This window comes from Balaenoptera ricei, chromosome 14, assembly GCF_028023285.1.
Source record: "Balaenoptera ricei isolate mBalRic1 chromosome 14, mBalRic1.hap2, whole genome shotgun sequence".
In the NCBI taxonomy this organism is placed as follows: Eukaryota; Metazoa; Chordata; class Mammalia; order Artiodactyla; family Balaenopteridae; genus Balaenoptera; species Balaenoptera ricei.
The window spans coordinates 55,353,784-55,425,872 of NC_082652.1; positions in this window are offsets into that span (position 1 = coordinate 55,353,784).

The window sequence follows — 72,089 nt, forward strand, 5'->3', positions numbered from 1 at the left end:
ATAAGGTTAACAGCTAATCTTTCAGCAGAAACTCTGCAAGACAGAAGGGAGTGGCAGGACATATTTAACGTGATGAAAGGGAAAAACCTACAACCAAGTTTACTCTACACAGCAAGGATCTCATTCAGATTCGAGGGAGAAATTAAAACCTTTACAGACAAGCAAAAGTTAAGAGAATTCATCACCACCAAACGAGCTTTACAACAAACACTAAAGGAACTTCTCTAGGCAGGAAACAAACAGAAGGAAAAGACCCACAAAAACAAACCCAAAGCAATTAAGAAAACAGTAATAGGAACATACATAACAGTAATAGGAACATACATATCGATAATTACCTTAAATGTGAATGGATTAACTGCTCCAACCAAAAGAAATAGACTGGCTGAATGGATATAAAAACAAGGCCCATATATAGGCTATCTGCAAGAAACCCACTTCAGACCTAGGGGCACATACAGACTGAAAGTGAGGGGATGGAAAAAGATATTCCATGCAAATGGAAGTCCAAAGAAAACTGGAGTAGCAATTCTCATATCAGACAACATTTACTTTAAAATAAAGACTATTACAAGAGTCAAAGAAGGACACTACATAATGATCAAGGGATCAATTCAAGAAGAAGATATAACAATTGTAAATATTTATGCACCCAACATAGGAGCACCTCGATACATAAGGCAAATGCTAACATCCATAAAAGGGGACGTTGACAGTAACACAATAATAGTAGGGGACTTTAACACCCTACTTTCACCAATGGGCAGATCATGCAAAATGGTAATAAAAAAGGAAACACAAGCATTAAATGACACATTAAACAAGATGGACTTAATTGATATTTATAGGATATTCCATTCAAAAAAAACAGAATACACTTTATTCTCAAGTGCTCATGGAACATTCTCCAGCATAGATCATACCTTGGGTCTCAAATCAAGACTTGGTAAATTTAAGAAAATTGAAATTGTATCAAGTATCTTTTCCGACCACAATGCTATGAAACTAGATATCAATTACAAGAAGAAAACTGTAAAAAATACAAACACATGGAGGCTAAACACTATGCTACTAAATAACCAAGATATTACTGGAGAAATCAAAGAGAAAATTTTAAAAAATACCTAGAAACAAATGACAATGAAAATGTGACAACCAAAAACCCATGGGATGCCACAAAAGAAGTTCTAAGAGGAAAGATTATAGCAATACAACCCTACCTCAAGAAACAAGAAAAATCTCAAATAAACAACCTAACCTCACACCCAAAGCAGTTAGAGAAAGAAGGACAAAAAAAAAACCCAAAGTTAACAAAATGAAAGAAATCATAAAGACCAGTTCAGAAATAAATGAAAAAGAAATGAAGGACACAATAGCAAAGATCAATAAAATTAAAGCTGGTTCTTTGAGAAGATAAACAAAATTGAGAAACCATTAGCCAGACTCATCATGAAAAAAAAGGGAGAAGACTCAAATCAGCAGAATTAGAAATGATAAAGGAGAAGTAACAACTGACACTGCAGAAATTAAAAAGGATCATGAGAGATTACTACAAGCAACTATATGCCAATAAAATGGACAACCTGGAAGAAATGGACAAATTCTTAGAAAATCAAAACCTTCCAAGACTGAACCAGGAAGAAATAGAAAACATAAACAGACCAATCACAAGCACTGAAATTGAAAATGTGATTAGAAATCTTCCAACAAACAAAAGTCCAGGACCAGATGGTTTCACAGGCGAATTCTATCAAACATTTAGAGGAGAGTTACACCTAACCAACTCAAACTCTTTCAAAATATAGCAGAGGGAAGAACACTCCCAAACTCATTCTACAAGGCCACCATCACCCCGACACCAAAATCAGGCAAAGATGTCACAAAAAAATAAAACTGCAGGCCAATATCAATGATGAACATAGATGCAAAAATCCTCAACAAAATACTAGTAAACAGATTCCAACAGCACATTAAAAGGATCTTACACCATGATCAAGTGGGGTTTATCCCAAGGATGCAAGGATTATTCAATATATACAAATCAATCAATGTGTTACACCATATTAACAAATTGAAGGATAAAAAACATACGATAATCTCAATAGATGCAGAAAAAGCTTTCAAAAAAATTGAACACTGATTTATGATAAAAACTCTCCAGAAAGTGGGCATAGAGGGACCTTAACTCAACATAATAAAGGCCATATAAGACAAACCCACAGCCAACATCATTCTCAGTGTTGAAAAACTGAAACCATTTCCCCTAAGATCAAGAACAAGACAAGGCTGCCCACTCTCACCATTATTATTCAACATAGTTTTGGAGGTTCTAACCACAGCAATCAGAGAAGAAAAAGAAATAAAAGGAATCCAAATCAGAAAAGAAGAAGTAAAGATGTCACTGTGTGCAGATGACATGATACTATACATAGAGACTCCTAAAGACTCTACCAGAAAACTACTAGAACTAATGAATAAATCTGGTAAAGTGGCAGGATGAAAAATTAATCATTCCTATTTACTAATGATGAAAAATCTGAAAGAGAAATTAAGGAAACACTCCCATTTACCATTGCAACAAAAAGAATAAAATACCTGGGAATAAACCTACCTAAGGAGACAAAAGACCTGTATGCAGAAAACTGTAAGACACTAATGAAAGAAATTAAAGATGATACAAACAGATGGAGAGATATACCATATACTCGTATTGGAAGAATCAAAATTGTGAAAATGACTATACTACCCAAAGCAATCTACAGATTCAATGTAATCCCTATCAAACTACCAGTGGCATTTTTCACAGAAGTAGAACAAAAAATTTCACAAAAATTGTTTAGAAACACAGAAGACCCCGAATAGTCAAAGTAATCTTAAGAAAGAAAAATGGAGCTGGGGGAATCAGGCTCCCTGACTTCAGACTATTTTACAAGGCTGCAGTAATCAAGACAGTATGGTACTGGCACAAAAACAGAAATATAGATCAATGGAACAGGATAGAAAGCCCAGTGATAAACCCACGCACATATGGTCACCTTATTTTTGATAAAGTAGGCAAAAATATGCAATGGAGAAAAGACAGCCTCTTTTCCCAGTGGTGCTGGGAAAACTGGACAGCACATGTAAAAGAATGAAATTAGATCACTCCATAACACCATATACAAAAATAAACTCAAAATGGATTAAAGACCTAAATGTAAAGCCAGACACTATAAATCTCTTAGAGGAAAACATAGGCAGAACACTCTATGACATAAATCACAGCAAGATCCCTTTTGACCAACCTCCTAGAAAAATGGAAATAAAAACAAAAATAAACAAATGGGACCTAATGAAACTTAAAAGCTTTTGCAAAGGATACTACAAACAAGACAAAAAGACAACCCTCAGAATGGGAGAAAATATGTGCAAATGAATCAACTGAAAAAGGATTAATCTCCAAAATATACAAGCAGCTCATGAAGCTCAATATCAAAAAACAAACAACCCAATCCAAAATTGGGCAGAAGACCTAAATAGACATTTCTCCAAAGAAGATATACAGATTGCCAACAAACACATGAAAGGATGCTCAACATCACTAATCATTAGAGAAATGCAAATCAAAACTACAATGAAGTATCACCTCACACTGGTCAGAATGGCCATCTTCAAAAAATCTACAAACAATAAATGCTGGAGAGGATGTGGAGAAAAGGGAAACCTCTTGCACTGTTGGTGGGAATGTAAATTGATACAGCCACTATGGATAACAGTATGGAGGTTCCTTAAAAAATTAAAAATAGAACTACCATATGAGCCAGCAATCCCACTACTGGACATATACCCTGAGAAAACCATAATTCAAAAGGGACATGTACCACAGTGTTCATTGCAGCACTATTTACAATAGCCATGACATGGAAGCAACCTAGGTGTCCATCAAAAGATGAATGGATAAACAAGATGTGGCACATATATACAATGGAATATTACTCAACCATAAAAAGAAACAAATTTGAACTATTTGTAGTGAGGTGGATGGACCTAGAGTCTGTCCTACAGAGTGAAGTTAGTCAATAAGAGAAAAACAAATACCATATGTTAACACATATATATGGAATCTAAAAAAAAAAAAAGAAAATGGTTCTGATGAACCTAGGGGCAGGACAGGAATAAAGACACAGATGTAGAGAATGGACTTGAGCACATGGAGAGGGGGGAGGGTAAGCTGGGACGAAGTGAGAGAGTTGCATTGACATATATACACCACCAAATGTAAAATAGATAGCTAGTGGGAAGTAGCCACATAGCACAGGGAGATCAGCTAGGTGGTTTGTTACCATCTAGAGGGGTGGGATAGGAAGGGTGGGAGGAGATGCAAGAGTCAGGGGATATGGGGATAGATGTATACATGAAGCTGATTTACTTTGTTATACAGCAGAAACTGACACAACATTGTAAAGCAATTATACTCCAATAAAGATGTTAAAAAGAAAAGGAATGCAAAATAAGAAGACGGATCAATGAATAAACAAAAAAAGTATAAAAACTATGTATGAAAGACTTGGAAGACAAGTGCTTAGATACAAGCTACGGAATAAAACCAATTATTTGTGCAGTATTACCATGAATCTACAGCCATTTTTAAATGTATTCAAATGTTTTGTATTTCACAAGAAAGTCTTTTTAATATTGTTATTCATTTCTCATGTTTTATGTGGTTTTTAATATCCCTCTTTTTATTTGTTATGTTATCTTTTGCTGCACAATTGCCTTACAGTCAATTACTTAAGTGGTGAAAAGTTTTGCAGCAAAAATGTTTGTGGCAAAGATGTCTAAGATACTTATGGCAAAAATGGTGGACACAATTAGATATGGTTCTTATCCCTCTTGTTCCTCTCAAATTTCGCAGATTTAGAGACTGGTTCTGCATTGAGAAAGAGTCTATTCTCCTCTAGGGCACGTGCCTCTATATAGCTGGTGCCACAAAGTTTGTGTTCAGGTAGCTAAAGTCATCATTACTGGAAAGGAAATAAGGTTATCTGGGGCGATCTTTTCATATGGTTGGGAGGCAGCCTTGCATAGTGGCCAAGGACATGGAGTTAGGCAACAGGCAGCTTGCATTCAGCCTTAAGTGTGAGATCAAAGATAAGACCCTTCACATTCCTGTGCCTTAATTTCTTTATCTATAAAATGGAAATAACAATAGTATCTGCCTCATAGAGTTGCTGCATCTAGCATGTGGTAAAAATTAACTTCTGTCATGATTATGATCCTTATGATGTAAAGATGGTGAGATCTTTGTCCCTAGATAACTGGGTCATAGCTGCTGTTTATGGAACTTCACATAACCAGCTTCGCCAACCACTTCAACGTTTGTATTGTCGAGACTACCTGGGAGCATTTGAATTAAACTTTCCTGAATGGTTGCTTTAGGTTTTTAACTAAACATTTTGATTTTCATGCACTTAGAGGTAAAAGGATGTGGCCTATATTAAATGTTGGTCAAAGCATTTTTTTTTTACGATTCTTTAAAAAAAACCCCACACTCTCCATGACATTAAATTACTTAAAATCCACATACAAAAGTAGTGACTTCTCTCCCACAAAGAAATAAAAAAATCCCAGAATGGAAATGCATTAGCTAAAATAAGTGTTTGATCCCTGTTTCCTTCTTCCATCCAGAAAGCCTTGAAGTGTGAGTATTACACTACTGCAGATTTCTATGTAGGCAGGGGATAAATAGTCCGCTTCTGTAATTAATAACTATTAAAGCTGTTTGACTGATCATATCTTTGGGCTCCTGAAATCTCTTCTGTGCAGGTGTTCATTAATGAAATCCATTAAATTCATATATTTCAACAGATAGTAATTTACAGTCTTTTATAAGATCTGTCAGGAGCTGCAGCAGGAGATACAGGACTGTCTCAGGGTATTACAGAACAAACCGGGCTCCCTCCCTCAAAAATGACTTGCCTTTGCATACTAAATATGAATGTCAATGCACTGGGCAGTCACATTAGGTGACTTCGATGCCATTTGTTGTCTGGGAATATGCAATATAAGCTTCTTATCACTGGTGAAGCCCCGAACAGGGCTGAACAATTTTCAGAGATGCTGAAGGAAAAGTGTGTGGGAGTTCTAACCACCTTATATGTGCCATAGAAAGGGAGAAATTGAGAATATAACAGGGCTCTGGGAAAGTAATGTGTTTTCCTAGGGGTGAGTTACTCTCCCAAAGCCAAATATATTTGCAAGTTCTCTTAATGGGGTAGCCTCCCCATTCAAGGAGGGAAATCAGCAACCCATTCCAAGGAAAATCAAAGTCAGCCTTGACTTCTGCCTGGTCCTGCCCTCTGGCTCAGCTCAAAATGAACCTCAGTCCTCTTAGAGGTGGAGTATCCCTTCAGCGGGGCTGGGTTTTCAATAGACAAAGTAGAAACCACCTTCAGCCACCTTCCTGGGGTAGGTGCAAGAGCTGAAGAACCATGTTTATGGTATGAAATTCTACTTGAGAGGTTTTCATAATTCACTGAAAGCTGAAAACAAGCCTGAGAGAATCAATAAAGACATTATATAATTAGCAAATTACATCCCAGGGGCTGGTTAATGGACAGTCAGCTTAGAGCAGAGGGTCAGTGAATGAGGGGTGTGGGGGTAGGAAGTCACTCTGAGTCACAAGGGGCTGAATGATGAGAACATCCTGGAAAAGTTAGAAGGCAGAAAACATAAAAAGTCTCTTTCATACTGTTTATAAATGAAGTGAAACAGTTTTCTGGTGCTTTTGAAAGGAGAGTGAGGGTTGAGTTGAGGTCAAAGCACATATGATTGTGATGAATCTCTCTTATTGATGGAATGCTGTTGTCATTCTGAGAATTCTCTAAGACAACTGGATGAGGCTTGCAGGTTCTATTTTAAAGGAGGTAACTGAGCCTTATCCCTATTCAAAAGTGAAGTCATGGTGTCCACGATGCAGTGGTGGTAACTAGAATTTACTTTTTTCTTGGAAATTCCTGAGGAAACACAGACTGAAGCATCTGTTTTCAGGGCCCACCTAACAAGTCAGCAACACCACAAACACCACCATAAAACTGAAACCAGTGTGTGAGAGTGAGCAACCTTATGAAGGGGGGGTGTTTAAAATTTTGTTTTGTATCCTTGTTCAAGATTTTATATATATATATATATATATATATATATATATATATATATATACACACACACACACACACACACACACATATATATATGTATACATATATATGTATATATATATATGAATCTCTCAGTATATGATGAACCTTATTTTAAGGAAACTTACTATTTACTGAATAAGTTGATTATAAGAGTTATTTATTTTTTTAAAATTCTTTGTTTTAAGAACCAACTTACCATAGAGTTATCTGTAGACAATCTACACCTAACATTTTCCACCCCCCAATTTATAAATATGGAATTGTTCAAAATATAACTCTTGCATAAATATAGGATAGATCTATGATATAAATCTAAGTAAACTTAATATACTCATAGCTGGCTAGGTTATAGCCAGAATTTATTTAATTAACTTCCTTATTTCATTCAAATATTTATGGAGATATTATAGGCAAGATTAATCAATGTTAACTACTTATATTAATGATTCAAGTTAAATCTTTTAAATAATAATTTGTCAAATAAATATTCCAAGATACTTGTTAAGTGCTAAGTTTATAAGGAAGAGTGAAAAATGGTCCCTGCTCTTAAGAAACTTGTCATTTAGTGAGAAAATCCAGGAGCTAATAATTAAGACAACATGCTAAACATTAATGAAGGTACATAAACCAGTGCTGTGAGGTTATAAGACAGTCACAGATCTTAACGAGGGTGGGGCTGGGACCTCCGAGTCCTGGGGACATTTGATCTGAGTCTTGAAGAGGTCTTTCATTCACTCAACTTGTATTCATTAAGTGTCAATTATGTTCAGATGCTAAGTGAATGGAATTGAATTTTGTAAGGAGGGAGACAGAAGGTCAAAGAAGGAAGATCATATTCAATCTGGAGCTGACAAATTGACAGCGAAAGGGACAGGAATTAATATTTGCTGACCATGTATTGCCTACCAGGTATTTGCACCTCCCAACAGGTCTATTTCAAGAATTTTTATTCCCACATTACAGGTGAAAAACCTGAGTTTCAGAGAGGTTAATTTGCTTGTCCAGGTTCATAGAGCTTGTATGAAGCAGAAATGGAGTGTAAATCGAGCTGGTCTCCTTTCACAGCCATGGTCTTCCTATTCTTGTAGCAGCTGCCTTTTTGTACAGGCATAGAAACAGAAATATTTAAGATGAAGAGAGAGTGAGGGATGGCACCAGAGACAGTGTGAATTTGGTTGCTGTGGTACTTCATGTTTGAGCTGAAGACGGAAGCCTCATAGGCAGTAGAACATAATGGAAAAAGTGTTGGCTTAGGGTCAGAATCAAGTGGGTTCATATTCTGGCCCTGCATTAACTAGCTATGTTGTCATTGATACTGAGCCTAATCAGAGGTGAAATGGGAATAACAATATCCATTGTGTCAATGTATACTGAAGTCCAGTGTTTAAGTAAATAATGCATTGTTTAGCTAATGTTATTTCAACTTTCCACTCTGTACCCAAGGAAAATTTATTTCTTAATGTTTTGCAGCAGAGAATTTCACTAAAAGAGAGAATTGATATGAATCAAACAAAAAGGAGTTCTTCATATTTACTTACGAAGTGATCATTTACTGCCTACACGTATCATTGACCAAATTCCATATGCAAAGGGCTAAGATCACTGGCTTTGGTTCCTGTGTGGACTGTCTTGCCTCCTCTCCTGTATTTTTACATTGCTTTGTTTGGGACATTGTGACAGAATTGTAAGTCCAAAAGGCCCACTGAGTCCAGCCATTACCTACTTTTGGGATGCTTATTGGTTTTGGTTTTGAGATATCCTACATGGGCTATACTCCTGTTACCTTCATGATTAGTGTTAATTGGCTACTATTGCACTGGGACCACCATTTTCCACTATTTTAGATAAAGTTTAGCTGACTTGAACCTGATTTAGAAACTTTCATTTACTACCCAATTCACTGTCCTCACAGTGCATGAGATGGGTCGGCACAATGAGCTTGATCACAGTTGAGAGCATCCCCCAGTTCCACAGGAGCAATAAGCAGAAGTGATTTCTGACATTAAGCAATGTCATATGATGACTACATTGGAACATTGAGACAATTACTTTAAGACCAGGCCCCTGGACTATAAGGAATCAAAAAGGATTTTAAATTGCTGGGTGACTATATAACCAGAGTTAAGTATTCACTTTTTCATTAACCTATGGATAGGCTAAGTGGTGACATTTAAGGACAGTAGCCACACAAATGGGCCTGTTACATAATCAAAAGTGCACCTTTATGGAGAACACTTTTAAGTTAAGCCTAGAGAGTAGAGTAAAAATGAATTGAGTAGTATTTCTAAGAGATTGACTCAAGTAGAAAAGCTGCTAGAACCAAAACCAAAAGAGAAGAAGCATCCAGTTGGAGAATTTTTTGAGTGAGATATAATCTCTCAGGTGATGGTTAAACCCAGACTAGACATGGCAGTAACAAATGTACTCTAAGCAACAATTTTGGTGGGAGGAATAAGTTGGCCTTATTGACTTAATGGATGATTCCTTTATCTGCTGTGATATGAGAGCTGATGAGATCCTGCCCAAGACAGCAGGACTGCCTCAACACAGATTGTCTCTCCATCCACAGGGGTAAATATTTTACTGGGAGATTTAAAGTGAAATTTAGAATTACAGGGAAGTACCTAGGAAACGGATATGTTTTTTCTTCAGTGAACTCTTAAGAGGGCTTGTCAGTAAAGTTCAAGCAAGCAGGTGTGCTGAAAATTGCTTTAAAACCAAAGAGACACTAGGAGGCATGCATATGCCAGAAATCATAGACCCCGTGAGAGACACAAGCCCATTTTTCAGCAGGAGCAGCTGTTGGTGCATCTGCAGACAGGTTGCTGTCAGCAGTGTTGAGCAGAGAAACTTCAGGAGAAAGGCGCTCCCAAGGAGGGAAGAGGCGCAACGTCTCTGGTGTATGAGATTCAGCCAGGAAATTTGGGTGATGGGCTGAGTCCTGGCCTGCCATTCTTGGAATTTAGAATTTCATCTGAGATTGGGAGGCTGGCAGAAAGTGGCACTGAGACTTTAGATTGGAGTTTGTTAAATCCTGAACAATAAAAATTGCAGTTCACTCTAATGAAACTTCCTGGGAAGACTATTAGTATTAAACAGGGTGACTCTCCCCCCAGAAATAATGCTTAAATCACAGTCACAAATAATTCCAAGTCCAGTTCTGCACAAGGCAGAACATGATTGCACTTTTTAAATTAAATTCACTCTTATTGCTTTGGCGGTTGCTGTTTTCTGGAATTAATAGGAATTGCACACATGGGCCAAAGGGTGGCCATACTGTATAGAGGGCATGAAGGTACAAATGACAGAGGTGGGTGAGCAGGCAGAGGTAGGGACCATGACATCTTTATTAGACATTTACTTTACAGGAGTAGATAGATTAAAATGTCTGTTAGAGTTCTAGAATGAAAATTTCACAAAACTCTTGTTGATGTTAAGGCTCAAAATAACACTCTGTATTATACTACATAAAAATTTAACTGTTTCTTTTAATATATCTGTGAGCATCATATGGACCAAAATTATCTTATATCCTTTATATGGCACATAGTTGGTAACAAATTGATGTGTACCAGGTAGATACTCATTACTTTTTAAATTAAATGATAATATTGAAAATAAGTCTTTTGGACCTTTATTCATTAATAGTAACCATCTTTATTCCACAGACCTCAATGTGAATCATTTATTGAATTTCAATAACTCAGTCACTTATTCATGAGTTCAGTGAATATATGTTGAGCTTTCTAACTATATACCAGATGGTTATTTTTCCAATAAAGAGATTAATAGCACGTGGTTCCTATCCTCAAGGAATTCACTTGGAATCAATGAAAGAGACAAGAAAATGAGCAATCACAGTAAGTGTTAAGTATCTTTATTCACCAACATGGACAATGAGCCTCGAGCTCAGCCTGGGGATTGGAATTAAGAAACACTGCTAGAAGGAGGAGATGCTGGCAGATCACATTGGTTTCAGGATATGGTTTCAGGAGATGAGTGAAGACCAGCCAAGTGTACAGTGTCGATCAGGGTCTTCTAAACAGCAACAACGTGAACACAAGCACAGGGGAGAGAAAGAACACAAACAGTTATGGAACTGAATACAAACTAAGAGAACCAAAAAGAGAAGTAAGTAGAAAGTCATGGACTGAGAGAAGCCTGAAGAATCAAGTTGAGGCCAGAAGCTGAATAAAGTCATGCTAAAGTACGTGAAAGTAATTAGAAACCACTAGAAGACTTTGAATAGTAGTGATGTGGGCGGAGTTGCAGTTTAGAAAGGGAGAGAATAGTTTCAGGAAACATTCTTTCAAATACATGGAATATATCAACCTATATAATATCAATAAGAGTCTGATTAGTTAGATACCAATGTTATATCCATATTGTATATGGGAAAATAGAGACAAATCCAGGCAAGTTTATTCATTGTACTATACTCATCAAAACAAGTTGTTGCAGGATCTTGTTGAAGATCAGAGTATTCCAGTGCATCAAATAAAAGAATCAGAATCAAAAGCAGCATGCAAATCCTTTCAAGTACACCATCATGGATACAGCAATTGGAAACAGATGAACAAAAGATGAGAATCACATTCCATATAAAACTTGTTGCACTAACCAGCAGTCAAGAGAAAAAATACTATAGAGAAAAACAGACTTCAGTCCACATGGCAAGTGAGTCCATGCTTACTTTGTCTTCCTTTAATACTATACATAACCTTGCCATGTGTTTATTGAAGAAAATGGCCTTGGAATATAGTTACTTATAATAAGAATTCTCAAGGATAAGATTAAAGAGAATGAGAACATCAATGTTCAAAACACAGTGGCTGATTTTTTTCTCAATTTGGAAAATTTCAAGTTTGGCTCTAAAAATTGAAAGCTTTAAGTAAACATGTTTTGGAGGGGTATTGTCTTCATTTCCTCATCTTTACTATCGACATAACATAAGTACCTAAATAATAGGGCTCATGATATTAAATATGTTGATATTTTCGGTGTGCTTAAAAGAGTGTTTTCTGAACGAGTCTTCTCCCCACAAGCCTATACTATCACTCTCCAAGTCTTATACATGGAATATTAAAAAAATCCACCCCAGACAGATATTCATAAAAATGACAAATGCTAAAGTTTAGAAAAACTAGGGGAAAATATATATTACAAATGAAGAGACAGCAATTGGACCAAGAGCAGACATCATCATCCTGGGAGATGTCACCAAAAATGTGGGTAATAATGTCAAAGTAATGGGTAAGAAACACATCAGTCTAGAATTTTATACCCAGCATTATTGAAGAGTGGGCAAAATAGCTATTTTTTTTTTAGGCAAATGCTGAATTATTACCTACAAGTCTTCAAGGAAATCTCAAGTAAAGAATAAACTTTATCAAGGGCTGAAGTAGGATCCAAGAAAAATGGCAAATATTGAAATATATAAGATATAATGGTAAATTATTTATCTATTAAATGTAAAAAAATAAATGTTAACTATTTCACATCTTTTAGAAGGGAGAACTAAAATTCTAAACAATTAGTGATAAGAATTACTAAATTACTAAATTAATTACTAATTACTAAATTAATATATAACATTTTCCTTGTCATATCCTGAAAGAGAAACTAGCGAATAATTTATACTTTAATAAAGAATTATATATGCATGTAAATATGTATATATATAATATATAAATATATATGATTAAACATTTGAAAGAACAGATATATAATGCAGCACTTTCAAACCAGAAGAAAAGAGAAAAACAAAATGAAGAAAATAAAGAAAAACCTGATAATGTTGGGAGTTTGAGATTGACATATACACACTGCTATATTTACAATAGATAACCAACAAGGACCTACTGTATAAAACAGGGAACTCTACTCAATATTCCGTAATAACCCAAATGGGAAAATAATTTGAAAAAGAACAGATACATTATAAGTACAATTGAATCACTTTGCTGTACACCTACAACATTGTTAATCAACTATACTCCAATATAAGATAAAATGTTTTAAAAATAAATTAAAAAATGATAAATAAATAAATAAAACAAAAACTGGGAAGAGAATAAACAGAAGACAACTACAAAAATAAATAGAAAAAGCTAAGTATGATAGAAATCAGTATATAAAGTATATATATCAAGTATATCTGTCAAGTATATATCAAGTATATCAACAAACATAATATTTATAAGCATATTAAACTTGCTTATTAATACCAGAAAATGTAATATAGATTATTTAATCCATTATGCTACTTGTTAAAGATGCATTGAAAAAAGTGACACAGAATGATTAAAAAATGAGAGAAAGAGAGAGAGAAAATATGAAAGGCAAAATAACCAAAGGAATGCTTTATAATAATAGAGTAATATTAAATTTATACAACCTATGTCATAGCAAAGAAAATCTAATGGAAAGAAAGATGTAATGTAGTGGCAAAAGGAACAATCCTAACACTGTATCACAGTCATAAGCACGTATATTCCTAAAGTAATTGGGTCAAAAGTTATAAAGCAAAATCTAATGTAATTAAAAAAATTGTCAGGTTATACTGAATATTTTCATATAAATTTATCAGACACTGAAAGATCAAGCAGACAAAAGAAAGGTCAACATCTAAATGTTTGGAATAAATATATTAATACATATGAATATATCTAAGTCTATGTCTATTTCTACTTCTTTTATAACTTTTACAAAGCCTTATGCTTAAAAAAATAGACTATTTTCAAATGTATATGAAATGCTTTTTTAAATCTATGTTATAGGGAACAAAAGAAGTTTTCATGCATTTTAAAGAATTAATGTCACATCAACCATCTTTTCTGACAGCAAATAAATAAATGAGGAAAATTAAATAATAAAAAGATTTTGGATTTGTAATATACATATACACTTATATAAGCCCTGAGTGAAAGGAAAAATAGAAATAAAATAATATTTAGAAGCAAACAGAAAGTAAGTCAATAAACATCAAATTTTATAAGGTAAAATTGTATTTAAATTTAAATAGAAATAGATGGCTTTAAGTTATACATTTAAAAAAAAAAGATTGACAGATTATGAGTAAACTTTCAACTGATAAAGCCAAAAAAAAAAAAAAAAATGTAATTAATACAAACAGTAAAAGAGAGAAAATGATAACAATTAAAACATACACTAATGAAATAGAAAGCAAAACTAACACAAAAATATAAAAATAAAATTAAAAGTTGTTTCCTAAAAAGAACTAGTAAAGATTAAAGATCTCTAGTAAGAGTGCTCAAAAAATAAAAATAGCTTGACTAAACCTATTACAAACAGAAAGAGAATATTACTGCAACAATAATGTTAATTTTAAAACATCATAGCTGAACACTGTGAATAATTTTATACCAATGAATTTGGAGACAAAAATGAAATGGGCAATCTGATAGAAGCACATAAACTGCAAAAATAAATTCAAAGAGAATGAATAAATGAAAACTATGAATTACAGAAATTGAAATAATAGTCAATACTTCCTTCTTTTTCTTCTTCCTGTTCAATTTTATACACATCATACCTAGATAAATTTAGAATCATATGTAATCCTTGTCTTGGAGAGAATAGGAAAGCTATCCAATTTAGTTTTTTAAGGCTAGGATAAATTTTTATTAAACTGACTGAGAACAGTGCAAGAAAATATAAATTAAAGGACAATGATGTTATGAACATCTAAGGAGATGTAAAATAAAAGAACAAAATAAAGCAATTAAGGATGATAAACAAAAAAAAATATAGCAAATTAGGAATGGAAGAGCATGTCCTTAACCTGATCAAGGATATCTAATGATTTGGCACAGCAAATAGATGACAAAACTTAAATGATAAAGCTTTATTATTTACAAAGTACAAGAGAATCTACAAATAATCTGTTAGAATTAATGAGAGAGACAACATCTTTGCTGTACGCAAGATTTACCTTCAAAAATCTACCATTTCTTTGTAATCTTACACATCATCAATAATAAATCTGAAAAGTAATAATAAAAGATACCATTAAAAATAGTGGACTTCTGTGGTGGTGCAGTGGTTAAAAATCCACCTGCCAATGCAGGGAACACAGGTTCGAGCCCTGGTCCGGGAAGATACCACATGCCGCGGAGCAACTAAGTCCGTGCACCACAACTACTGAGCCTGTGCTCTAGAGCCCACGAGGCAAAACTACTGAGCCTGTGTGCCACAACTACTGAAGCACGTGAGCCAAGAGCCCGTGCTCCACAGCAAGAGAAGCCACTGCAATGAGAAGCCCGTGCACTGCAATGAAGAGTAACCCCCGCTTACCACAACTAGAGAAAGCCCGCATGCAGCAATGAAGACACAACGCAGCCAAAAATAAACATAAATAAATAAGTAAATTTTAAAAATGGCAACAAAACTCAGGCACTTAGGTGTAAATCTAACAAAAGATGTGGTAAATAATATTAAAAAATTAGGGAAAATTACAAATAATTTTGAAGAACATAGAGCAAGATTTATATAACTAGAGATATATGAAAATTTCATAAATATATGCTGATTTAACTAAAGTTTCATATAAATTCAATACAATTATAAATAAAATCAAAGAACTTGACCCACAGAACATTTGAAAGGTTAAAATACAAGGAATACTCCAGAAGAAAAGGAAAGGAAGAGGTGGAGTAAGGATTTGTCACATTATTTACCAGTTGTATTAAAACACTTTGTAATCCTGGAGCAATGTAGATATATTACACCAATGAAACAGAATGAAAAACCCAAATTAGATCCACCTATGTGTGAAAACTTGATGGGTGACAAAAGTGGTATTAAAACCAATGGGAGACATTGTTACAAATATTGTTTGAAAAATAGCTGCTAACAGGGAAAATAAACATAGATCTCTAAATAATAAAGGAGAAATTCATTTTAGATGAAAAAGAGTCTATATGTAAAAAGATGAACTTAGGAAATTGTATAAATAAAATTACTTAAAAATACTCAAAAATATTCAAAATTATTTCTGTGGAGAAATAGACAAATAATAAAACTATAATAACATGTGTGGAAATGACACACACCAAATTCAGAATAATGATTATATCTAGGCAAGGAGAAAGGGAAAGGACTGCAAGGTGAAGACTTAGTTCTTTTAGTCATGTTTCCTTGCATTAAAGGGAGAGAGAGAAATCTGAAACAAATACAGCAAAAGATTTCCATGTTTTAATACCAGTTGTTCATTCAAGGAGGTAGGTTATATTACTTTTTGGTCATATTTCCGTTTGATTGAAATATTGCCCAATTCAAACTCTTATAAATAATAAAACACAATAAGCAATATTGGCATCATCAAAATTATCTTTAAAAATAATATCGACTAAAAAACCTACATAAAAAAATCACTTGTATGGTATAACTCCTGTTGTATAAAGTTGTTAAATACAGCACAATTCTTTATGCTGCATGTGGATATAAGCATAAGTAATAAAAGAATAATAATACAAATATGAAGGTACTCATCAGATTAAAGAATACTGATTACCCTGGGGGAGGGAAAGAGCAAAATGGCTTAGGGAGCAGTAAAGGTCATTTCAATTGAATCTGAAACATTATAGTCCTCAAAACAATTTCACTTTTGATAAATCTGGATAATAGAACACAGTTCTTCATGTTTTAAAATTTTCATGATACATAATAAAAAAAAAATCATAAATCTATAGAGTATAAAAGAATGACCCTACTTCTCAAGTCAAAAACAGCAACACAAAAAGAAGACTCCCATCATGCATGGGAATTTGCTAGCACATTCCAAAAACTCTTTTTCCTAATAGCCTATGATATTACCTTAGATCATAGATTATTGATGATTATGATTATACTCATTGATTACATAAGATAATCCTTCTCTGCTTTGTGACCACTATATAATATATATCTTACATTGCCTTCCCAAATCATAAAGTTTAAAGAGTTCTTACTGTTTCTAGGTACAGCCCTCTAATCAAACTGAGGGTCTACCTGAGTCATTCAGAACAGTTTTCAATCTGTCTTTTGTTAAGGAGCTGAGATCACGACGAACATCTAAGAAACTCCCTGGGGAAGCTGCATGTTGGAAACGACTCTTTAAGTTAGCCTCTTGTTTAAGAAAAGTGCAGCTTCAATTAGATTGAAAGCAGAAGATTTAAGGTGGCTGTAATTAAACTATTTCAGGTCATTACCTGACTTTACCAGCTAAGAATGTCAACCGTGAAGTTGGGCTCCAGAGTGAGGTGAGCAATGAAGGAGATTCTGGAACTGTGTTAGGGTACCTGCTACCAGAAACTAGAGAAATACAAAGGGGCCCTGAACTAGTTATGAGAGAAGAGTGCCTAAAAGTCAGATTTCTATTTCTTTAAGATGGGGAAACTGGGGTAAGACTCCCCTCAATGTGGCCAAATGTTCAGTGGCTGAACTCAGGGCAACTGGGTACAGAGATATAAGAAAAAAGAGCCATCAAGGGACCATCAAAGGAGATGCCTACTCATTTCCTCTCTTTCTTTCCCTTCCACAATGTATAATTTTTTCCTGGTGAAGGAGCACATTCGCAGCCATGAAAAAGCCCGAATCCAAAGCCATCTATCAATCTGAAGTGGTTTCTACTTTACAATCTCAAGCCACCCCACTTCTGTCTCTTTAGAGGAAAAATACAATGGAAATGCAAAATACTAATATCATATACATCCTCAACCCTTTCACATGGGTATTTTAAAGACTAATGAGTTATTGTTTGAAAAGGCCTTAGTGGCTTCTTAATGAAAGGTAGAATATACATAGTTTTGAAGGTTTTATTTTGTTGTAGTTGTTATAATTACAATAGTTATATAGTCTGTGAAGCATATAGCCAGCCAAGCAGCTCCTCCTTTCTTCTTCCTTGTTTATACTTGAAAAGTAAGCCTGTCTTGGTTGTGTTAATCACTTTTTACTCTGTTGTCGGATACCATGGACCAAACTCTGGATTATTTAGTTAGATGAAAAGCCAAACACAACATTTCAGAAAATTCCCAGACCTTCATAACATTCCTTTTTCTCCTTTCCCACCCCTAAAAGGTATCCCCTCAAGACTGCTAGACTTTCTATTCTGATAGTTTGTCTAATCTGCTAATTTGGTTAGAGAGATCTGGGAAACAATATTAAGCAGCAGAGGAAGGTTTATTCTGTCCCCTTACAAAATGGAAGCTAGTCTTCTTTGCACATCTCTAATAATGAATATATGAGCTCAAAAACATCACTGAAGGATAACTGTGCATAGGTCTTTGTTTATCTGCAAGCTGATTGCTCTAGGTCTTCTCTGACCCTGGGTTCTGAGGTTTCTTTTGCATTTGCTGAACAGTATACCTTTTCCCTGCTGCCCACCCCTCTCTTGTTATGTATGGGCTGTCTCTGCCTAAAATTGCTTATGTTGATTTTCCAGACACATTTATTTATGTTCACTCACTAATTGAAAATCTCATATTTGAAGTTATTATTCTGATTGATGTCTGTCATTTTGATCAAGCAGTAGCTCACAGATGCTTTGTTAGAACAATTTTACAAGTGAGTTTATCATCATACGTTTCTCTCCTGACCTTCTCCATGGCTGGTAGCAAAAAAACTCAGTGGAGGCTCAGAAAGAGGAGATGTTTGGCAAGCCTTCCAAATGCATGTTTCGTTGTGTCTTCACTACTAAAAACAATTCTCTTTCAGACATTGTTGCTGGTAATGGAAGAGAAGCATAGCAAGCAGTCAGACTCAGTGCAGGGGAAGAAAAACAAATGGAAATGGGACCTCTCCCCACTGGCTGGAACTAACTCTCTGACCCCAAGCCAAGACCATCTTCTCACTCTCCTACACAGATAATCTTGTGGGGTGGGGTTGGGGGGCACTTTCAGCAGTATCATGTTTTCCATGATATGTGGAGCTCAGAGAGGCTTGCAAATCTGAGTTACTGTAGATGGAAGGGCATTGAAATGTGGAAAGGGACTCAGAAAAGAGAGGTCGGACAGAAAAAGCAAAGTTCCAAGCATTTTGCACATTTGTTAAGTCCTACTAACTTGTTTTGTTTAAAAAAAAAAAAAAAAGTGTTTCCTAAAGTATATAAGTTGCTCTGTAACCAAATATATTCACATTCAAATTAATCTGCTTAATACTGCAATGGATATTCCTGTTTGGAAGATTAACAATGCCCATTCACATAGTTAAGTTCATTCTATTAAGAAGCTTATTTCAAATTACTTATTTCAAATTTCTCAAGTGTATTTGAATCACAACTTTTTATTTATCACAAAGGTTTAGACCAATAAATTATTACTTTTTGAAATAGTTTTTAAAACCCTGTATTCGATCATAGGCCTCCTGTGATTAGGTACTTTTGTCTATAGAATCATGAACCATTAGTGTTGGAAGAACACGGAGCACATTTAATCCAGTCTTGTGTCTAAGGCAAGGAATTTTTCTACAGGAGGAATTCCTCTTAACACATGAGCACTTAGGGTTTGCTTGAATATCTTTAAAAATCCTACCTTATGAGGCCAGAAGGCTAATGGAGGAAAGCTTCAATTTTTGGAAATAGATTCAGACTGAGTGAAAATTTCGGTTTCTGATCATTTTTAGACAATGACTACACTTTCCCTTAGGACTCCTCCCCATTCCTTTACTTATTTGTTACAAAAAATATATTTAAGGTCTTTTTTTTTGACAGGCACTGTTGTAGACATTGGGGATATTTTAGGGAGCAAGAATGACAAAGTCCATGCCCTCACTGGACTTACATTCTTTGGTGAAATCAAACAGGAGGTAAGCAAGTATAGTAAGTCCCCTCTGTACGAACCTTCAATTTGCAAACTTTCAAAGATGCGAACATGCGTTCCCATGTCCAATCACATAAGTTAGTTCACGTGTCTGGTGTACATTGTCACATGTGTGCATCCTCTACAAGTGGTTGTGCTCTTGTGTATTGATACTTTACAGTACTGTATAGAGTACAGTAGCACAGTATCTTTATTTCCAGCTAGGTCTGCAAGAGGACAACATCACTGAACTCCTTGCTGTGCAACACAAGGAGCTTACTAATGAAGATGTGATGGAATTGGAGGCCCAGAGAAAGGACAAAGAGAGACAAGAGGAAGAAGAAGTAACTGCAGAACCGAAGGGATCCACGATGCAGGAAAGGACAAGGGGATTTTCTTTATTTGAGGAGTCACTGTTAGTTTGTGAGGCACAGGAATGGTACACGAAGGTTGCAGCAGCTATTCAGAATGTGTTACCATGTCATCTATGATGAGAAAAAAGAGCTACTACCCAGACCTCACTGTATAGTTTTTTCAAGAGGTTGATAGAATTGAATCTAGCAAGGAACCAGAACCCGTGCCATCAATGTCAGGCAAAAGTGAAATTGCAGCTTGCCCTCTGTCTCCTACTGCTGGTGATCCTTCAGCTCTACCACCTCCCACCTCCTCTCCCTCCTCCAGTCAGTAACTCTTCTTGCCTGTTCACTGAAGGTCAGCCCCTCTATGCCAGCTGTTGTACCATACTACTGTACTTTTCAAGGTACTATACTGTAAGGTTAAAAATGTTTTCTTCATTTTTTGTATTTGTTTTTTATGTATTATTTGTGTGAAAAGTATTATAAACCTATTACAGTACAGTACCATATAGCCGATTGTTTTAATTGGGTACCTAGGCTAACTTTGTTGGACTTACGAACAAATTGGCCTTACGAATGTACTCTCAGAACAGGGCTTGTTTGTATGTGGGAGACTTACTGTAAGTTAATAAGTAATATAACATCAGGAGATAGTAAATGATATGAAAATGTAATAAAACAATGTTAGAGATAGAGAAAGAAGAGGGGAAAGAAGGATTCTTCCTTTAGTAGTCTGGTTAGGAAAGTCCTCTCTGAGCGGGAGACGTTTGAAGACGCTAAAAGGAAGTAAGAGGAGAGGGCGTTTAACAGCAGGAATGAAGAGCAAGTTCCAAGGGTGTGAATGAGCTGGGTGAGGTAGAGGAGTAGCAGAAAGGCCCTGAGTGGAAAAGAGAGGAGATGGAGATGAGGCTGGACAGTTGTCAGAGGCCAGACTGCAGGCCTGTGGATAGGACACCAGGTAAGGCCTGTGGATTGTGTTCAAAATGGGATGGAAGCCACTGCAGGATCTGGAGACAATGAATGGTATTATCAGCCTTAAGTTTCCAAAGGGATCACCCTGTTTGGAGACTAGACCATAAGGGCAAGCAGGGAGCGAAGCACAGAGACCATTGCCACAGGTGGCTACTCTCCCCAGACCCCTTGTCCTTTGTAGTCTGTTGCCCATGTTCTAGGCCCATGTTCCTCTGCATGTCCTTGGACTATAGGTCCAGCAATTTTCCGTGGACTTGGTTGCTTACAAGCTCATCTCCACCACTGCTGATAAACCATCAACTCTGTAGAGGCAAGGACAATTAATTCTTCCTGTCCCTAGAACCAAGTCCAGTGTTGGGCATATGGACACAAGTAAAGCCAGGCAGAATTTCGCTACTCCTTACAAGTGTCAGCACTTAAAGATCTGCATTTAAAGGCAATCATGTCAATGTCTTTACCTAAAAAGTCACTTTGAGTTCTGCCCCACCCGCCATATTTCCACATACAGGTAAAGCGTACCCTATCTTATGAGGCTATCCATAACTTACCTGTATTACCTGTGTTAACAAAGATTTCCCTACTTTGCTTACAGTTTCTTGTGTCAGTAATCAGACTTTTTTCATTGTTCTTTTCCAGAGTTTGTGGCTATAGAAAATGCGTATATGCATTGCTTTATCCCCAGACCCTCATGACTAACCCAAAAAGTGATTAAGCAATGCTCACCAAGAAAAGGAATTTGAGAAATTGAGCAGTATGTACAATATCACATTATTAGGATACTTTAATATAATAAAGAATTCTTCTATTTTTATGAGCGGGAGTTAAATGATATTACACTGTTTTACAGTAGCTAAAAGGATTTGTATTATGAAAAAAATATGGGGGAGAATGGTCAATCTACCTAGATGAGAAGGCAAAAGTATAACATGAGTTTCTTAATATAACTAAGGTTTCCTGAGGGAAATGAAGAGAGAAAACACATTAGAAAATATTTAATAAATTTGATATAGATCTGAAAATGCTCCTTCAAAATATACTCATGTAGTCATATTGGACTGACTTAGTGGAGAGTAGTTCCAGAATCAGAGAATTATTGACACAGATAAATGGAAGTGTGACAAGTGAGGTCCAAAGTAAATAAGAGGTTACAAATAGTATTTCACATTTTGAGAATTCTAAAGATTAGTAAAAATTAGTAAAAAAAAAAAAAAAAAAAGCAGAAGAAAGAAAAAACCCAAAACTTCTAAAACATGGCTTCAAACATCACCACGATTTTTCATTCAGTAACTTAGCTTCATGAAATTCTTGACATTTAGCTCAAAAGCTAGAAGTTTTTGACAGGAAATTGATCATGTAAGTTAAAAAATAATATGGAATAATGTATCTATTAATAATATCTGTGGCTGCATTTAACTAGATTCCAAATCCACTGGCCGATTAACTCCAACCGTTTTTTTTGATTTCTCAGGGTAGAAACCAGCTGAGCTTTTAAACCAGTCAAGGGAAAGTATATTATTTCCATCCTCTTTTTAAACACTCTATAAAGAACTCTTCCGTTCATAATAGCTTTGTTTACTGCATAGTACAGCATGTTCTAATTATCACCCCTGCCTCACTAACCACACGGCTTATGTTCCCACACTCATCAGTTACTTTTATGCCTCCTGCAGAAATGAAGAGAACATTAATAAGAATAATATGTAGGGGATAATATTTTTGATAAAATTGGAAAAAAATGTGCCTGATAGTACAGGAAATCAGAGCATTTCAGTTAAACTGAAAAGACCCATTACCAACAGCTTACTTTCTTTTCTGTTTTCATTTGTGATTTGCCTCAGTCCCTAATCTGATTCTTTCCCTCTTTTCTCTAAAAATTTATTTGGTTATTATTTGATTTTGCCATTTATTTTTCCCTGTCAGAGTGTGCTTCACTCTTTTCTCATCTTTAACTTGAGTATGTCTTCTATCTTTCCTGTACTTTCTGTATTTGGGGATTTTCTCTTACTTCCATTTTCTTTTACTTCATATTCTTCTCATTTTCTCCATTGCTCTTTTTATCTCCCTCTTTTCCCCCTCACCGTCTATCTTCTATTATAATAACTTCTCTAAAATATGCACAAGAAGTATCTTTTTATACCCTTGACTGGCAAAAATGTATATACGTATATATTGATATGGGAATTAATACATTTTCAACACAAGAAATGGGACCAGCGGGAATGTCAAATGGAACACTAAAACATTTTAAAATCACCACATAAGCTGAGTAAGGCTTAAATAATATTTGCATGACAAAGAGTCTAAATAAAGGAGCAGGAACAACTAAGTAATAGAAGGGAAAATGGATATAAAAAAGATTCTTTCAAAAAATAATAGATTCACACAGAATCGAAAAAATCTTTCCAATCTGTAAAATGTGGAGTCAATGTGCTTTTTTCACACAATCTTTCCTAAAATATCTATGTGCTCAAATATTTCATACGAGACTGAAGGGGCAACAGGTTTCACCTCATTAAGAACCACATTTGCTGTGCTGTTGATTTCACCATTCAAATAGCGGTTACTGTTTGTAGGAATCTTTTCTAGGATAGAAACTTTAAATGGATGGAAAAGAAAACATACACACACATACACACACACACACAAGCGGAGAAGATTGCTAATTAAAAGGGAAAGGAACAGCAAGGCGAGAATCAGTCTGTAGATATAAACATTTTCAGTGATGACTCAGGAACACTTTTGGATAGATTACGTCAACTCTTCCCTCAATAGTTGAATATAATCATCCCTGTGAATTGATTGAAGTTTGAAAAAATAGCAACTAAGATGTCTTTCACATGCTTATAATCAGCCTTCAGAAATGTTCCATTTTAGATAAAATGGTTACCAGGAGAACATTGGTATGATGCAGAAATATCCCAGTTGACTACATATGGAGTAATAACATTTAGGGCTGAACACCCCGAGAAGCCACTTATCCCTGTCCTTAAAGGGGGAACCACTTTGTTAGGGTGGAAATCATAGCTTTGTATTGCCTCTGTCCTCTATATCCACTGTCAGACCCAGCACAAATTTTAGCCCTGCTTCCCAAGGCTCACAGTATTTCTAGCCACTTGTTTCTCCATCTTAAGTGAACTTCCCTTAAAAAGTTAGTGTGATACAAATAAAAAAAGGGAGCAGCATCTCCCTTGTTCCTGGAATCTCCCTGACTTAAGACAGCCATCATCCTTCTTTGCTTCCAGAGCACATGTCCCAGAGGAGATCTCCTGTGGAGCTGAAGGAGGTACAATGTAGATGGACAGAGCACAGACGGACAGTAGTCTCCCATCTCAATGCAAACAGTAGGTATGTTTAATGGATTTGGGACACAAAACTAAGCAAAAGCAATTTTGTGCTTTGTTTTACTTTCTGTGTTCTCTTAGGACAGGTGCATTATGGTGTCTCAGCCATGATGATGTAAGGAAATAAGAGGAAGCTGAAGTTATCAGAAAGCCCACTCACCAGGTCACTAACCAGAGTTGACTTCCAGGAGAGGGCAGCTGCACCCACAGGACCCATGGAAAGTAAAACTCTCAGACCTTGCTTCCAATCACTCCATACACAGCAAAGCCATGCAACAGCCAAGATTATCACCCTCTAGCTGCATTTATGCCTTGTCAGACATCTTTCAGTGGGTAGAGATGGAGAATCTGCCAGTGCTAGAGAGCGTCATACTCAATTCCTAGTCAGGAGGGGTAGTTTGAGAAACTGGGGTGGGGATAGGAGAGTACGGACTAGAGCTAAACCAGCCCTATAGCTGAGGACAAAATTGAGTGAAGGGTTAATGACTGAGGTTATTATAAGTGTTCAGGGTTCCCGTGGAATCAGGACCTAATTGTCAGAAAGGAGAATTGGGATATGTTTGCTTGGGGAGAGGGACATTACAGAGATGGAGAGTGTGAAGGGGGAAGGGGCTGAGAATAGCAGCTCTGTCTGGGAACTTAGCTTTTGTGCCTGTGAGTGTCATTCCAGTTCCAACAGATTTAAGTCAGTGTAGAAACATGGGGGGCTAGTGGATGGCAAAAACAAGGAGAAAAAATGCAGAAGTTGTCCAAGGTCCACCCTTCTAACATTTGGTACGAAAAGGACAAATTACATACCATAGCCATAGCTTCCCCTTCCCTTCCCATCTTGAAACAGGAGTTCCTATCAGGTCCCATGCTATTTTTCCTGCCCTCTCCCAAATTAAGACACTAGAGAAGAAGCTTGTTGTTGCCATGGTTATGTAAAAGCTAGTGCATCCACACAGTCACATGCCTTTGAAAACATCCTCAGCTGCAACGCATCAGATTGGTTTGCAGAAGAATCTATAGCACCTTAAAGACATTTATGGAGAAGAAAATGCCTGTGTGTTAAACTTGGTGATGAAGTGTTGCTTTGCTCTGCTTTGTTTTGGCAAAGAAAGTCATTTCCTTGTTGTATACATAGAAATGGAAGGTTTCTCTCGTTATAAAATCCAAGCATTTGTCCAGCAGAGCTCAGCACACGTGCCTTTGGCCAGTAGATGGCATATTGAAGGAAGTACATGATATTTAACAAAATCTGCTTGTTCCTGCCCACCCCCAATGGTTGAGACCATTAATGACATCATTACTCTCTTTCCCTTATTTTCTACCCAATCAAAATCAATTTTTGACCTATAAGAGAGAATCTCTCACTCCACAGGAATGCTCTGGCAGGCAGTTCTCATGCTAAAAAAGTCAAAGGATAATACATTCTGGTATTTTAAATTAAAGGGCTTATCAGGAAACATTTTCAGGGTTTATTTTTCAAAAGGAAATAAATGTATCCTCTGTAATTTCATATACTTTAAAAAATATAAAGAAAAACCTTCAGTTCACTCCATCCCTATGCAAGAACAGTCATTTGTAAGAAAATGTTTTTTCTCCTCTATTAAATACAGTTCAGGTGCTTTAAGTATTTTTTCCCTTTCTGTCCCAAGTTTTGCTGTCAGCTCTTACTATCAGCAATGATTAAACATAGCAAGCATTGCAATTCATCAAGAACTGATAGATTCATCACTGATATAAACATTCTTTAGTCCCAAGGTCAGATCAGGTAGGAAGCCAGGACAACTTCACACACAGATCTATGAAGCTGACTTTATACAAATTCATTTATTGCTATATCATCACTGAACAACGTGCAGGCACACACACACTTACATTGAAGCCATCATTTGATGAAATACAGAGTCTTGGAAAGGAATTATTCAGTTAGGTATAAAATTGTTTGTATTCTAACATCCTGAAACTTCAAACAAAGACACCAAGAAACTAACAGTTTACCGGAGTAATTCAGCCTTCTGTCTTACCAGCTTTCTGAAGCGAATACAGAAATCTTCCAGTGAGAGCACAACTATGTTATATGCTGCCTCCAAATATGCATATGTAAGGCTTAAAGCCCAGCAAGATACATAGGAAAATATTTTCTCTTAAACATCAGAGAACAGAAGAGAGCTGACCTTGGGACTATATATTGAAAACTTCTCTTTGGATCTGAGTAATGAATCCAAATCAGTTTAAAAATCCTTAGAGTTGACCCCCTTCACCCTCCTGCATCTTGAAATTGCAATCTGAGATGTAAAGAATTTCTGTCTAGTTTTCAATCCTGGACATTCTTTTGAAACTCTCTCCTCCCTTAATTTCTATGACTCAACACTTCGGATTCTTCTTACTCCTTCTCACTCCATCCATATGCAAGAACAGTCTTGCCTTTCTTCTCCTTCTACCATAATATTTTATATGCCTTGTGTACTAGGTTCCTATTGCTGCTCTAAAATCTTACCACAAATTTAGTGGTTTAAAACAACAGGAATGAGGAGGAGTCAAGACGGTGGTGTGGGAAGATGGGGAGTTAGCGTGCCCCCACAACTAGGGTGCCTGCTGGCCACTGGTGGGGGACTCTGACTCCCAAGGAGATGAGAGGAACCCCAGAGTGAACCAGTAGGACGTAGGGGGACCAAGGGGGTTAGAGAAGTGGAGGCCAGACAAGATCGGCACCACTGACACTGGGAAGATCAAGAGAGGCAGGTGGGAGGGACTCTCCGGGAAGAGTGGGAGAGCAGCAGAGGGCGAGCACCTGGCCCACTCAGGGTGGGGAGCCTGTTGAGCTCCCAAGCCGGTTCCCCCCCTCCCAAGCCTCATTCAGGCCACGTGGGTCCTGGAGTCATAGGAGGGAGACTGGGGAGATCAAGAGAGGAAGGAAGGAGGGGCCCTCCAGGAGGAGTGGAAGAGGAACAGAGGGTGATTGCCCTGCCCGCTCAGGCCTGGAGAGCCTGCTGAGCTCTCAGGCCAATCCCCTGCCCTCCAAAGCCCCCTCCAGGTCACAGGTCCTTGAGGGCATAGGAAGAAGGCCAAGGGGAGAACAGGACAGGCAGGTGGGAGGGGTCCTCTGGGAAGAGTGGGAGAGGAGCAGAAGACAACTGCCTCACTCACCTGGGCCCGGGGAGCCTGCTGAGCTCCCAGGCTGGTCTCCTGCCCTCCAAGGTTCCTCATTCCCCCAGGCTGCATTGGTCCTGAGGGCATAGGAGGGAGGCTGGGGAGATTAGGAAAGGCAGGTGGGAAGGGCACTCCCAGACCGCAGACCGGAGGCACAGGAGAGGAGACGAGGACATTTGCCCTGCCCACTAGAGACAGGAAGCCTGCTGGGCTCCCAGGTGAGGGCCCCTGCCCTCTGAGACCAGGTGTGGGGGGCACGCCTGGGCCCCTTCTGTTCCTTGAGCCTAAGGCCCAACTCCCACAGCCCCCAGGACCTTTTCAACCCTGTGAGTCCTGAACATTGGCCTCACCCACTGCCCAAACCTCACCCTTGCTTAGGCCCCTCTCTCCACAGCCAGGGCTCCCCCCAACCTTTTTTTTTTTTTTTTTTCTTTTCCCTCCTCCTCTTTCTTACTATTGTGGTACTGATGTACCTTCCAGTTTTTGATTCATCTATATTTTTATTTATACATTCTTTCTAAAATATCTGTTAGTTTCCTAGTCTAATTTTATTTTTTACTTTGTTATTGTCCTCTCTTTATTTATTTATTTATTTTTTTGCCACCCCACGCAGCCTGCGGGATCTTGATTTGTGAGCCCAGCGTTGGGCAGATGCTCCTGCAGTGGGAACTCTGAGTACAAACCACAGGACTAACAGAGAACCTCAGACCCCAGGGAATATTCATTAGAGTGAAGTCTCACAGAGTTCTTCATTTCAGCACTAAAACCCAGCTCTACCCATTAGTCTACAAACTACAGTGTTGGAAGCCTCAGGCCAAACCACCAGTAAAACAGGAATACAATGCCACTCATAAAAGAAAAAAAACAAAAAAATTGAGATGGCAAAAAAATAAGTCACAGATGAAGGAGCAAGGTAGAAACCTACAAGACCAAATAAATGAAGAGGAACTAGGCAATCTACCTAAAAAAGAATTCAGAGTAATGATAGTAAAGATAAACCAGAATCTTGGAAATAGAATGGAAGCACTGATTGAGAAAATACAAGAAATGTTTAACAAAGATCTAGAAGAACTAAAGAACAAACAAACACAGATGAACAACACAATAACTGAAATGAAAAATACAGTAGAAGGAATCAATAACAGAATAATGGAGGCAGAAGAACGAATAAGTGAGCTGGAAGACAAAATGGTGGAAATAACTGCCAAGAGCAGAATAAAGAAAAAAGAATGAAAAGAATTGAAGACAATCTCAGAGACCTCTGGGACAACACTAAATGCACTAACATTCGAATTATAGGGATCCCAGAAGAAGAGAAAAAGAAAGGGTTTGAGAAAATTTTTATAGAGATTTAAGAGATTACAGTGGAAAACTTCACTAACATGGGAAAGGAAATATCACCCAAGTCCAGGAAGCACAGAGAGTCCCATACAGGATAAACTCTAGGGAAAACACACCAAGACACATATTAATCAAACTAACAAAAATTAAATTCAAAGAAAAAATATTAAAAGCAGCAAGGGAAAAATAAAAAATAACCTACAAATAAATCCCCATAAGGTTATCAGCTGATTTTTCAGTGGAAACTCTGCAGGCCAGAAGGGAGTGTCAGGATACACTTAAAGTGATGAAAGAGAAAAACCTACAGCCAAGATTACTCTACCCAGCAAGGATCTCATTCAGATATGATGAAGTCAAAAGTTTCTCAGACAAACAAAAGCTAAGAGAATTCAGCACCACCAAACCAGCTTTACAACAAATGCTAAAGAAACTTCTCTAAGAGAGAAACACAAGAGAAGAAAAAGACCCACAAAAACAAACCCAAAACAATCAAGAAAATGGTAAAAGGAACAAACATATAGATAATAACCTTGAATGTAAATGGATTAAATGCCCCAACCAAAAGACACAGACTGCTGAATGAATACGAAAACAAGACCCATATATATGCTGTCTACAAAAGACCCACTTCAAACCTAGGGACACATATAGACTGAAAGTTAAGGGATGGAAATAGATATTCCATGCAAATGGAAGTCAAAGGAAAGCTGGGGTAACAATACTCATATCAAACAAAATAGACTTTAAAATAAAAACTGTTAGAAGAGACAGGAAATGACACTACAGAATAATCAAGGGATCAATCCAAGAAGAAGAATAACAATTATAAGTGTTTATGCACCCGACATAGAAGCACCTCAATACATAAGGCAAATGCTAACAACCATGAAAGGAGAAATTGACAATAACACAATAATAGTAGGGGAATTTAACAATCCATTTACATCAATGAACAGTTCATCCAAACAGAAAATAAATAAGGAAACACAAGCTTTAAATGACACAATAGACAAGATACATCTAATTGATATTTATAGAACATTCGATCCAAAAGTGGCAGAATACACTTTCTTCTCAAGTGCACATGGAACATTCTCCAGGATAGATCACATTTTGGGTCACAAATCAAGCCTCAGAAAATTTAAGAAAATTGAAATCATATCAAGCATCTTTTCTGACCACAACATTATGGGATTGGAAATCAACTACAGGAAAAAAAACTGTAAAAAACACAAATACATGGAGGCTAAACAGTGCACTACTAAATAACCAGGAGATCATTGAAGAAATCAAAGAAGAAATTAAAAAATACATAGAACCAAAGACAACAAAAACACAATGACCCAAAACCTATGGGATGCAGCAAAAGCAGTTCTAAGAGGGAAGTTTATAGCAATAAAATCTCACCTCAAGAAACAAGAAAAATCTCAGATAAACAACCTAACCCTACACTTAAAACAACTAGAGGAAAAACAAAGAAAACCCAAAGTCAGTAGAAGGAAAGAAATCAAAAAGATCAGAGCAGAAATAAATGAAACAGAAATGAAGAAAATAGTAGCAAAGATCAATAAAACTAAAAGCTGGCTCTTTGAGAAGATAAACAAAATTGATAAACCCTTAGACAGACTCATCAAGAAAAAAAGGAAGAGGATACAAATCAATAAAATTAGAAACGAAAAAGGAGAAATTGCAACTGACAGCACAGAAAGGCAAAGGTTTATAAGAGACTACTAAAAACAACTATATGCCAATAAAATGGACAACCACAAAGAAATGGACAAATCTTGGAATGGTACAATTTTCCAAGACTGAACCAGGAAGAACTAGAAAATATAAACAGACCTATCACATGTAATGAAATTGAAACCATAATTAAAAATCTTCCAACAAACAGAAGTCCAGGCCCAGATGGCTTCACAGGTGAATTCTATCAAACATTTAGAGAAGAGCTAACATCCATCCTTCTCAAAATCTTCCAAAATATTGCAGAGGGAGAAGCACTCCCAAATTCATTGTACAAAGCCACCATCACCCTGACACCAAAACCAGAAAAAGCTAACACATAAAAAGAAAATTATAGACCAATATCACTGATGAACATAGATGCAAAAATCCTCAACAAAATACTAGCAAACAGAATCCAACAGCACATTAAAATGATCATACAACATGATCAAGTGGGATTTATCCCAGGGATGCAAGGATTCTTCAATATATGCAAATCAATCAGTGTGATACACCACATTAACAAATTAAGGAATAAAAACCATATGATCATCTCAATCGATGTAGGAAAAGCTTTTGACAAAATTCAACACTCATTTATGATAAAAACTCTCCAGAAATTGGGCACAGAGGGAACCTACCTCAACATAATAAAGGCCATATATGACAAAACCACAGCCAACGTTGTTATCAATGGTGAAAAACTGAAAGCATTTTGACTAGGATCAGGAACAAGACAAGGATGTCCACTCTCACCACTCTTATTCAACATAGTTTTGGAAGTCCTAGCCACAGCAATCAGAGAAGAAAAAGAAATAAAAGGAATACAAATTGGAAAAGAAGAAGAAAAACTGTCACTATTTGCCAATGACATGATACTCTACATAGAAAATCTTAAAATCACCAGAAAACTACTAGAACTAATCAATGAATTTGATAAAGTTTAAGGATACAAAATTAATGCATGGAAATCTCTGGCATTCCTATACAACAACAATGAAAAATCAGAGAGAGACTTAAGGAAACACTCCCGTTTACCATTGCAACAAAAAGAATAAAACACCTAGGAATAAACCTGCATAAGGAGGCAAAAGACTTGTACTCAAAAAACTATAAAACACTGATGAAAGAAATTAAAGATGATGTAAACAGATGGAGAAATATACCACGTTCTTGGATTGGAAGAATCAATACTGTGAAAAGGACTATACTACCCAAAGCAATCTACAGATTCAATGCAATCTCTATCAAACTATCAATGGCATTCTTCACAGAATTAGAACAAAAAAGTCTTACAAGTCATATGGAAACACAAAAGACCCCAAATAGCCAAAGCAATCTTTAGAAAGAAAAACGGAGTTGGAGGAATCAGGTTCCCCGACATCAAACTATACCACAAAGCTACAGTAATCAAGACAGTATTGTACTGGTACAAAAACAGAAATATAGGTCAATGGCACAAGATAGATTGCCCAGAGATAAACCCACACACATATGGGAACCTAATTTATGACAAAGGAAGCAAGAACATGCAATGGAGAAAAGACAGCCTCTTCAATAAGTGGTGCTGGGAAAACTGGACAGCTACATGTAAAAGAATGAAAGTAGAACACTACCTAACATCATACACAAAAATAAACTCCAAATGGATTAAAGTCTTTAATGTTAGACCAGACACTATAAAACTTTTAGAGTAAAACATAGGAAAAATACTCTTTGACATAAACCACAGCAAGATCTTTTTTAACCCACCTCCTAGAGTAACAAAAATAAAAACAAAAATAAACAAATGAGATTTAAAAGCTTTTTCACAGCAAAGGAAACCATAAACAAGGCAAAAAGACAACCCTCAGAATGGGAGAAAATATTTGCAAATGAAAAAACAGACAAAGGATTCATCTTCAAAATATACAAACAGCTTATGGAGCTCAATATCAAAAAATCCAGTTAAAAAATGGGCAGAAGACCTAAATAGACATTTCACAAAGGAAGACATGCAGATAGCCAAGAGGCACATGAAAAGATGCTCAACATCACTAAATGTTAGAGAAATGCAAATCAAAACTACAATGAGGGATCACCTCATGCAGGTCAGAATGGCCATTATCAAAAAAGCTAGAACCAATAAATGCTGGAAAGGATGTGGTAAAAGGGACCCCTCCTACACTGTTGGTGAGAATGTAAATTGATACAACCACTATGGAAAACAATATGGAGGTTCCTTAAAAAACTAAAAGTAGAACTACCATATGACCTGGTAATTCCACTACTGGGCATATACCCTGAGAAAACCATAATTCAAAAAGAGACATGCACCACTTTGTTCATTGCAGCACTATTTACAATAACCAAGACATAGAACCAATTTAAATATCCATTGGCAGATGAATGGATAAAGAAGATGTGGCACATATATACAATGGAATATTACTCAGCCATAAAAAGAAACAAAATTGAGTTATTTGTAGTGAGGTGGAAGGACCTAGAGTCTGTCATACAGAGTGAAATATGTCAGAATGAAAAAAACAAGTACCATATGTTAACGCATATATATGGAATCTAAAAAAAAAAAGAAAAAGTGGTACTAATGAACCTAGTTGCAAGGCAGGAATAAAGAGTTAGACATAGAGAATGGACTTGATGACATGGGGTGTGAGGGCGAAGCTGGGGCAAAGTAAGAGTAGTATCGACATATATACACTACTGAATGTAAAATAGTTGGCTGGTGGGAAGAAGCAGCATAGCACAGGGAGATCGGCTTGGTGCTTTGTGAAGACCTAGAGGGGTGGGATAGGGAGGATGGAGGGAAGCTCAAGAGGTAGGGGATATGGGGACATGTGTATACATATGGTTGATTCACTTTGTTGTGCAACAGAAACTAACATGGTATTGTGAAGCAATTATACGCCAATAAAATTCTATTAAAAAATATAAAACAAGAGGAATTTACTGTCCTGTAGATCTGGAGGCCAGAATTTGGAAATCAGTTATCACTGGTTTAAATTCAAGGTGTGGGCAGGGCTGATTCTTTCCAGAGGTTTTGGGAAATATTTTGTTCTTTGATTCTTCCATGTTCTAGAGCCTGTGGGCATTCCCCAGCTTGTTGGCTGCATCACTCCAATCTTTGCTTTCATTGTTACACTGCCCTATCTTCTGTAGTCAAATCTTCTTCTGCCTCTCTCTGAGAAGAACAGCCATGATTACATTTACAGTACACCAAGATAATCTCCCATTTGCAAGAACCTTAACTTAATCAAATTTGCAAAGGCTTTTTGCCATAGAAAGTAACATTTGTGGGTTCCAAGCATCAGAATATGGATATCATTGGGGGCCTTTATTCAGCCTACTACACCCTGCTTTCTCTGCTTTTTTGTTTCCTACCTTCTTGTGGTAATATTTGCCTTCTTTATTCAGGGAACTTCTATTCTAAATGTGTGGTGGAGAGCTTTGTTTTACCACCCAAACTTGACACTCCAAGTAGCTGTTATACATTTCCAAGCAGAGGTGTGCTTAAAACAAACAGAAAATACCTAGAATTTAACTCAAAGAGTCCTTCCTCTCTTCTCCACAGAGATAAATAAGTATCTATCATTGACATTATTAACTATATTTGAACCTAGAATAATATTGACTTAGACCTTTCTTTTCTCCCCGTATAACTTCTCTCTCCTATAGTCTAATCTTCCTTTGATGTACTCTTATGTTCTCTGTCTTGTCTTTCCAATGTCTATCACGCTTGAAAGCTCTCTTGTGTTAAAACTTACATTATTTTAACAATATTTTAATGAATTTTCCTGCCCCAGTCTCCATTTTGCTTCCAAGAGTTGTCCTTCCAAACTACTTTGATTGGTGTCATTCTCTTCCTCAAAGTATTCAGTGGGCTTTTCAATGACCTGAGTCCAAATTGTTAAGTCTTCATCCAGCTAAAGTGGACCCAACCATTTTCAGATGCACATGAGTTTCTCCTAATGATCATCTCTATGTATGAGAATCAAGTCTCCTAGTTTCCTCTTTTGTGGATTTACTGATGTCATTCTTTCACCTTGACATGCCTTCTTACAGCCCCTTCCTTTGGAGAGCACCTCAAATGCCTCCTCATTCATTATGCCATGCTTGATCACTCAAGTCAGTTACCTCTTTCTTAAAGTCAAAATTATTTTATGACACACTCTCCTATGCCCATTTATATGAATGTTAGGTATTCAGAACATACTTGTTATGTAGATTAACCAGCTTTTCATAGAGAAGGAAAATACATAAGATATGATTCACAAAACCTTTACTATTGCAAAAGTGTGTAATGTGTATTTTTTGAAGAAGTCAGGTATAATTTTCTTACAGGAATATTTAAAAATTCTCTCACATGACTTTTTAAAATTATATCTTAACTTTCTTGGGCATCAGTTTCTCAACTTACCTTCATCTTGCATTTCAGAAGCAGGACAGAAACTTCAAAAAAAATTAAACTTCTTTCTTTTCTTTTGCACATTATTTGAGTTTGATGGATACCAAGAGACATATATCAGATCCTGAACAGGATCCCATTGAGAGTTCCCATGGCACTTCAGTCACTTAGTCATGATCTATGCTCTCAACAGTTGAAGATAATGACTTCAGGAACAATCTTTCATGGGTTTCATATTAAATGAGATGAAAGTGCAGGCACGGCATTAAAGCACCTTGTTATTTGCAGAGTAACCTTAAATATGGAGTTGATCAAATTTCATGACCTTTAGTTTTAATTCTTCCATCGTATCTTCTTGTGCAATTCCTATTTTTAATAAAGATGTGTGTGTGTATGTATGTGTGCATGTGTGTGTGTGTTTCTGCCTAAATTAACCCAGACACTTAATATAACATTAACACTTTAGAGTTAAATACAGAGCCAGGGAATTAAAATATAAATATGCTTATTTTTATGGTAAGCTTATCTATATTACCTTCAGGACTGTATACTTTAAAGAGACTATTATTTTTAAAGTGTGCTAGGGGCACATTATAATGCTAAGAGCCTCCATCTTTGATTTTCTTTCTACTGATTTGCATATTTCAATTTAGAATAAAATGCAGAGCTCATTAAGTTCTATTTTTGACAAGATGTTTTCTTTTAACATTAGTCCTAATAGAAAGCTCTCCTTTCCAACAATGAAAGAACTTTCTCCAGAGTATAAAATAGTCCCCAGAAGATGGTGGAAGAATTTGAAAAGAATAGAGCCTAGGGGAATGAATATATGCATATTTGTCCAGAAAGAACCATAAATCCTTGTTAAAATTCATAAACATGAAGCAAATAACCACAGATAACTTCTGATAAACTAATATTCATAGGTGCACTTAGAATCACCAGAAGAAAGTATCATGTCATGCACCTGAGGAAACTAATATTCCTCAAGCTCTATTCCAGTGAAATCTGGGAAATGTGAATTTCCCCAGGAAAATACTGGAATAAATAACATCTTGTGTTTGAAGACCTCTCTGACTAACTCAACCTAATTTCATAGAACTTACATGCTGCCTGCTGCAAGTGGGTCCTACAACAGCACTTTAGTTTGCAGAAAGTGTCAGTGAATTAAAAAGAGACAGAGAAAGAGATAGCAGTAAACCTGAATTGACCTAAATAATAAATAATTTCTTAATCCACCCAAAGTGGAAACTAGTTTGGCTGCTTTCTTGGCTTTTCAATTAAGATTCAAGAAAAGGGCAAATGTCTTATGATTTTTGTAAATCTGGCTCATTGTTTTCCCTTCATTTCTGCTGCTTCCAAAGATAACCTGCTGTAGTTGCTTTATCACCAGGCTTCCTCTAATTAGATGAATGGTAGGAAAGCGTAGGCTGTGCGTACTCACTTATGAAGCAGCTGTGGTCTGAGAGACATTCAAATCTGTTCAGCTCTATATGGACCCTTTATTAATGCCCCTCAGCAGTTTGCTCTTGATTTTTTCACACTTATTTGTATATTTTTCTCAGTGTTTTTATGTCCTTTTCATATTTGTTTTCTTATCTTTCTATTAAAAATGTAAGTTCCTTGAGGGAAATCATTGTATCCTACATTCCTTTTGTTATTTTGGGCTTTATCAATAGAGGGTAGGACAAATATATCATTTTCATGCAGTGAATGTTGCTGACTGACTGGCAAGCATTTATTTCCTGAATAAAAATGTCACATTCAGAAACAAATTTTGAAAGATTCTGAAGATTACTCCCGAAACTTGGCAACTCCTCCAAGCGAGTACAGTCACATCTATAGAACTACAGGTACACAGCTATTAAACTGCCCAACTCCTGTGCTTCGATTTAAAGATCTTCCAAAGACTGGTTCTCTTTGGGTCACCACACTTGCCAGTTTGGACTTTTGAAACCTACTAATATGGGCTGACATAACAAATTAGCAACAAGAAAAGTTCACGGAAGGACAAGTGTGAGAAAGTGTGCCAAATATATTAGCATTCATTTTGCAACCTTGTCTCCAGTTTGTGAGAAGTTGATGGTTGGAGGTTACGCTTTCATTAAAAATTGACAACATTTTAAATGCTAATCAAAACTGCTTGTCCTTTCTACTTCTATTTATCTTGGAAAGGGAAAGATAGAGAGAGAGAGAAAGGGAAAAAAAGGACAGCTTGCTTTGAACTGCAACAAATATTCTCCCATTGCCCCCAGACCTCTTTGCTTACTCCTGTGTGGGGCAGATAAGAGCTATGCAGATTGAGTGTCAGGACCTCTGCTGGAAGTGTGAAGGGACCACCATATAAGTTAGAGATGTGCATTCAGGAGGAGGACAGAGAAGATGTGTGTGTGTGCCTGTGTGTGTGTGTGTGTGTGTGTGTTTAGGGGTGGCCTTTCATGCGAGTGGTTTTAATGAATGTTAGGAAAGAATTATGGAGGTGTTGATTTGACAGTGGGTAAAAGAGAAAAGATATATTTTCAGAAAAAAGGAGCTATTTGGTAAAGAAATAACCATAAGAAACTATAAAATTAAAAAGGAAAAAAAACTGTTTTAAGCATGGCTAGCAAAACATGACTGGCTATGAACCTTCAGAGACACTACACTTCATTTTAGACCATTCTTAGGAAGAGCTGAAGAGGGTGGAGGAAAATGCTTAGCTCAAACTCCTTTTTGTTCCAACTTTATTAAGATGTAATTGATGCATAACACTGTGTAAGTTTAAGCTGTACAATATCTTGATTTGATACATTTATATATTGCAAAGTGATTACCACCATAGCATTAGCTAACACTTCCATCCCATCACAAAATTATCATTTATTTTTCTGTGGTAAGAACATTTGAGATCTATTATTTTAGTAACATTCAAGTATATGACACAGTATTATTAGTTAAAATCACGATTTTGTCCATTAGATCCCTATAACTTCTTATCTTATTAGAAGTTTGTACCCTTTAATCAATATGTCCCCATTTCTGCCATGCCCCAGTCCCTGGTAACCATCACTCTACTTTTGCTCTGATTTTGGCTTTTTTCAGATTCCACATATAAGTGATATCATACAGTGTTTTTCTTTTTGTGTCTGACATTTCACTTAGTGTCCTCAAGTGTCATCAAGTTGTTGTAAATGGCAGGACCTCTTTCTTTGTCATAGCTGAATATTTCATTATATACCTTCTTTATCCTTTCACCAGTTACAGATACTTATGTTGTTTCCATATTATGGCTATTGAGAATAGTGCTGCAGTGAACATGGGAGTACAGATATAAGCTGAGTGTACACAGAGATGTGTTTTCCAATGTTTGATATGGAATTACTTTCTTTCTACTCATTGTTTTCTGGCTTTTCAGGAAGAGGGTAAAAACATGAGCCAAAGAAGAAAATAGCTCAGATTTTAGTATATACTAAAAGATAGCCTGTATTTATAAACAAAATTACTCAATCAGTTCAGCTGTTGCCTGGTCAAATCAACTTACAAATAAATACATTTAATTTCTCACCAAATTGAAGACTCATTGGACCAAGAGCTGAAGTGTGTTTGTGTGTGTTATCCACATGTGTCTATGTATAAATGCATGCATTTCTTTGTGTGTGTATGTCAGTAGAGCTCAGTAACCTATAATTGAGAGGATTATGTATGGAATAGTTTTCTTTGATTCAGATCTATGGTCTAAATCTGTGTTTCTCAAATGAGGCCCCATTGCATTCTTTTTTTATTTATTTTTTTTAACATCTTTATTGGAGTAAAATTGCTTTACAATGGTGTGTTAATTTCTGCTTTATAACAAAGTGAATATACATATACATATATCCCCATATCTCCTTCCTCTTACGTCTCCCTCCCATCCTCCCTGTCCCACCCCTCTAGGTGGTCACAAAGCACCGAGCTGATCTCCCTGTGCTATGTGGCTTCTTCCCACTAGCTATCTATTTTACATTTGGTAGTGTATATATGTCCATGCCACTCTCTCGCTTTGTCCCAGCTTACCCTTCCCCCTCCCCGTGTCCTCAAGTCCATTCTCTATGTCTGTGTCTTTATTCCTATCCTGCCCCTAGGTTTATCAGAACCTTTTTTTTTTTAGATTCCATATATATGTGTTAGCATACAGTATTTGTTTTTCTCTTTCTGACTTACCTCACTCTGTATGACAGACTCTAAGAGTGTAATTCATTGTTGAGTAGACTGTCCTGCAAATGTCAGAAATATCCTGTTTAAGATTCAGCTGAAAATGGCAAACTGGAAAGATTTTATCATCCTTCTTCTTGTTCTTCTTAGTCTTCATATTCATTTGTCTTATTCATTTTCTTCTTTGTCTTCATCTTTGTCTCCTTCAGCTCCTTCATCTTCATGATCATCACATGCTATCATGAAGTTAACATTCATCTCATTTAATCATTCCAAAAGCCCTAAAATGTAAATATTATTATTATTTCTATGACAAAATGCAAAGAGGGGCTTTGAAAGTTAAGTCGTCTTTCCAGTAAGGGCTGTGCTGGAATTTGAAATCAGGTATGGATGACAATAATGGAAAGGCTCCCAACCATTAAACTAAACCTGAACCTTCCTCAGGAACCCATCACTGATCTTTATTCAGAAATGAATCTTTGTCTGAATCTATTTATATTTTTAATGAATAGTGAAATTTGGGTTAATGAGTTCTGTAAGTTTATCCCCCACTGTGTTAAAAAAATGGTTCTCTCTATTTATCCTAAATCCTCCTTTTTCAAGCTTCAGAGGGGGCCCTTTGTTCTGGAATTTGATGAGTAAGCCCATCTAAAACCTCTCTATTCTTTTCAATTTTATAGACTTGTAGATTTTTAGTCAATTCAGATCTGGTTTGTACAGTCTGAAGAACCTGATTATATGATGTCCCTAAAGAAAATATTTCCCTTCATTTGATCATGGCTATATTCTCTAAACTTTCTCTAACTATCTTTGAAACAAAACACAGTTGAAACTTAACACAACCGAGCAAAGCATGGCTAATTCCTGAGGTGAAGCCTGGCCAAGTGGACTTGTCTGAGCTTCCATCTAACCTTTCCAATGATGCAATAGGGTAGCTGACCTAACACACGAGGCTCAATTCATGACAGCACATGGAGAATGGTTTTAAATGAATGGGAATTATCCAGTGTTCCATTCTTTTCCTCCAGGTTTTGAAATCTGGTTTAAAAGATTTATTTACTTCAATAGATCCTTTGTAATGACCCATGAGAAGGACAATGTATCATGGTTTGGTTTTATTTTCATTATTAAAACCTCAACATGATTTCAGATTCCTGGAACTAGAGCCCTGAGTTGTATTATAGTCTGGAGACAGGGCAATATATTAGGAACTCTTGGCCCTGCCTGGGAAAACTGAATGGGAGAAAAGACTTCTCTGGCTCTTTTGGAAATGAGATAGTGGCTCAAAGTCATTAAATCTAACAAGCAATGGAAGGTCTGCCAGGCCTAGGGTAAGAGCCAGTAAAGGTAAACGTAAAGGCAGAGTCCACTTGAGGCTAACATTATCTTTCCCTCTAAGGCAGCTGAAGGTGTAAACATTTCTTGTAGATTTGCATCTATCTTTTTATGCTGCTGTTCACTGTGCTAGGCTTGAAATCCCCTATGCTTGGGTTTTCTTAGCTCAAAGACCATCTGATACCTGGATTTGTGTGAGGAAAATAGCTTGGAAAAATTACTGGGAGGTGCTTTGCATCAGTAAATGCAAATTATATGCTAAATAATCACATCAAATAGATAAAGCCTCTTTCCAGTTTCTCAATTCTATTATAGCATTTAAATTTCGGAACCAAAATATAGTGAAATATACTTTTTAGCAGTTGGTAAAAAGGGGGCCTTAGAAGCATTACGTGGATTCTATCTTAACATGATAATTGCAACAACAAGCTTGTGCTGTTATAATCACCTTTTACCCTTCTCAATGACATAGGATGTGCTATCATTTCATTAATATAATTTTATAGATAGAGAAACTCAGGATACTGAGAGGTGAAGTCATTTCCCCAGGGTCACACTGTCAGTGCTGGGAGTAGAGCTAAGCAAAGACAACTAATTCTTAATTCAAAGAATACTATTTAAGCTGATGGGATATTCCTATGATCGATAAAATGGGGGCCCACGCTAAATGTGGATAGCCGGAGTGTCACACCAAGATATAAGTGAGAGACATAGTGGCAGGAATATCCTTCAGCTTATGAAAATAATGGAGGTCAACATCAGCATATTCTGTAACTGGAAACTGTTCAATTAAGTATTCATTTCATTTCACAGTCATTTTTGAAAAATAAATCTGTGTTTCTTTATACCTTTAAGCTCAGTAGTTTTATGCATTAAGTTGACGTGCATAACAAAATGTGGACTATTCTTTAAATTTCCAGATAAGAGCTACTATTTATATATTGAAGTTGTAACAATCATGTGATTTTAATTCATTTCACCTTCGAACATCCGAATGTTTCCACTTTGTAATATACTGCAGGATGTATTAGGTGCACTGAGTCCTTCTGATTCAAAGCTTTCTAATCGCTATTTAGAGTTCACACCAAGCAGAAAATCAATGTATTCAAAATGTAGTAGCTCTGTTGTTAACTCTAGTCATTTGCTTAAAGAGTAATGTCAAGCTGATAATTGAAATATGGCTTAAAACCATGCATCTTAATTCAAAATAAAAAATATTTGAAATATTACTCATTTGATCTTTCCCTACTCCACACCCAAAGGGCAGATTTTGCTTACCTAGCTCAGCAGTTGCACTCAGGGATAGCTAGGGCTTGCAGAAATGTCTGCTGATGTCAGGGTCTGGATTCCACCCCTGTCTCAGGGATGATTTGGCCTTACTGAAAAGCTGTGGGGCTTCCAGAAAACCTTGTGATTTGTCTCTCAGTAAGCTCTGGTTTATATTCTCCTCATGGGTGGGAAGTAGCTGTGCTGATTTTATAGACGTGGGTTCCACCCTCTGCAACTATGCTTTGTTGCCTTGCTGTATTAAGGAACACAGAGACATTTGCTGTCAGATGAGAACTGCAGTCTTGTGATCTAATTTAAACACGCTGCATTCAGAAACTTAACATGATCTTTGAATTATGACCTCTATGTAGGGCCCTGAGTCATGTCATTCGACAAACAGTTGGCGTCAGGAAAGATTTTAACTTATAAATATGTTTAGGGTATGACAACCACAACAACTGTGTTCCAATTTGTTTAAAGTTTTTACTTATATGAGGGATTTGGCTTATTTTATGAGGTACAATATAAATACAGTTTGAAAATTTTGCAGAGAGAACTGTCATACAAGAAAGAAAGAACTTTCTAACAATTAAAATGATATGAAAGATGAAATGGGATACCTAAGAGATAATACTTTCCTTGAGGTAATGTTTTCCTTAATAAAATGTATGCCCAGGGTGTTACCAAAAGCAAGCTCCTAAGCCCTATGCACAGTGAGGCCAAACAAACCAAAACATCAGAATATGGAGCAGAAAAGGTTTATTGCAGGGCCATAGAAGGAGACTAGTGGCTCGTGCCCAAAAAACACAAACTCCTGGAAGGGTTTTAGCAAAACACTTTTAAAGGCAAGTTAAGGGAGGGGTGTATTTAGTTGTTGAAAACTTCTTGGTGTTGGTTGGAATCCTTGTCAGGTCAAGATGTTCCTGTAAACCTCCAATAAGACAAATGTTATTCTCTGTTATGCAGGTTTTTTATCTCTACATGAATGTACTCTTAAAGGTCAGAGCCTTGAAAATAGGCTATCCTTTATATTTCAGGCTATAGGCAACGTTCTTTTACAAAAGGTGAAGACCCAGCATGACTAAGAACAGGTGACAAAGCACAAGGGTTAGAGATCTACTTATGCAGTCAGATTTGTTCTTCGCTTTTGCAAGGGGTTGTTTCAAAGACTTGATCCAAATGCAGTATGATGAAGCACAGGGGACAGCTGATATTCAATGTTTCTTCTAATCTTTAGAATAGGGAAGGTGGGGCCTGTGCCCTCTACTCTCCCACTGTCTTGTGCTTGTTCTGAACCTGTCCCTTACCATCATTTATTGAAATTTTTGGTGCCTAGTGTAGTGCTTTGTACACAGGAGGCACACAATAAATGTTTATTGACCTGATGATTGGAATAGAATGGGTGGAAAGGCAGATGCCATTGATAACCAGAAAAAGAATAAAGTCCTGGAGAGACTATGTGCTACTTCATAACTTATCTTTAGGTAAGTGATTGCTGCTGTTATAGCACACAAATCTAAGCAAAATTGGTTATTGCTAGACTCTGCCCAGATTTGTGTCAGTTATTTCAAATGTTGAATCCCAGCTATCTCTATAATCAAACAGGAAGCTATTTAATGTGTTAAAAATATGTGTTCATTGCTGAGAAGCAAAGGAAAAAAAATGTATCCTGTTGAATTTTCAGGAAGAAAGCCAAAGATGATAGAACATAATTATCACATATGGAATATGGTCAAAATGTTAAAATGAAAATTTCCACTCTTGTTCAGAGGGTCACCAGATACCTGTAACAGGGATTAAGTGAAAAGGAAGCCACCTCCCTGGCTTTCTCTCAGCTTTAAGTATATTTCTTCCAAAATCCTACCTTTCTTTTAGGAGAGAGAAAGGACATAACAAAGAAGCAATGTGAGCCAATCAAGAAAAGAGCTTTTCTTGCAGGCCTGATTTACAATGGTTCTCAACAAGGACTGATTTTGCCTTCAGGAGATATTTCTCAATATCTGAACATACCATTGATTGTTAAGGCTGAGGGTGGGCATGGTATTGGAATCTAGTGCACAGAAAACAGGAATGTTGTTTAACATCCTACAATGCACAGAACAGCTCCTTTCAACATGAAATTATCCACCATAAAATCTCAGCAGTACTTAGGGTGAAAATTCCTGGATTATAACTATGAATAACTATGAATGTATTTTATAAAGTGAAGAAGCAGACAAGACACAATCAAGATAATTCAAGTCACCAAATTACTTTTTTTTGGAAAAAAAAAATATAGTAAGTTAACTAAAGACTTTTAGTTTATAGTACCTGGGTGTGTGTCCTATTTTGATTTTTACTTATCTTTGGTGCTGAAAATAAACTAAAGTGAAATAGAAGAGAAGAAATGGGTAATAAATCATAGGAGAGAAGTGGACAAAGAGAGAGTGTGGGGGGAGTATATAAAGGAGGAATGGAGAAGCAAAAGGAGTAGAAAAAGGAGAAAAAAGAGTGAAAGAAAGAAGTGGAGGAGATGGGCTGACAGTGTAAATCAGAATTATACTTTTATTATAATGAACTTTATGTACAATCTTTAATTATTAAGAGAGTACTCTAATTCTCCTTTTCTCTCACTTCTATGTATCCCTCAGAGGAGACAATTACCACACCTGTAAAGAGGAATGAGAAGAGATCTTCCTATACTCAAAGTTATAAGAGTGCAGTGCCAACATATACTAATAATAGGGACTCATTCAATGTAAGCTCATAAAAGCAAGTCATCCCCATGCCCTGTATCTGGAATGGCAGCCCATCCCCATCAACACCTCTGCTTAAAACTCAACCCTGTCTGACATGTTCTTTATGTGTTGACTTTAAAAGCAAAGCAGTTTCATTGAGATATAATTCACATACCATACAATTCATCCATTTAAAGTATGAAATTCAATAGCTTTTATTATATTCACAGTATGTACAAACATTACCACAATAAATTTTATAACACTTTCTACATCTCAAAAAAAACAAAAACCAAAAAACCCTCTAGCCTTCAGCTATCACACTTCTATTTCCCCAATCTCCCCTTTCCAGTCATAAGCAACCAGTAAACTACTTTGTCTAGATAGAATTGCCTATTTTGGACCAATGTTATCTTCTGACAGTTTTATAGTTTAGTACTTACGCTTAGGTCTTTGATCCATTTTGAGTTAATTTTTTGCATATGGTGTGAAGGTTTCAACTTCATTCTTTCACATGTGGGTATTCAGTTGTCCTGGCAACATTTATTGAAAAGACTATTGTTTCTGTTGTTTTTTCTATTCTATATTTTATTAATATCCATTCAAATTGTTACTATTTCCTTCCATCTTCTTCTTTAGGCTTATTTTGTTATTTCCACATCTTAGGGTGCAAAGATAGGTTATTTTTTTGAGGTCTTTCTTCTTTGTTTTAATATTGACATTTACAGCTATAAATTTTCTTCGGTGCACTGCTTTGGCTGCAGCCCACAAGTTTGGTATTTTGTATCTTCATTTTTATTCATTTAAAAATATTTTCTAATATATTTGTTTTTTCCTTTGACCATTAGTTATTTAGGAATGCATTGTTTAATTTCCACATATTTTTTAATTTTCCCAAATTTGTTTCTGTTACAGATTTCTAATTTTATTCCATTGTGGCCAGAGAACAAACTTGTTTCCATACTTAAAAATATATTGAGGTTTACTTTGTGACTTAGCATATAGCCCAGCTTGACAGAAGTTTCATGTGCACTTAAGAAGAGTATAGTGTATTGCACTATCATTGGGCAGTGCCCTGTAGAAGTCTGTTAGGTATAGTTGGCTATAGGGTTGCTCAAATCTTCTATTTCGTTTTTGACGTTCTATGCACTTGTTCTATCCACTATTGAAAGCCATAACTATCAAATTGTCTATTTCTCCATTTATTTCTGTCAGTTTTTGTTTGGGTATTTTTACTTGTGTTTTGTCTGTCTTCTCTATGAGGTAAATAATGTATTTGTTTTATTCAATGCTATAATTTTAACACCTAGAACAATGTATGTCATAGAGTAGGTTATCATTAAATAATTAGCACATTAATATTTTTCTATTTGTATTGTAGGCTTTATAAATAAAGGAAGGGATAATGGCAAATTTGAGTTCCGTTTTGAAACTTACATCAGCCTTTACCCAGAAGCTTACATATCAAACTTTGGCCATCCATCTACTCAGTGAATGTTATTGACCATAAAGAGGCCAAGCACAAGAGAGTGGAAAGCTCCACACCACCAGTCCACTACTCATTGGAGTGACAGAAGCAGGAAAACGATGGGGCGAGTATTGGGATTGTCTGTGGTTGTAAGGACAATGTGGATTTCAGTGTCAACCTTGAATGTTTAAGATCATTGGGAATGCTGAGAAGAAGACAATCAAGAATCAGGAGTCTCTTTTTGAAGCTGGATGATAATAAATGTTCTAAAATAAGGCATAAACCTCCAAATTTGCTTAGTTGTACAATATTATACCAGGAGGGGAGTTTCCTTTCTGACCTCAGCTGGTGATAATTTTATGCCCTGATATACACGATTTAATGATCTGTATCATTTTTATCATGTCACTGCAGATGTTATTCTTACTCCTATGAATGCCTAATCCTCTTGTTGACTGCTTATCCCTGCTAATTATTTCTGCTGAGTCTGAAGCAAGCCACTCACAGCCAAGGCTTAAGAATGGGAGCATCTCCTCCATGGAGCCAGAACAGAAAAAAAAAAACAAAAAAAAAAACCTTCAAAGTTTATGGTAAAATATACTTTAGTTTACTGTATAGAAACTAAAGATAGCATTTTGGTAAAGGTGTTGTAGTTTTATTTAAAAAGGATACTTTCCTTGTTTATTTTTCTATCACTTTGCTTATACTATCTCAAGAGAGAGAGAAACCACAATTTAATTTCTCAACAAACTGAAATCAAATGAGAAAAACTTTGGCCATAAAAAAAAAGAAAAAAAAAAGCAAAGAAAGATACTGAAATGTCACTTCCCAGGAAGGTCAACAGACATATTTAATGCCCTCTCATACACATAGACTCTGTGAACCCTCACATAACAGAGGCAAAGAATGGAGCACTGAGGACTGGGTAAGACTAAGCTAAACAAAAATAGAGATGTAAATATTTGACACGCATCTCTAGAGCCAATGGATAACCTAACATTGTGCTTGCCTTTTACATACAAGCATGAAGTGATGGTTCCATGTTCTGCTGGCAAGTTTGTAGGAAAAGTCCCTCCACCTCTCTAGGGCTCAGAGGTCCCTCAGTTACAAAAGAAGAAGATTTTCTTCCATCTCAGGACCAATGTGTCTGGCATGACTATAGTCATGGGAAATACAGTGAATAATACATCCTTCCAGTTCTCAAGGAGATTTAACTTAGTGGGTCAGACCAAACCTTATCAAAGCTCCTCTCTTACTCTAGGTGTCAGGGAAACATTACCATATAATCTCAGATATGAAGGGAAGTTAGAACTCATCTATTTCAAAGTTTTCACTTATTTATGAGTCTCTATTCTAATATTATCAGAAGTGAGTGAGATCATCCTGAGAACCTCCTCAGAGGTGGGCAATATTCAGTCTCACTAGGCAGCTCTTTCCAATATGTCAAAACACTGCCAGTAGAACTCAGTCTTAAGAATGTCAGTCAGGAACAAATAATAAACCTAGGACAAAGTCTCAGGTAAATGAGGAGCAACAGCTGAGATCTAGTGGGAAGCAGATAGGAACACAAATTGAAAAATGTAGTTTTTAGTGGAAAGTGAGGAAATTAACATATTTTGAGGTTTTTTTTTTCTTTTTTGGGTGCCAGACACTGTAGTAAGTCTTTTGCTGACAACAGGGCAGTGAGCCAGATAGGTCTTGCCCACTCTACATATAAGAAAACTAAGCCCCAGAGGTGAGGTAGCTTGACCATTATCAGAGGATTGTAGGCAGCAGAAGCAAGGTTAATTCCTTGTCTCTCTGAATCTCCTGAGCACAGTACATAATGCTGCCTCCCTCTGCTTATTTTGTCCCTATCTGCTTGCCTAATTTTGCTGAGTAATTTGGGGCCACTCATTTAACCTCATGGGGACTCATTTTCCTCTAGTTCCAAACTGTTGACATTCCCCCAGCACAAAATTATAATGTATACAGTAAAATTCAAGTCTATTAGCTGTACAGTTGTTACCACCTCAAGAGTCCATTTCTCAGAAGAGATGCTGACCATGTATAATGCCATGCCCTGATGCAATTCCCATTCTGGGCAGGGATGATTTACCACAGCCTAATAATGTGAGGCCAAGATATAACCACAGATAACCACACATGATGTATTGGCACAACAGATACAAAATGGATGATGCCTATCATTTATTCAATACCAATGGCCAGTTTATTATGCTTTAAGACTAATGCTAGATAAAGTAAAATTTTAAAAAAGTGGTAATTACAAATTTGAGACCATTTATCACACAGTATAGTAATTTACACTCTGGCATGTTTAAACAATCTTCATGCATTGTGAGGTCTGCTTCTATGGTTTTTAAACCATATAACACAACTAATAAAACTGCTTTATAAAAATAAGCTCTACTACCTAACTTCCATAATTAAATATGTTTATTATAATAGGGATACAATTTACTGGAGCTCTGAATGCTCATCTATATAATTAATAATGAAACATGTTTTACTGAACATTTATTAGCAGTATGAAATACAAATATCTGGTAGATCAGCTACCATTTGGTAAAACTTCATTTACTCCCTGAGATTAAAAAAAAACCTGCGTTACCAGTATCAGTGTTTTGGTCTTGACAGCTCAACAATCTTCTCTGTAAAACTCATCAATTTGAATCCACACCGATACGGACACTGTGATAATTCAGAAGGTGGTGGGACTGAAGTTTGCCTTTGTACCATCAATGAAAAACAGTTTGCTAAATAAATTCATTGTGTAAATAAATTATATAAAGGTCTATTTAGCCACTTAAAAGAATTGTCTTTCCAATATCTTAGCACCGAGAATTTGCATACGCACAATTAATATGCCAGTTACAGATGAGTCTTATTTAGTAATTCAAAGGAATTCAGTCCCTTGTTTACCAAAAAAAGACTGAATAAATATTGAAAATCTACTAAATATAAGGTGATGTATTAAGAACTTGAACAGATACAAAGATATTTAGGAAATGAACAATTCTCCCAAGAATCTTATATTCTAATCCAGTGATTCCTAACACTGGCTCCATATCAGAAACGTCTGGGAAAAGTTTTTAAAATATTAATTCATAGGCTCCACACCTAAGAGTTCTGGTTTAATGAATCTGAGTTGAGGCCCAGGCAAACATTAGAAAATGATTATTTGGAATTAAGCATTACAGTTCTTCAAATAGAGTCTTTTAAAATGCAAAAGCTCCCGTGAGTATTAAGGTATGAAGTTGTTGTCAGTCTTCTTGTCTTCCTGAGCAGCACTGTCAAGACTGCTTTCTTCTAGTCTCCAAGTTCTGGGGCTGGCAAGGACCTATAAGTATGACCTGTACTATCCTAAGGTGAGCATATGTTCTTGGTGGCCCAGGACAGTCCTGGTTTATACCTGTCATTCTGGCATGATTATTAGTGGTAGAGATTCCATGGGTTCACGAAAGTGTCTTGGTTTGGATGTTAAATTATATGTTACCCAAACTCTCCTATCAATCCCTAAGCCCCTCTTAATCATCTCTAGGGCCCACCTCTTCCTGTCTATACCCACAAACACCCTTCTATCTCAGGACCATTTTAACTCTTGCATCCAGCCTCATCAATTCTCAGTATCTCACCATGGAATCCTCACCTTCCAACTGGTCAAGTTGTCACCATTGCCATTAAAATAAATCTCACACTACTTAGCATGACAGGCCTCGTCCTCCATGACTTGTTCCCTGCCCATTTTCAGACCATATCTCTAGCTCCTCTGTCCTTCTGCGGTCTTATGGACTCCTTTATTTGTTCCTCTGTGGATCCAGGCATGCTGTTCTCTTTGTCCAGATTCACTTTACCCACATCTTCAGCTAGCAACCCCATACACCCTGGAGCACTAAACACATAAATCACACTCTTAATGAAGCATTCTCTCACTTTCCAGGGAACAATCATCGTGGGGTTGCTTCTTTGCACACAGTTCTCTTATGGTTGTGATCACGTTGCTCTATATTTGTTCATTTGTTTTTTTCTTTTATTTTTATATGCCTATATTGACAGTCTGTATTGAAGAGTAGCACTCGCATTTTTGTTTCTTCAACCTCTATCTCAGGGTCTTCATTTAGTAAATATACTCCTCAGTTGGAGATAAATTCAAAATACTTATCTAACACAAAGGAATGTGCTGAGATAACCACTATGCTTCTCTGGAGCCTCTGGGTCTGACTGTGCATGAAGTTCCTAACATTATAGAGTGAACTGAAATAAATAACTTGCCCAGCATCCAGGTTTAAATAACTAAACCTGAAACTTTACTGTGGCTCATGTTCTTCCATAATGCAGTAGGGGTATATTCATTATAGACTGTTTTGAAGATGATTAATTCTATAGATATAATAGTTATCATAAATATTGTAAGGAATATAACCATTATTTCTAGTTCCCATAAGATCCTAAGTAAAATAGGAATAATGAGATAAAAGATACACGTGTTCACAGGCATACGTGAATGAATCATAGCTCTCATTTCAAAATACACACTGATTAGTGATAATGAGATATGTCTTTCAGGCAATAAATTTAAACTTTCATTCTGACTGATGGCCTGTCCTAAGATTTGTGAAAAATATCTTTATTGAAATAGTTAGAAAATCAATTCTGTTAAAACCAGAACTAACCTTGGCTTCAAGTCAAGAAATTCCAAGCTCAAGTGTTGAGGTCTGTTGAGAAAATTAAAATTTAATTGACTTTATTTGACTGGTCTTATCAGAAGCCTTTTTCATTCAGGTTTACTGTGTCTACTTAAAGCCAAGTTTTAAATGAAGAGTGACTTCCAAACAAAAAATAAATAAATAAAAGTAGATTATGGTAATTATTTAAATTTAGTTAAGTGTTGTATTTACTTTTATAAAAGGTGTATGTGCTTGTGATTGTGTGTGTGTGAGAGAGAGAGAGAGCGAGAAAGAGATTAAGAAATAATGAAAATCTGGTTTTTCTAATACAAGATACCCTATGTAACATTGTAGACTGCAAAATTTACAATGAAAAATCATTTTCATAAAGCCCAAGGTGGTTCTTTAAGCATTCACTTATTTAAATATTATTAGGATATTAAAAACTGAAATCTTTGATAATCACTAATGTTTGAAGCACAGATTTTGCTATGAGACTATAAATGCCTATAAGAAGAATCTGGAATTTAGCAAGAACTAGAGAAAGCAGTGAGTTAATAATTATTGTACTTGGAAAAAAACAAAAGCTAATGATTGAGTTAACTGTGTATGCCTAAGAGGAGACAAGTAGGTGATTTCATTGGGAATACAGACCACAATGAGATAGAATCTTCAGTTTCTGTCTATAATTTGGACCCAAAATATACAGATCATCATAAAATTTCAAATTAAACTTTTGGTCTAGGTCTCGAGGAAATTGGCAGGAGGTTGTTAATTTTTGCGACAATCATCTTGAGGGCTCATATTTCCCAATCTTCATACTGTGAGGTAAATTTACTTTCTTGGCTGAGGATTAACAGAATGCATCAATAATGAGACAGGAGATAAAAGTTATGAACCAAAAGCAGGTAAACACCCTGAAGTGAAGAAGCTAATTTTATGCAAAGTTTATTAATTACACTAGAATGTGATTTCAGGGGCATTGAGAATATCTCTCCTGAATTACTCTCCTCTTTCCTAAGCCTGGACATCTTCTCCTTTAAAATGTGAACTCAGCAGGACAGATGTGCTGCTTGATGTTTTATCAGTCCCAGAAATTGCGGGCAAATAAAGAATGAGAGAAAAGATGGCCAAGGGAGGGAATGAGCTGGAGAGAGTAAAATGTCACACAACTACTGAAATAGGAATGATCTGAGAGCTAGCGAAAGCACACACATTGGTGAGTGGAATGGAAAGACAACTTTGCCAACTTCAAAATTTTGATGTGTTAATAAACTCGTAGAAGGATAATGCCTGTAACCAGAGGCTTTGTTTAAAATAAATAAACACCCTACTTCAAACTCTATCAAATTGCCAAGCTTAATAAATTGGGACACCTACCCTTTTGCTCTACATGTGACCTTATAAATAGCAAACATTCTGTGGTTTATTCCTGTCTGGAAAGATGATGGTGTGACTGAGATTGTGAAAGGCAAGCATTATCTATTTCCTGAACCACTCCCTCCCTCCCTCCCCTCAAGCCAACCATGCACCTAAGGACTTTCAGACAAACCACACTTTAGCTTCCACATATGGACAGTTCCATTTTGAGTGAAGGAGAGAAGTGGAAGCCCGAACAGTTGACATCCTTCAAAATATAGGACTTAGGAATTTTCCATCAACAAGGCATTGAATTAGGGAACCTGGCCCTTGTCTACCTCCAGTTAACAACAGTAGAGGATTAACTCCAAATCCTGCCTAGATGATTCTTTACCTTGAGGTATAGTCCAAAACTAAAATTTCTTGTGTTAAACAATGTAAGCTGTGGACCACATAGACATAGATATAGTGTCTATTCAGTGTCATAATGAAATTGCCTGTCTCCATATGACTTCATCCATAACAAGTCCATTTGTTTTGTGAGTTTAAAAGAAGCTTTTGAGGGACTGGACACATATTTTAAAGCTAGTAAGCTGCCGATCCATTTATGCAGAAATTATCTATAGCATAGCCACACTTGCAATCATCAAAAGTAACATTGCAGGAAGCAATTTAAGTTAACAGAAAGAAAATCAACCCACATTACATTTTCAGATTACAGATGGCAACAGAATGCACCAGGAAACTGTGGTCTTGGGCAAATCACAAACTCTAGAATGAGAAGAAAGAGCCTTTCTCTGCCCATATCTGAGATACCTCAGCCATGTCCTTTGCTACATGTCCTGCTTCCTGTGTGGCTCTGTCAATGTATCTCTTGTTAATTTCTTCACTAATACTCTGGTGAAAGTTAACTTAAATCCTTCTTGAAAAAACAGATACTCCTTGCCCTCAATCCCCTCGCTGGAACTTCTCTAGTAGGTTCACCTCTAACATTCTGGATCATGTTTCTCAGTTCCTGTGCCCGGAAGAATGGAGTTGGAGGCTGCCTTGTCATACTTGCAAATCCAATAATGGCAGGTAACTTTTATTATTCTTGCACAAAAGCCGATAGATGAAAGGAGGGATAAAATCCTGCCTCCTGCAGCAACTCACTTCACAAATTTAATAGCATTTTCTCCATTAAGGTATTTACTAATTTGAGAAACATTACACCTTTGAGCTGTCAAGTGCTTATAATTCTGCCACTATCTTCAGTTGGTAGTTGTGTGCTGTTATCATTCAAAAGGTATGAAGAGAACACAACTTAAGGTATAAGTAGGCAATCATTCCAAATTTATACCCAGTTTCCAAATTATTTCTGACCTCGGAGTTCCTTTTATTCTTAGATAAAATTTTTTCACTGTGGTTCTGAAATTGGTCTTGCTACTGCAAGATCTAGACCTGTCATAGACTTATAATTAACATCCATAAAATTCTCTCCAGAATCCAGAAATTTGACTTCCATACATATCGCCTGGGCCAGAATTTTAGTTCATGTCATGATCAAACTAATAAGGTCAGCTTCACCCATCCAGCCTCCCCTAGAGGTGAAGATGAGCATTCCCTCTAAGTGAGGAAGAAGGGTGATGCAGGCTGCTAGGTGGGTGTGCAGTGGTACCTGTTACAGACAGTTGGACATACAATGAGGTATGCTTTGGTTTGGCTTTTACAATACAAGGATGTCATACAGATCTTTATTTTATCAGGTAGGGCCCTGAACTTATTACCCTCAAAAGGCACTAAATATCTATCCCGACTCTACATTCACTTCCACCCCTACCCAACTTAAGAGGAAGGTAGCACTGGGATTTTCTCAAATGAAAGAATTTGGGTGAGCCTAAACCAAGAAAGGTATTCTGCAGGAAATGGGAACTTAAAAGATATTTCTTCTATCCACAACCTATATCAATTCTATGAATTTAATCATATTTCAGACCCAAAGAATTTTGGTCATGTAAGAAAATAGTCACAGATCCAGTCAGTAAGTTATCTATTGCCCAAGTACTGCACTCAGCTAGTTAGCAGGCCTTCAGTCCCCCACTTTTCCTGAGAGCTTTTGCAGGAGACCCAGCTGTCTCTTTCTTTGCTGTAAACTAGTCAGTTTAAAAGCAGTCCTAGGAATGAGACCTGTTCAAGAAAGAATGGATTTTATGCCCTGCTTATTGCCTTCCAAATGCCAGGAGCTTTTCAGAGTAATAGCAACTGGTGTAAAAAAAGAATTTGAAATAAAAGAAGCTTTTACTGCCCCAGAAAGAGGCTGCACATAAAATTTCCACCTGCCTTAACCACTGGGGAATGTGTATGTGTGTGTATATATATCAACAATTTCTGGCCAATGAGAATTTACCTTTCCTGTTAGCCTCATATCCTCCGGAATAATGTACATGATAAAAACAGAGCAGGAAAACAGGATCAAACCTCTTTAATTGCAGTTGTCAAATGTATTCTAGCCTAACACTTCATGCATTCTGTCATCAAGAAGACATTTTACTGCTGGCACTGATGCATTACCCTTGTGCAAAACCTTTCATCTTGGAATATCAAAGATTTCTGCAAATACTAATTCATTAATTAAGCCTCTTGATGACGGTTCAGAGAAAGAGAGAAGAAAAATGTATTTCAAAAAGAAAGATATTTAAAATTTGGGTTGTTTGGGTGGCAGCATCAGTGAACAAAGAATGCCATTTCACTCCTGCCGTCGTGATCCCCCCACAAATCAGTCACTGAATCCAGAATAGACCTTTCTATGAGAATGTAAACATTGCTCAGGTGAATGTTTCTTAGGTTTGTCTTTAGTTTCTAATGAACTTTCTTCATGGCATTGGGTCATATCTTTTGTCTCTGATTCTGTTGTTCTTTGTTCTCCTTTTCTAATAGAATGTGAACCCTTGTGAACTTGCTGAGATTTATCGGTTTACTTCAGAGTTGCAATAGAAAACTGTGGTGTTAAAACCCCACCCCTAAGGAGAGGGAAACCTATCTTGGATTTAAGCCAGGTTTTCAAGAAACTGTCCTCAAATGCAAAGCCAATGAAAATGTTTGACTCTTTTGGTCTTAATTAGTTGAAATGCTGAAACTCAAAATAAATCAAAATAAAACATTATCACCCCAAGTCAATATATAAATAAAAGAGACTGGAGAATATTTCTACTCTTTCTACCACCCAACGGGTGTAATTTAAGTAACTCATAGCCAATCCAGAGCAAGTATTTTGCTGTTTCTTAGTCTGTTTGAAGTGTAGTTTATTTTAATACAGGTCCTTATCTGCTTTGAAAGAAGGGATTAGGAAGTGGTATATAGAAAATGTTAGGAATGTGTGCCCAGAATCACATGGCCACCTTCTTACGCAGAATCACTTATATAAGGCTAATCATGACATTTTCTTTATCCATCCAAATGCATCTGAGGGCTACCAGTATAATCACTGGTAGTGTCAGGAAGAATCTAATTAATTGGCCATTACTCCAGGAAGTAGTTTGTTAACCCACACTTAGAGCCACCAAACAATATTTAGTAAGTGGTACAGGAACTGTGTTGGTATCACATTTGATACTTTCAAGGTTCTTAGAAATTAAAACCTGTATCTACAAAACACATACTACTTCTATTAATAAATTGATAATTTAACTCTCTCTACCTCTCAACTCTCTCCCAACAATGACCAATAAATTTTGTGGAAAATCAGAGGAGGTTCTGCTAGGCGGGATGGATAAGCAAAACACATTTTGGTTCCTTTAAACTTTACATCAAGTAAAGCAATCACATTCTGTTGAAGAGATTTGAAAAATTTGCATGAGATAATTAGGAAAATAATAAAAAACATTTTGACTGCAAGATAATATGAGCCAATGATGAGGTATGTGATTATGTAGAGACTAACAAAATTTGAGTTACATTAATAGAAGTATGGTTTCTTGAAAGCAAGAGAGTAATAGATCATGGTTAAAGAACTGCACTTAGTTCTAGATATCACGTTTTAGTTATAAACCAAATCCATCAGAAATGAATCCAGGCAAGATATTGAACTAGAAACTAGTTTAATAAGCAACTAGAAACTCTGTCTTATGAGGAATGGTTGAGATGTTTACGTGAAAACAGATGTCTCAAAATATTTTGACTTTTGCGTGTGGAAGAGGAGTATATAGAGTGAGCATTCTCAAGGAGAGTGGAAGGAGGGCACTGCAGGAATCTATTAGACTTCCATTCTCAATACAAAAGTATTTCTATTACATAGAGCCACATAAAGTGAGAGGCAATGATGATGTCTTCGCTAGAAATATTACAGCTGAATTAAATGACCATATTATTCTGTGCCATACAAGGACTTCATATTAGCTGGGAAATTGCACTCTATGAACCCAAAAGTCTTTCCAACAATACAATTTTATTAATATTTTAATCTATTCATCAAACTATGCTCAGACAAATGATACTCCTCTGCACAATCTATCAATCAGATGCTAAATTGTGGGGATGATTTCCACAAGGGACACATGCTACAGGAATATTAGGGATCTCTCCATTAGAAAACTTCTATTTGTATTGGAAGACATTTTCCATGTTTCTCCACTTAGAAAAGACAATTTCTGAATTTGAACCCAAATCAAGACAGTTTTCAATCATGCTGCCTAGTACGTGTTTTCAAAGAAGGTAGAAGTTTGTAAAATATAATTACTTCTCTGTCTATGCACATTTATGACAATGAGACTACACAATGTAGTTTTATGTCAACTATTTATAAATAAAATATTTCTTTTTATGCCATTCATAAGACTTCCTAATCGTTTTTGAACTTGTTAGCTTAACTCTAACATCTTCAAATTCAGATGGTTTTATTATCATTATTAAAAGTAAAAACACCTATTTGTGAATTGGATAATCATAATGACTATATGTGGTTTTGAAGTTATTGAATTAATATAAAGTAATTAATGCAAAAGCAAATGACCCAAGGCTTCTAGTCTGAGTTTAATAAAGGAGCAGAATAAACTCATCCAGTCTGCGGATGTTTAAATTGTCACCCACGCACAGATTGAAGTTTCCATCCACCAATTGGTTTCTGGTACACAATTCTGCATCTTTTACATGCCACTCTACAGGTAAAATTTCCCTGCTTCTATTTCCTCCACCTTTATCTTCCTTATGAAGGAGTTGGCTTATGTTTCTATGAATTAAGTCGTGCTGGTTTTCTTCCAGCTCATATGGTGACCTATAGAAAGAAAATAGTTGAGTTATTTGCATGACCTTTTATATTCATTTCGCATGAAATGAAATCATGTGCTTTCCTTGTAAAGATACTAATGCCACTCAGCAGTGTATAGGGTTAATTGTTATTTTAATGAGAGTGACATGCAGTACTGGGTAAGAATATGATTTTAAAAGCTACAAGCTATAAAGGTCACATATCAGTGGAGTGGCAAGTTTTTATAGCATATTGCTAGGAACCTGGTCCATTCTATGCTCACAATCATGTTATTCTTTGCCTAGTGCAGGCCATATGCTTTGATAGCATACTAGAATTTTTTATTGGAAAACATTGTGTTTTAAAATCTCTCCAAATAACTCAATGTTCTCCCATGGGATTATGTGATTAGAACAACCTTAGATGTAGATGGAATATCAAAGATTAATAGTTAAACTAATAAAGTTATAATCTAATGATAGAAATTCACATCAGATTTCATTAAATATCTACAGAGATAATGCCATTGGGTAATCCCCATTGTCTGTGTACTCACAATTCCAAATAGCATGAGTGTTATAATGACACAGTCTATATGATTATGTCACAGGTAGAGTGATACTTAAATGGGTGATCAGAGGAGGCTTCCCTGAAGAGACAGAATTTGAACTAAAACTTCCATGGTACCAAGGAGCCAGAAGGGTTAAGTTCAGGCAGAAAGAATAGCAAGTGCAAGGCTCAAGCATGGAACTAAAGCGTTGCATTGAAAGAAATATAAACAAGGCCAGGGAGAGTAGAATAATAGAAAAGGCAAGGAGTTGCTCATCTGAGACCTGAGAGGCCACCAACATGGATATGGAGTTGGATTTCATTCTAAGGGAAATAGGAAGTCATTGGTGAGGTTCAGGCATGAATGTGACATAAATTTAAGTAACTGCTGCTATAGAGGAAGGATAGTATTCAAGAGGGGGACCTGTGGGAAGGGTCTTGGTGCTGTCCAGCTGAGAGGTGATGGAGGCTAAATTGAGCATCAGCAGAGGTAAAGAGAAGTAGACAGATCTGGAGAAAATTCTGTAGATGGAGCAAAAAAGACAGTGGCTGCATTGCCCAAATAAATGCACGCCTTGCAAAATGAAATTCAGTGTCTTTTCCTTGGATTTATCTTTTTCTTCATTGTTAGTCTCTCAGCTACTTTGACCTCTTGGACAAACTTCTTAGAGATAAGAAGGTATGACTTAGAATCAACATATTTCCCTTTGTCTTCAAACAAAATACAAACAGAATCACTCCAGAAAGATAGATGCTCTATTTTATTCCAAGAATGAGTTTGCTTTGGGAATCTTTTCCACAGGAACTATTGTTTTAAATGTCTCACTTTCACAAATTTTAAATTAACAATTGGTGAGCTTACTTATCACTGGAATTTATACTTGAAGATCTTTGGGGAGATAAGTTTTGCAGAAACACACCTAGGAATTGGCATATATTCTACAGGAAATGATAGAATATAAAAATAAGAGGTAGTTTAGTCACTGCTGATGGGATGAAAAAGGGGCCTTTAGTGAGGGTGTGGTCTTTCATTTGCTAAAGTCCAGGGGTTCAGAGGAGTCACCTGGCTTTTCTCAGGAACCAAAAGAGATTTAGACTGGAAATCAGACTAAGAATTACCACAACCATGAGAAAAGACTGATTGGGGCTCAGGCAACTGGTACAGAATTCCTGGCTGCTTGTTATGTAAGGATAATTTCATCTGCCTTTAGGCTATAAAGGAGAAAATCAGTCTCTGCTTCATGACTGGCCAGTCTTTCTTCTGCACATTGAGCTTGGTCATTGTCTAGTCATAGGAGTCTGGAGCATGTGTGAAAAATTAGCCATTGCTGGTCCTTTCTGGTTAGTGACATTATCTTTTCCACACAGGGACTGTCACAAGCTTCTAACAGAGCTCTGTGGATGCTGGAGATAGGAGACTATTGGGCCAAGGACCTTGTTTCTTTTAATTCTTTTCTTTCACAAATGGTTAAAGATAAGTTTCCTTTTTCCTTAAGAGATAGAACCCAGAGAATTTCTAATACATACATCTGACATTTTCCCTTTTGTTTTCCCATCTTTTCCCTGCATCCTTAACATCTTGTGTTATACTTCTCCTGTACACCTCCTTCCAATAGTACTATTAATAATACCATTCTCAGATCATGGATTACCAAACCTTTTCAAGAGCTTACAAATATGAAATGATGAGACCGGTTAGGTGTACACTGGAATTTCCATTCTCAAAGACTATATACAATATTTAGGGGAAAGAATAATGTCTGTATCTGTACTAGTTTTTGTTTCTTACCTAAAATTCAGAGAAAGAGAAAACCTCCTCCAGTGTAAAAGTCAGAACTGAACGTGTTAAGGAGCTCAACTAATGCTGCTTGCAAGAACCTGCTATCATAAATAGCTTTGCTGGACCAGCCACTGAGGCTTTCCTCTTATCACCATTGTCACTCAGACATACACCTAAATCCTCTAACAATGTTTCTTCAGGAGTTGAGTAAGGAGTTGTCATTAGGAACAAGAGATGTGGTCAAACACACAATCTCCACCTCACTAGTAGGGTAGTTGACAATACTATCCTCATCCACACGGTTAGGGGGTCCACGGGCTGAGGGATCATATGAGAACTTAAGCTAAAAAGTAAAGGAATAGCACTAGACTATCAATAGCACTAGACTGGATAAAATTGGTCAACTGCTAACAGTACTGGAAAGAAATTTTTTTTTCCCAAGAATGGGAGGGCTGGTCCCCTGCTCAGAACTAGAATGCATGGCCTCAGTCCTTTTGGATGCTCATATACTCAACCTCATAGAGATATTTTCTCCTGCTGTTTCTAGAGATCATTCTCCACCGAGCAGGCTTGACACAAGCTACTTTATCTGACCTTTGAAGTGCCAAAATCTGAAGCAGAGCAAGTGCAGTGACTTCTGGAGTGAGACTTGCTTAGACATTCAAGGCACATGTTGGAGCCAAATGGTCATGTGCAAAGAACTGGAGCATATGCCTACACACACACATACCCATGTGTGTGCACATTCACATACACATGCATACAAACATAACATGTGCAAATGCAGATACATAGCCACATAGACATGCAAAAGGCTGTCAGCATCTGGGGCCCTTACTGAGAGCTGGATGTCTAAGGTAAGGGCACACATAGGAAATAGAAATAGGGGAGCATTATTGATTCCAACATATTCAAGTTGACTTCCCAGAATTCAACTGGATGATTGTAATAATATCTAAGACCTGTAAAGGCTTCTTAAGCAGTTTATTTTTCCTGTGGGAATTTGCCCAAAGCATGTGTTTATAATGGATAGTTCTAGCCTCTACAAGCATTATAACATCCTAGTGTGTATTTCTGATTCCTCACCTTCAGTGTGACAGTCCTTGTCTCAATCCATAGGCCTTCAAGTGCCTGTTTCTAGAAATAAAGCTCTGTTTAGGGAGTGAGGAGGGGCCTGGGATGAAGGAAGACTTTCTTGACCTCAGGGTTTGGTTAGACTTCCCTTCTGTTTTCCAGGAGTACCTGTGTCTTCCCTCATCAGAGCACTGACCTCAAGTCATTGTGATGTGTGTCTCTCCCACTGGTCTGGAGGCTCCTGGAAAGCAGGGGTTTTCTTACTTTTGCAACCTAATAAGGCCTTGCACAGTGCCTGGCATGTAGTATGTTCTCAATAATTGCTACAATTCACTGCTTTAATTAAATCTGAATTCTTATTCTTAAAGACAGATCTATTTATTCACCAAAACTTATTAGCACTTGCCATTTATGCTTGTACGTTCAGAGGGAAAAGAAAAAGAAGAGAAAAAAACAAACACTTGGTCTTGAAAGGTTTATTTACAAACACTGTGTGTGTGTGTGTGTGTGTGCATGAGTGTGTGCGCTTGTGCATGCAAAAAGCATTTGGAGACTAGGTCTAGATGGATCTTAACTAATTGCTAAGATTTTATGCATTTCTCACTGTAATAAAATTTATAATATACTTTAATCTATGTTAATTTGAACAATATGGTGTGTTTTCTAGACTCTGATTTTGATCATCACCCCCAAAAGAGAAGTTCTTACAACATTTTTGTTTCTAATAACATAAATTCATTATCTCATTATTGGGTGGAAGAGAAGTAGAATATATTGAAAACTGACTTAGACATTTTTAAAAGAAAGCTGCATGGTTATAGATGCTGCTTGTTTGTGTTTTCCCATTTTATGCATCTTGCTCATCCCTGGTCCCTGCGGGCAGCTGGAATGAAAGGTCAGGTTACTGTCAACTGTGAGAAAGGCTGTTTCAGAAATGTTTCCAGCTGAGATCTCTCAGAAGGTGTCACACCTTGACGTGTGGAATAAGGTTTTAGGGAGATGCCTTTGAAATTCATATGTAAATATTATTCCATGTGATTATATGCATGTGTGTGTTATGTTTGTATGAGTATATGAAAGTATGCATGTGTTATGTATGTGGGAGCATATAAATGTGTGCATGTTGTATATGTGTATATTTTGTGTATGAACATGTTTGTTGTGCATAATGTGCATGCTTGTGTGTGTGGCATTGTAAGTGTGTGTTGCATGTGTGTGCATTGTATGTATATGTTTAGTTGTACATTTGTTGTATATATAAGGAAGTATATATGTGCTGTGTGTGTGCCTCTGTGTGGCAGTTTTACATTTTTTTCCATATATACTCATGAAGTGAAAGAGAAAATTGTGTCATTATCTGTGGAGAATACAGCCTCAAATTAAATAGATTAAAAACAACCTTTCCTAGGCTGTCAGAGAAAATGTTGAAGGGTTTTCAAAAAGGGAAGGAAATCTCTCGGGCAACCATATCTATATTTGCATTGCTTGTTTCAGAATAAAGACAAAAAAAACCAAACACATCCACACCACACGCTCCTGACACAGAGTCATATTTTGAAAAGTGCTGGTTGGTAGCACCTCCATGATGTGCCTGCCTGTGACATTTTAAGATCACAAATTGCTGCTAGGAAACACTCCCTCTTTTCATATTTACACTTAAAAAACCTTTTCTTCTTAATGGTTAATTAGGTCACTAATCAAAAGAAGCTCTTAAGAGGAAAATGAAATGTTGACATTTTGCAATTATTTGCTACTGTGAATAATACATAAACATACTACTTATGTAGAAAGTGGCTTTCAACCTCTTTTTCTGTCATAAAATCTCCTGTTGACAGCAGAATTCCTGTGCCTTGGGTCACAGACTACCACACTGCTTCCTTCCCTCCTTCCATTTGCGTTGGCTCAGTTATGTGTCATTATACTGTGCTTTTCTCAAATGCAGAATCACTGGCTACGTGTGTATGAGTGTGTGTGTGTGTGTGTAAAGAACAGTGTTCTTGTCTATTTCCAATTACATCATGAGTGTTAATACACTGGCACACCATGAACTAATTTTAGTGGAAACTCCTTTAGAAATCATTTTAGTCAGAAATAGATGGTATTCTAATAATTCTAATAATTTAGTCCTGCAGCACTTCCTGAGTTCTTCAGCACCAGGACTGTGACAAGCACTAGGAACATGAAGATGGCTGGGACATGGTGTCTGCCCTTACGGTGTTGAGGGGGAGGCGACATACAGCCCCCAGCCACACAGAGAGACTATCTTAGAAGCATATAAAAAATGTTTGGCTTCTCATTTTGTGTTTCCTGCATTTCAAATGATCTTTCTCTCACCTTGCCTCAAGCATCTAATCCATTGTCAAAACCACCACCAATGACTTCATCCCCACAAAGTCTCCATCACTAGCATCTCTCTCTCTAAATCCAGCCTTCTATGATTGCAGTTTACTCATCCCCAGGATTATCACCAGCATGTTGTGAAAGCCAGCATCCCACACTTCTTGCCACCTCCACCACTACCCAGCTGGATCCGTTCGCCATCATCTTCTTCCTGGATTACTATGTAGTCTTCTCTCTGGTTCTCTGGTCTCCAGCTTTGTTCTCTTGTTGTTGTATGACCTTTTGAAAAATGTAAATTAGGTCACATCAATTACCTCCACAAGTGGTTGTGGAAAGAAAAAAATAAATTCTTTAAGTCCATTCACTTGAGTTGTCTCGATTGCTCCCACGCTAGTCTAGGCTTATGTCATCAGAAAACATGGGCAAAGACCCCTGCCTCTTAGTAGTTGTATTAATTTCCTTTTGTTGCTGTCACAAAATACCATAAGCTGAGTAGCTTCAACCAACAGAACTTTATTCTCTCAGTGCTCTGGAGGCCAGAAGTCTGAAATCAAGGTGTCAGCAGGGCATGCCCTCTCTCAAGGCTTCTAGGAAAGGATCCTTCCTTGCCTCTTCTTACCTTCTGATGGAACCTGGAAATCCAAGAGTTCCTTAGCTTGTAGCTGCATGACTCCAATCTCTGCCTCTGTCATCACATGGTCTTCTTCCCTGTGTGTCTGTGCATCATCTGTGTGTTCTTTCCTCTTCTTATAAGGTAGTAGTTATTAGATTTAGAAGCCCACCCTTACCCAGTGTGACCTCTTCTTTACTGAAATAATTACACCTGCAAAAACTCTATTTCCAAATGAGGTCACACTGTGAACTTCTAAGTAGGTGTGAATTTTTTGTGAGGACACTATTCAACCCATTACAGTAATGATTGAGTCCTGAGGAAGACAAATGCATTCACAAACATGAGCTCATTCAAACTCTCAAACATTATGTGTTCTCATCTTCAAAAGGGACATTGTACACACCTACCTTCCTCCTTGAGTGGCTGTGAACATCTGAATGAAACATTGATGGAGAACGGTTGCACATTACAAGGGTCTACACACATATGTCAAATGATTTTATTATAAAGAAAGCATATTGAGATATATAATTTTTGGAATATATTCCTATATGCAGAAGTCCAAAGTGAAATGAAATACTCCTGCATGTAAAATTCTGAATGCAATTGATTATCCTAAATTGCATATTCAATTCCTAGTATATTTTCAAATATATATTAATTACCAGTGTTTTATAAAATTGGAAGGATTTTGATGATTATCTCTTATACTGCCACATTTTAAAGATGGGGCGAATGAGCACAGAAAAATTAAGTTATATGTCCAAGTTTGTCCAGCTCATTGGTTGCAGAATGAGAACCCATTTTTTTCTTACTTCTGAGTGAAACGAGCAGCTCATATAAGAAGTCAAATGATCTGATTGGCTCATGGCCCTCAGTCTCTCCTTCTTGCAAACATTCTCCTGGGAATGATGTCTTTAATACAGGAGGAAATAGACAGACATTGAAATTTAAAAGGCTGATTTGACATAGAGAACAGACTTGTGGTTGCCAAGGTAGAGAGGGGTGAGAGAGGGATGGAGTGGGAGTTTGGAGTTAATAGATGCAAACTATTATATATAGAATGGATAAACAACAAAGTCCTACTGTATAGCACAGGGAACTATATTCAATACCCTATGATAAAACATAATGGACAAGAATATTAAAAAAAGAATGTATATATGTATAACTGAATTATTTTGCTGTAGAGCAGAAATGAACACAACATTGTAAATGAACTATACTTCAATAAAAAAAAATAAACTAAAATTTTTAAAAAAGGCTGATTGAATTCAACTGAGATATTGACTCATCACTTAATACTGCTTTTGTTTCTCAATCTCTCTCACATTTGGTTTCCTAAACTGTAAAATGAGAAGAACAATATTTACTGATAGAATTAATGTAAATATTATTTGTTTAAAGTTATGAATCACATTTATTAACTATGCATACATAAAGGAGATTAACTATACATACACATGTTTATGTACATTTTTTATACATACACATACATGCACACATGAGACAGTGTAGCAAAAGTCATACTAGACAAAGGAGGGATGAAGGTGATGATGATATGACCAAAATAACAGAGAAAAGCACGTGTTTTGGGGAAGCAAATATTATTTTTTTCTCAAGGGACTAACAGAATGCACTTAATTTGACCCTGAAAGGTCTTTTGCTTATGTCATTTTATAAAATTTTCTCAATAACACTAGATAACAAAGATCACAATTTTACAGATGAGAAAATTAAGGATCAAAACATTTAAGTAAGTTGCCCAAAGACACCAACTTAATTATGTGCTAAAGATGGATATAGATATCTGTCTAAGGGCAAAAGTTAGGATCTGTCTCAGAGCTGTTATATGCAGACTGTGAAATATTTAGGGATGCAGCAACTAGAATTGTAGTATTAGCTAGAGAAGTTATTTACAAAGCACTGTTGATACCCAGGCATTGATGGACGAGTCAGTAAATGCGTGCCTCTGTAACTGGCAGTTTCCGGAACCCTTCCAAGCTCAGATTCTGCCTTAGCTCTGCCTCTCCGGATGATGGCTTGATTAATGAGCTTCCATTCATAAAGTCTTCTGATGAGGAATGTGCACGGCTGTAAGTGATAAGTCATATCATTGTTTGGATTGGCATTGAGACATGTCGGCAAAATCTCTCCCCCTGTGGCTAGGGAAATGGAGAGATGATACAATTAAATCTGTGGATTCACACTCAGCAAGTCTGTAGGCTTATCATAGGGACTACTTTGAGTAGAAGTCAGTTGAATTCCTGGCTAGATGTTATGTGTTCAAATTCTCTACGTTTATTAAGTATTTTCAAGATTATATCTTAACCTAATCCTTTCTGAGACTTTGGAATTCATTCTAGTTTAGCTCACAGATGAATAAAATACAGCAGAAGTTTTAAAAAAAATGCCCATACATTGGTTTTCTCTGAATATTTTTGATTTGGGGCAGAATCTAAGAACCAAGAATAAATTTAAAATATCTTTGAGAGATATAGAGAAAACTATAGAAAAATTTAGGCATAACCACTAGGGTTTGAGCTTCAGTGAAGAACATACAAAGGAATATTGTATATTTGTTAGGTTTTCAGCATCTCAGGGTATATATCTGAGGGGACACATAGTTTTTATTTGCCTGCCAATCTGGCTGAAATCTCTGAGTGTGTCTACACAATTGGAAAAAAATATACTTTTTTAAGTTTTAGTCAATTTTTTTTTGTAGAGTGCTAAACAATTTCTTTGTTTTTTTATTTTTTTGAAATAAACTTGTGTTTTATAGTGCAGTAAACACAGTCCAAATGAAAGCTGGCTATTGGTCTCTTCCAGGTTTATATTTCTCTGGGTCAATATTTTTAATTATTCCAGAACTTTTCAGTAACCCTCAAACGACACACAACTCATAGTTTCCAAAGAAAGAGTCAGAAGTAGTTTTCAAAGTAAGATATGTTAGCTTACAAGGCCAGTTGTAAAATTTGCCCATTCATTCAAAAATATTTATGGAGCAGCTATCATACGTGAGAGGTGGTGGTAAGACTAGTGGGATTGCAAGAAGTAAAAATCCAAGACGATTCAGCTTTGACTATAGGCGTTTCTTTAGAGACAAACATGCAGGCACATTCTTATTTCATTTTCTGATAGGCTGAGTATAACAGGTGCCATGTGATTAGGACTCACAATATATACACTTAAAAAAGGTAAAGGATTCACTAAATGATGTCATGGTTTGATATTTTAGTCCTCATGTTTCTTGCGTACCACCTGTCTCGGTGTGTAAAATGCCACCATAAGCAAATTGTTATTATTTTAATCTTAAAGAAGGTTTAGCCTATAAGATAATATAAAGTTAAAGTGAAGATACCTTCTTCACAAAGTAGAATAAACAAGGACTAAGCTCCCTTCACCACACTAAACCCTGGTGATACACACATAAAATGCACACTTCCTGAGAATATATTTATGAAGTTGTCAAAAATACACAATACTTGGTAAATACGGAGGGAAGAAAAGCAATATCACAGTACAGCAGCTTGTTGGGCCTCACATTAATCAAGCGATCAAAGTGAGCATCATCAGTAATGGGACAAAACCTTGGCATGCACATGTGGAAGGATGTAACAAGAAGCGCTGTGTTCATCCTTGAGGGTCCTGCCAAAGATGGATAACCTGAATCTAATCACAAGGAAACATCAGAAAAATCCAAATTCATGGTCATTCTACCAATATCTGGCCTATAATCTTCAAAAGTATCAAGGTCATGAAAGTCAAGGGATGGCTTTCAGAAAGCCATTTCAGATTGAATGTGAATCAAGGGATGTGGCAACTGAATAGAACACGGTATTCCGAACTGAAACCTTAAAGGAGATTTCTGGGGCAATTGTAAACTTGACTGAGGTCTGAGATTACATGGTAGTAATATAGCAATGCTAATCTCCTGTTTTGATGGTAATATTATGATTATATAGGACAAGGACTGGCAAACTTTCCCCATAAAGATCAGGAAAGGGCATGGTTTGGGCTTTATGACCCAAGACACCCAATTATGACATTATAGGAGGAAAGCAATCTTACACAATATGTAAACAAGTAAGTGTGGCCGTGTCCCAATAAAACTTTAATTACAAAAACAGGCAACAGATGGGATATGGCCCATGAACAATAGTTTGCTGACTCCTGATTTCTTCATAGGGAATACACAAGAAAGTTTCCAGTGGTGTGGGGGCATTGAATCAACAAATTACTATGAAGTGATTCAGGAAAAGAAAAATTTTACACTGTGCTTGCAACAATTTGAGATTTTCTCAAAATGAAAATATGTATATTCAGAAAAACACTATTTTTCAAACATATCAGACATCCATAAAGATGATTAGCCTTAAAAAGTTTAAGTATCCAATGATTTAACATGTAGCTGTAATGAAGATGTTAATGGTAATGTCAAAGTTAACCAAGAGTAGTTTAAATTAAAATGTTTCATATAATTTGAGAATACAAAACTGCAATATTTCCAAATATTGCACACACACTTTAACGTATGTAGCATTAGATACACATGTGATACTGTTTAAATCAATTAAACAGTTTTAATTAGACATTTAAATATTTCAGCTACTGCCCTAAATGTTACATTTAATGATTGAAGCTGGGCAAAATGTTTTATTTGGCTTTTTTTCATTGAGAAAACAAGGAATTATGATCATATTCAGGTTTGTCTACTATCACTGTGCATGCTATCTCCCACTCTGCTTTCTGTAGAGTTTTTGCCCTTAAACTGAAACAATCTGGTGGAGCAGAAAAGTCAAGCTTTGTAACTCTGAGCAGCTTATAACTCTGAGTTCCAGTTTCATCAGCAACAAAATTAAATTATGACATGTATGTAAATAAATGGTCACTTTTTTCCTGACATATAGTATATGCTCAACTAATAGCTTCCTTCTACCTCTGTTTCTTACATTATTTAAAATTAATTGAATGCTCTCTATCAGTATCAATACAATAAAAATGCTATAGATTTTTGAAGGTAGAACCTTTTCATATTTCTTCCTAGCAACCCACTTGATATGAACTACAGAGATAAATGTCAAAGTGGGCAACTGGTAAATATTTGGTGATAGATTGACCTAATGAGATTTCTAAATTTTTTTTTCATTACCATTTTCAATATGTTTCAATATGTCCCTTTTTATGTTGTCATTATCCCATCCTGCATATTTGACCACTTCAGGAAAGAACTAGGTAGGCAGATTAATTTTATTTTAATAAATTAACTTTATTTCCTTTAAGTCCTAGGCCTTGGGGTACAGTACAATAATAAAATCACAACCTCTTCTTAGGTATGTGCCTTTACCAAAATCCATGCTGGCCTGTTCACAGCAACATATATAATACCTCTTACTATAAAGCTATTTCAAATTAAAATAAAACATAGTTCAATGTTATAACCACAGACATACACACACACACACACACACACAGTAGAAAACTCATGCTCATTGAAACACATCAGTTCTATAGATTATGTACCCTACTACTTCAGAGTTATAGTGCAATTGGGCTCTTAATTCTGTTCCTTACTCCAGGACACTGTCTATTGCTTCTATTGAAATAACTGAGACATTTCTGCTGGGAAGATTTTCTTAAAGGAGAACACCTGGTCATTCAAATTCATTTCATTAAGATACAGTAGCAATGGCCTTCAGTAGTCATAAAGATTAATTGATTGACATTTTCATTAAAACTAGTAGCTTTTAAAGGAGCTATATGAAGCACTGATCACATTTTGCAGTATGAGTGTCCAAAAAATAAAGCAACATTTCAAAAATCAATTTAGCAAATCCTTTAGCTAATTGTACATCTATTATGTGGTCAAATATGGAGGTCCAATGAGTTCTGTTTAGAAATTATAGCTATCTCAAGGAGCACAATTAACAAACACAAAAGCAGCTACAACACAAAGTAATCCATGATTAAGGTCTTGTGAATGGCACAGTGTACTCAAGGACTTCAGAGGATGAAGATAATCTTGTTCAATGGGGGTGACTGCAAAAGCCTCAAGGAGGAGGTGGCCTCTGAGTAGGAATAAGAAGCAAAGGCAGGATTTCAAAAGAGCAGCATCAAGAACAATGGGCTCTGTGAGTCTGTAGGTCTGTATTTATTCTGGTTTCCTGCCAATAATTTGATTTCCTTCAGACATGGGGAATTTAAAAGGGGTTTGCCCACATTCTTAAAAGTGTAGACTTGTGTTTTGGGAAATGTCTCTTATCAAAGCAAAGAGGTTAACTTTTCACTCTCCACTAACGTGTTAGAAATAATCCTATGTGAGTGATTCTCAGTGTCTACATTCAAGTCTACATAGTTTCAGGCAACGATGCTTTGGATAAAATTTTAACTTTTTTTCAAGAAACATATAGACGATAGATAGATAGATAGATAGATAGATTACTTCCTTTTGTCTTTTCTGGAGAGATTTGGGAGTAATTCAAGTAACACCAATCATTGCATGTTTTCACAATTTTGCTCTCTCTCTCTAGCTCTCTCTCTTTTCTCTTTCTCGTTTAGTCTCTGTTGCCACTTGAAATGATCAGCTTTCCCCACTGACTTCCCCTCCTAGTGGAGGGCACAGCAAACTGTCCTTTACATGAGTCAGAAACATAAACCTCACCCCAGTTGCCTGCCTTGACAGCACTTCTGACATCCAGTCAGTCAGGAACTCCTCCCAGTTCTACTTTCTCAATTATCTCCAAATACTATTCACTTGTCTCCCTTCTCGGCTACCACCATTTTGGTCAAACCATCGCCATGTATTTTTCTGATTATGAATTATTTCCTCCAACTGGCCTCTTTACTTCTAGGCTTGCCTACTTCTAAATCAGCTCATATACCTTGGGGAGGACAATATTTCTACAGCGGTAAAGTATTTCTGAAGCTTGTAATAGACCATAGACTTTGGCATAACTTTCATGTTTGATATGATGTAGGCTGCTCTTCACTGTCTAGTCCTACCTAATGGACACGACTCTCCTCCCTGCATATTGTAATCTGGCCTTGCTGAAATACCTTTTGTTTTCTAAGTGTCTGTCTCTTCGTTTTAGTCTTTGCCCATGATGTTTCCTCTGCTGGAATGAGCAGCAGTCCTGCACACCTTTGAGTATAGGTCTTCTTTTCCAGAAATCCTCCTCCAGCTTTCCTCCCTGGTTGGGGTCTATATCCTTTCTTCGGGTTCTTTTGGAGCACCCTCTATATTTCTCTCAGATCATTAACTGCAATGCACTGTAATTGTCTATTTGTATCTCTGTTTGCTTAAAAGAGTTTAGGCTCTTTAAGGGAAGCAATTAGCCTTTTTATTTTTTTAATGTGAATAGATGGGCCATTACAGAAACTCTCTGAGGCTCCACAAAAACTTCATAGAGCTTGACACGTAGAGGAATTCAAGAAATATTTAGAAGAGATGCAAGTATTTTAATCAATATTCTCAATTCAGAGAGACTCTAATGGTACACTTTACGATAATATGAATTCTGATTTTAAAAGAGAAGAGTAAGGAATATTCAAAACTAAACTTCATCTGAGCATATTTTATTACAGCTTTGCATGCATGCATTCTTAATTATTCCCAAATACACTGTTTCCTCCCAGAGTAAGACTTCTATCATAACAGGACAGTTGACATTCATTAAATGTATTAAATGAGTAACCACTAAGTGTGGAATGCAAAAACAGAATTCTATTAATCTTTATCTCATTTTTTTCTGTTGATTTATGTTGTCTTTTTGGCTCTGGCCAGAAGAAAAAAAAAAAAAAAAAACTTGCTAGCTAGTTGTGCAAACTTAACCTACAATGTTAAATTCACAGACCAATTTAGGATAAGGTAAACACTGAGTTAATGCAAACTACAGTTTGAAATGAAGTCAAGAACTGATGCAACCTCACATAATCATTTAAAAATCCTGGATGCACAGTCTAGCTGCAAAGTCCAAAGATCACTTATCTCTACTTCCTCAGGTGAAAGAATATGGACATAGACCTCCCAAGGGTATGAATGAAAATGAGCAGGCCTCTGTTCACCAGAGGGAACTGGGGAAATCTAGGACTCTGGGTATCTCTCCTAGAGAAAGGGGTAAAAATCTAATAACAAAAGGTGTTGGGTTTGAGTCTCAGATTCACTACTTATTAACTCTTTCATCCTTATGACTTTCAGTTGGGAATATGAAAAGACAAAAATTTCATGGACTTATTTATCATGATAAACAAAAGAGTGTATATGAAAACACATTT